General features: G+C 36.0%; 2 protein-coding genes and 1 pseudogene across 2 annotated transcripts; all 3 read right to left on the bottom strand.

The window, feature by feature from the left end:
* Nucleotides 1–11,109: 11,109 nt before the first annotated feature.
* On the bottom strand, nt 11,110–17,143 carry LOC131045614 (uncharacterized). The gene is made up of 8 exons (XM_059213941.1): nt 16,475–17,143; nt 15,511–16,351; nt 15,292–15,410; nt 14,538–15,201; nt 12,768–12,886; nt 11,980–12,658; nt 11,769–11,887; nt 11,110–11,644 (listed from the first exon to the last, which is right to left on the bottom strand). Exons 1-8 carry the CDS (start codon nt 17,131–17,133, stop codon nt 11,221–11,223), a joined length of 3,624 nt encoding a protein of 1,207 aa, XP_059069924.1. The 5' UTR covers nt 17,134–17,143; the 3' UTR covers nt 11,110–11,220.
* Nucleotides 17,144–24,668: 7,525 nt separating this feature from the next.
* Nucleotides 24,669–34,263, bottom strand: LOC131045610 (F-box protein At2g27310-like; annotated as a pseudogene).
* A 28,394-nt stretch (nt 34,264–62,657) lies between these two features.
* LOC131045617 (F-box protein At2g27310-like) lies at nt 62,658–64,081 on the bottom strand. The gene has a single exon (XM_057979215.2). It carries the CDS (start codon nt 63,836–63,838, stop codon nt 62,780–62,782), a length of 1,059 nt encoding a protein of 352 aa, XP_057835198.2. The 5' UTR covers nt 63,839–64,081; the 3' UTR covers nt 62,658–62,779.
* Between the last annotated feature and the right edge of the window lie 8,008 nt (nt 64,082–72,089).

The raw sequence follows: 72,089 nt of genomic DNA on the forward strand, positions 1-72,089 counted from the left end.
GCCATATGCCAAGAAAAGGGCTTAGGCCAAAAATGCCGAAAGAAATCATGGATCCACCTCCAATATTGTTGAGCTCTTCTACAGAACCAAAAAATGTGCATAAAAGTTTCTAGGTGACCACAAAAAGGGCACCAGGGATGAGGAACCCCTAAGTGCTTAAGTCTCGAACCCAAAGGCAACCCTTGAAAAAGCACACACCAAGCAAAGTGTGCAATCTTGGGTTCAGTGGTGGCAAACCAGACAACAAGAAACCCGAGTCTCCAGGATTTCTAAGAAGACTACAAATGTCGCTGCTGGTTAAGAATATGGACCATAGGCAAATGGGGCACCAACCAGAGATAACCCATTTTGGGTTTGTAGTTGGTGAAAGGAGTCCAAGGATACCACTTCCAATCTTTCCACCAAGGTTTGACAGATTGAATGCCAAGCTTATGTAACAAATGTGAGGGTAAGACCGAAACCAAAAGGTCATAAGCCTGTCGATCAGGTCAAGACAGACGAAACTAGACCTGGAGGTTATCCAATGATTAGAGACTCATAGAAACTCTAGAAAACAGATCCTTAGGTGTTCGAATGTCATGTTGGTGAAAACACAAAGCACTAACACCCTGGATTTTGGCCAACAGTAACCCTTGCAACTGCAAAAGAGGTAACCACCAGAGGTTGTGTTGATTCAAGGAGATCCCATCACGAAAACCACCACCCACCCACCGAAGCCAAGGCTTAATAGCTTCGCAAGCACACTAGATTATTTTAACAACAAAAGTATCCTGGATCTGAACTGTGTCTTTCATAAAGAGTAGGGTTTGAAAACCAATCCCCTTCCAAGCCGGCCTATTGGAAGGAAATCCCAAAGAAATGCAATGTCGAAGAAGGATTTTCCAAGCCTCATTGCTAGATAAGGCTCTGATGATCCATTTAGCACATAAGGCAAGCCCTTGTTTCTGGGTAGAAATACAGTCAAACCCTCTGGACTCCTTGAGAAGGCAACAATACTCCCAAGTGACCCTATGAAAACCTTGATGGTCGGAACCAAAGGCCCAAAGAATAGCCCATAGAAGTATTTCCAACTTCATGTAAGACGCCTTAGACGGAGCCCAACATGAAGAGTAATAGACATGAGTGGTAGCCAAAACCTTCGAACAAATTTGAAATTTACCAGCCAGATAGAGAGGCTTGGTTATCCAATAGGCTAACTTTTTCTCAATCCTGGCTAAAACATCATTCCAAAGATCCATAAGCGAAGCTTGAAAGGCAAAAGGAATGCCCAGAAAGCAAAAATTTTTGCCATGATGAAGCCATTTCTAGCCATATTGAAGAATCCAAGGCAGGGCGGGAAGAAAAGACTAACTATAACATTGTGTCTTGTGCCATTGAATGGTCGAGTCGGAAGCCAAGCAAAAAGTGTCCAGACATTGAAGAGAAGCGTAAACATTATCTTCTTCCTCAATGAGAGTGAGAAAGGAGTCATTCGCAAAATGGCCATTGACAATTTGAGAAGGCGACTCAGGCATGGAGATTCCATGGACACGCCCAACAAAGATAGTGTTAGCAAGTAAGTACCCAAAACCCTCCGCCGCAAGAACATATAAAGTAGGAGCCAAAGGATAGCCCCGACGAATGGATATGAAAAGACCAAAAGCCTCAGACTAATGGCCATTGATGGTGATGCAGGCCGAGGCATCTTTGAATAACATCTAGACAGACTGAATGAATCTGGGGCTGAATCCAAGAGCTTTGAGCATAACCAAAATAAATGGCTACTCAATGTGATCATACACTTTAGCGAAGTCAATCTTAAGGAAGATTGCCCACTATTTGGAGCATCGGGCCCAATCCATCCCTTCCCAAACAACAATAATATTATCCAGAATAAACTTGGACTTCATAAATCTAGTCTGCTCCGGACGAACAATCAAGGGCAAGAGATGACAAATCTTGAAAGCCAAGGCTTTGGTAATGATCTTTTATGAGACAATGAGAAAGGTAATAGGCCTCCAATTGCAAATGTCCTCTGGATCCCCAGCCTTAGGGATAAATTTTATGTTACCTTGGTTAAGCATCTTTCCCAAGGACTGGGAGTGAAGAGCTTCAACGTAGACCTCATGTAGGTCAAGACCAACACAAGGCCAAAGGGCTTTGTAGAACTCGTAAGAGAAACCATCACACCTAAGGGCTTTATCATCCGCCCTAGAAAAAATGGCTTCTTTGAGATCATCAATGGTTAGTAAGAGATCACAAAAGGTCTGTTGAGACTTAGAAAGCCTTTTGGGAACAACAGCTAAGCAATCTTGCAAAGCTTGGGCTCTAGCCGGAATGTTTCCCTACGCTGTGAACACCTTCTCATAATGACAGACAAAGGCTTGCAGAATATCAGGCATCTTGGTGAGAACAACATGCCCTTCTTTGATTTTCTTAATCCCTACAGAGGTATGACGAGCATGCAAATCCAAGAAAATTTCTTTGGAGGCCCTATCACCCACCTTGAGCCAATGTGACTTGGCTTTGATTTGAGCTCCTCTACCAGAGTAGTTATCTGCAACTTGTTTCTGATGACGGAGCTAGGCTAATTGAAGTTACAGGTTAGAATCAAAAGGATTCAAGGCCAGAGCTTCTATGGCAACACAAAGATCTTTGGTGGTCGCGTCGTACAAGTCATGTTGTACATGGCAAGATGTCTGCCATAAATGCGCAGAAACCTCACAGAGAAGGTAATGGCATCATTCCACCACGCAATCCAACCAGTGTGATGATGAGGCCTTGGTTCCAAATTCCAAACCCTTTGAATGTGGGCCATCGTGGTCTGATGATGCAAGAGAGATGTGTTGAGGTAAAACTACGTCTTGGAAGGACACGACCTAGCTAGCTGCCATTCAATGCTGAACTTTATGGGGAAGAGATCGAACAATGTCACATCAACGAGAGGAGTGACGGGCAAATCTTGATCTTCAGTAAAAGAAAAAAAATATTGCGCAGTTATCATAGCACGATCAAGCCTTTTAAATATTCTGTCTGAGCTAGCTCTAAAATTAGACCAAGTGTGCTAGACCCCACCTAAAAGGCGGCGGATTGTGTTGGGGTTGAAAAGACCCAACTTATTATGCATAAAGTACCAGGCTTCTCTCTCACCAATTGTCCATTGAAAAGGCAAAATTCCATCCTTATTGGCCACCTCAACCATATTGAAGTCACCACACATGACCCAAGTTGCAAGTGGTAGATTGTCAGCAATCCAGTGCCATAAGTGTGAATTATCAACCGCATCATTGGGAGCATAAACATTAACAATCCCAACGAAATGATTATCAATTGACAGCAAAACCCATACAACGCATTGCATGGGATCAAAACTATGAGAAATAACCGCAGAAAGCCATCGAGGTGAAATGAGAGTAGCAACTCCACCTCAACCAACTTCATGCTAGGAAGCAAAAACAAGGCTATCTGACCAAATAACATGACATGCATCAGTAAGAATGAAACCAACAATTTTAACTTCCTGAAGGCAGAGAACATCCACACCTAAAACACGTTGACGAACATCTCTAACAGAATACTTTCTAGTGAGGTCTGTGAGACCTCGAACATTCCATGAGATTTAATTCATGAAAAATCTTACATGTCATCCTCATCCCCAAGAGAGGAGAAGTTATTGCACAAAAAATCTGAATTCAGACTGGGAAGAGAGTTCCCACCGGAAATAACTCGTCTTTTTTCTGAACCACCATCTGCAATCTCAGCATGCCTAGAAGGGCTGCAAGAGTGGCGCAGAGAGTTTGAGCAGAAATCGAAGACATAGCCTGAGGAGTGTGAACCCAAGGGGGTCGAGCGACACCCTCAGAAGAAACCTTCCCCTGCTGGCCAGGGTGTGAAATCAAAGCAAACAACGTAGAGACCACCGGGGTTTGTGTAGGAGGCTCCGCCATCAGCTGAGAACTTGATCCGATGGGTGGCTTTTGAGCAGAAGCCACAAATTTTTTGCCTTTGTGAACCACAGTGGTCCATTCATCCTTCTTAGCTCCCTCCACAGGTTGCGAGTCGATCTCCTTACAGGGGTTTTATTTTCTGTATAGCCAAGGAAAAATCCCTGATTTTGTGTTCCACCAACTGGCACCGATAGCAAGTGTTGCGAAGGTCCAAATAAAGCACCTTCTAGGTGAAGGTATTGCCACCCACTTTAATATCAATAGTTTCTTTTAGGTTGCAGGAAATTTTGACCTTAACGCAGACCCTCTTTTGAGGGCGAGCATTAAAAAAATGGTCTGGTTCAAGACAAATAACTTTGCCAACAAACTGAGAAATATTTTTCATGAAAGGCCAACAAGGCAAAGGAAGACCAGGGAACTCAACCCAGACCGAGACTTGCAACTTTTTGTCATATGAGACAGAAAAGTCTCGAGACCAACGTTGGAAAACTAGATGAGGAGACCCAAGGGTCCATTGCCCATGAGAGAAGATAGCCTCAACATGGGAAGGGTTCAAAAAGCGAAACAAAAAGAAGCCCTTGGTGAGGCTTTGGACGCCATCAAGTCGGACTCCATGAGGAGACCAGTCTTTGGCGACCCAGTCATGAAGCATGCTTTCAGGAGGGATCCTACCCACAAAATAACCTATCAAAGTGCATTTTTCAAGCCACTCACGAGCATTATCAAAATCTTGAATAGGAAGCACAACATCAGGCGAGGACATACCTCGTGAAACACTTTCAGAATAAATTTGCAAGGGCGCTTGTTCTAAGGCGCCATGAGGGTTGCAACAACTCCAACATCAACATCAATTGTTGGGCTAAAGTTGGTCGGAGCCATAATAAACTCTAAAGTCCCACAGTAAATGCAGTCTGAAAAAAGCAATACGCAACCTCAAACCCTAGCAGAGCTCATCATCTTGTTGAACAAAAGATTATATAAAATTACAAATATGAAATATATTGAATAAAAAATTATAAATATAAAATATATTAAACAAAAATATTAATATTATTAAACCAAAAGAATAATCTACAATCTCTCGAAGAATCATCATGTTGTTGCCAAAGGCTCCCTCCATGGCGGATGCAGCTATTTTGGCTCCAAAATGTTATATTTGTACATTATGTTATATGACATTTGTGAAAATCACATCTGTTAATCGCATTATCGACGGTCAATCACACTTGAATGCCATATAACACGACGTACGAATATAACATTTTGGAGCCAAAATAGCTATAGCCCTCCATGGCTAGGGTTTCCTAACGAATGCAAGGCAAAGTTGCGGGTGAGATCCAGGGACACATGAGGGGATTCATATATCTAGGGTTAGTAAAAACCCACATTGGAAGGGTTGCACTGGCAGTGGAGGCAGAGAGGCTCGCTTTGGATTACGGTCGAGTGGAGGTTGCTTCTCCTCTAGGGGAAAATGATGACTCCTATGCAATCGTGGGTCTTGGAATGGCTCATCAATTCCTAAAGCTAATGGGGGTTCAAAGGGGTTGGGGGGTCGTGGGTGGATCGATGTAAGCCAAGTGTTCAGCCTGGGAAGTCCTAGGAGATGGTTTTAATGGAGTTAAAGAGCAAAGTATCAAAGGCGTTGCAGTGGATGAAGGTATGGCAGAGTAACTTTTCTCTGAGCAATATGTAACTAGGACAGTAATGGTTACTTTTGATGAGGAGATGGAAAATGAAATTATAGCAAATGAGAGGTTTTTTTTTTTTTTTTTGGTAGAGCAAGGGTTCATAGGGAGGTTTAAAGGGTTTTGGTCAAGTTTGGGTGATTTGTACAAATAGATTTTAGAAATTTGGGGTCCCATTCTTGAAGCAAATGTGTTTTTTTGTGGTAGATTTTGATAATGAGTAAGAAAAGAATAAGATTCTTTGTGACTACCAATGGAGTTGGGAAGATAAGAACTTATTAATGCTCAAGCCTTGGTACCAAGCTTTCAACCCTACAATGGAATCATTTGACAAGTTTTTGATTTGGGTAAGGTTGCCAAATTTTCCATTTCATTTTTGGTTTGGATCCTTCTTTAAGGCCATAGAAAACTCTTTGGGTAGTTTTTTTCTAGTTGATGAGGGTTCCTCAGATTTTTTGCATACTACTTATGCTTGTTTATTAGTTGAGATGAATATATCTAGAGATTTTCCTAAGGAGATCTTATTGGAAATGGCCAAGGGTGTTTGGTAGCAACCTATTGATTACAAAGGGATTCCTTTTAGATGTCATAGATGCTTCTAAATAAAGCATATTGCTTCCCAATGTGTCAAGCGTAGACTGAACAAGCCCGATTCATGGTGGCATGAGGTCACTCCACACCATCGTTTGGTGGAGAAATATGTGGGAGCTCGAGAATACACCTCAAAACTAGTAGATGATGTGGTAGAAAAACAACAAGGGTTTGCTACTAAAACCACAAAGGCCTTGGAAGATTCAATGGCATTGCTTAAAGATGGTGATAAGCTGAGTAGTTGCACTATGGTGAAGAAGAATGATAAGCAGTTGTGTCTAGAGAACCTAGTTGAGATGGTACAGTCTTGTGAAGAAGCTCCCAAGGAGGGATTGTTGGATGATTTAGGATAGGAGGAAGGGTGGACAATAATGAAGAGGAAAAGTTTCAGGAGACATAGGCAATAAGGAACCTTTAATATGCTTCTTCACTCACATGATAGGGTTGGATGTAAATTCAAGTAGTGACTTGTTGACCTATTTATAGGTCTTTATTCTCCAGTGCTTTGTTGTATTTGGGGAGGTGGCTCCCTAGTTTAGTCCCACCTAGTTTGGGATAGGTTTAAATCTCAGTCTCTCAATAAAATCAATCTATTACCAAACAAAAAAAAGAATATTTTTATTATTTATTATTTTTGTTATAATGATATAAAATAAAATTATATAATAATTTGATCATTATTTAATTTTAAGAATATTATTTCATTTATTAAAGATATAAGAAACCATTCATATTTAGAAAATACATAACGAAAAATATTTATTTTATCTAATAAATTTTTAAATAAATAAAAAATAACAATTAAAAAAACTATATTTAATATCCTGGAAAATATTTTTTATTTCCTTTTTAATATAACTCCACTGCATTTAATTGCGATGTGGGAAAAAAAAGTAAGGTGAAAATGGAGTGGCTTAATATAGAATTAACATATGGATGACTTAAAAACGCCTTAAAATTAGAACATGCCAGAAATTCGTCCTGCGTACATTTTCCTTGGTGTACTATTGTGCACTCATCCTATGAGAAGCCACAATCTGATTGGCCTCCTAACGGAAGGTACATTAATGATGCAATAAATTGTATATTTTTTCGAAAAAAAATTGAATTTTACACTTGCACGAAACAATAAGAATAAATGAAAATGAGTTTTTATAATCATTTTAAGTAAAATTTAAATATAGACTAGAGAAATTTTGTTCAAATAATTTTAATTATTTGTAATGATTGGTTAAATTAATAGGAAAATAGAATTGTGTGAATGCAATATAGTATCATGTCGTGTGTGTGTGTACTATTAAAAATATTATATTTTAAAAATATATACCTAGATGATATTTTTGTATCTTAAAAAAATAATATTTACAAGAGTAGAAATCATTGAAACATCAATTTTTTTTTGAATTATTTTGTTTTCTAATAAATAGGCCCCAAAGTAGGAAAAGATATGTATTTGGTGGACACTCCTAGTTAGAAAAGTTATGGTCCATATCCAACATAGCTATAATGAATCTAGCTAGACCATATAATTGATCAAATTTGATATTTATTTGAGAATGCTTAAATTCACTTGTATTGATAAGTTGGCTAAAGGTGTGACACAAATCTATACTTTTACCCATAAACTAGATGTAATTAGAATATATAGGTGTCATGATAAATGCAGAGTCACCATAGAGAGGCATATGTGCCAAGGGAAATGCATAAGTGCTATACAACATGTTGTCTAAACTAAAAGAACACATAAACATATAGCTATGAAACTTATCTCTTAAAATCATTCTAAATCTTGTCAAGAAAAAACATTAAGACCATGATGGAAGGAAGTGTTAATAAGCACCATAGGTATGTATTGCCTACACATATGCCATAGTTTATGCACATAAACCACAAAAAATGTTGTCTATGGAAAATTTTGGAAACAAGTATTATGAGTAGACATGTTGTGATACAAGGAAAAATGTTGTGTACTTATAACACATATAAGAACATAAAAACCCTTAAAAACTCATAAAAGGAGGCTACAAGTCTAATTTCATAGTAGTAGAAAATGTTAAAAGTCGATTAATTAACCTAATGAATTAAACAAGCATGTATTATTTAATTGATTAGTTGGACGAATTTGGGGCTAAGGTTAATTAATAAAGTGGATCTAATTAATTACCATTCAAAATGTGAAGATGGATTAATTATGGATGATTGGTTTAGTCAAATTAACTGCTTTGAATTAATTATTCCATAACAGAGAATAGTTAACATGGGGCTAATTAGCCAAATTAATTAAAGAATGGTTTATTTAATCAATTCATGAGAAATAAATTTTCAAATAAGTGGGAGTATATTTGGTGTGTCTATGGGAGTCATGAGCCATCTGAGGTGAATCACATATAGAGTTGTGCAACTATGTGCAAGAGTGATGCATAAAGAGGTGCATGTAGGTTAAGATTATGCACAACAAAATAGAGGGCTATGTAAGATATGCGAAGAATCCATGTATTAGAGTTGTGATGCGGAAGAGAAGAGAACCAAGCCATATGAAAGAATGTAGAGAGAAAAAAGAGAGAATGGTCATTAATCTAAGGAAAGAGGAAGGGATATTAAAAATAGAGGAGGATCTAATCCTTTATTGTGTTGTTTGCAATAAAGAGTAACAAATATAAATTTACATTTTAGATATTATAATAAAAGGAAATAATTATATAACTTATCATTCAATGTGTCATGTGAGACCTATGTCTATGTAGAGGAGGTCTTATGTTTCATATCTTTGTGTTTTATTGCTTGTGAGTCATATTTATTGAGAGTACATGTTGTTGCATATGGGTGGCAGTCCTTAGGGATTAGGTTGTGCAAGTAAATCATCATCCTCCTACAACACGGGAAAGGTTTCATGCTTCCACATTATTGTGTGTGATTTGTAATCCTAGTTGATGGGACACCTCTACATTTGGGCCTCTTGCCAAGGTGATTTCTATCAAACTGCAACCCACTCAAAGTTCCAAGTAAATTGTAAGGATACAATGTTTTTGGGCTTCTAGTTTCTCAACTTTTTCACATTCATCTATAACAATCATTCAAAGAAATAATTTGCAAAATCTAAGAGCTTAATTGACTCTATGTATTTACACAACTATAGACATCAAAGGTTTAACAAACCTCTACTTATTATGCTATTTATATTATTACAAAATAACATGACTATTATCTTTATTGAAGTTATCAAGATTATGATATGATATAGATGATCAAATTCCTCACTATTAAGAGGGTTCCAAGATTAAGACAATAATCTTTAGATATTGATATTTTTGACACTTGTGCAAAAATCATATATATTTCTTTGATCATATTTGGATGCCACATGGATTCTATTAAATTTTTCAAGATCCAATTTCTTATGCTTCACCTTTCCAATTTGATGAGTTGATCAATACTAGTATGAACCTCCCTTAAATTAGTAACATTAACAGATAACTCTCTTAAGCAAATTTTCTCTATGTTTTAATAAAGTAATTCTTCCAACTACTTTTATCCATAAATCTCTAAAAACTCAAGTCCTCTCACGATTTCTAGCATATTTAACCCCATGCTAGTATGAATATAAACCACTTAAATTTAGATATTGAAGGTTATTAGCTTCTTGAAAGAATCCTTCAACATTGCTAGTCCTTCACATAAGACCAAGCTTTATATGCCAAAGATTTAATAGGTAAGTAAAAAAATCTAGCTAATGAAGATACCTTTTTGCAATCAATTAACTCTAGAATCTAGATAGTGATGTTCAATGCACCAAAACTCTTTTGGAATATTCATTATTTCAATATCAAAATCATAGGTTCTTAGCATTATATACAAGACATGCTTGTAAGTTTTAATATCATTAGTTGAATGAGGGGAAAGAAAGGGATGCTTCTACTAAATTACAAGGGTAAAATGTTTTAGGCCTTCTAGTTTCTCAATTTCATCATCCTCGTCTATAATAATATCACACAAGGACAAAATTTGAAAAACTTAGGAGCTTAGTTAACTCTATGCATTAATGCAACTATAGACATTGAATGTTTTATCAAATCACTACTTATTAGCCTCTTTATTTTATTATTAAATAACACAAATGTCAAAGTCATTATAGTTGACAAGATTCTACTATACTTTAGATGATCATTCCTCGATATTAAGAGACTTTCAAGGTTAGCACAATAGTCTTTAGTTATTGGTATCCTTGACACTTGTGTGGAAAGTGTATGTATTTCCTCAATCATATTTATATACCACATGGATTCCATTAAATATATCAAGATTTGACTTTCTATACTCAACCTTTCCAATTTGATGATTTGATCAATACGAATAGGAACCTCCCTTAAATTGGTATGATCTCTCTTAAACATATTTGCTCTATTTTTTTTATGAAGCGGTTCTTCCAACTTCTTCCATCTTTCAAACACCAAATACTCAAGCTTTATCACGATTTCTAACATGTTTAACCCCATGTCAATCTCTCAAAACCCACTTAAATTGAAGTATTAAAAGGTTGTTAGGTGCTTGAAAGAATCCTTCGACATTGGTAATCCTTCATACAAGGCCTAGCTTTATATGCCAAAGAATGCACGAAGTTCTTAAAAGAATCTAATTAGTGTAGATAACTTTTTGCAATCTATTAATTCTAGATTCTCTAGTGATTTAATAGACCAAACCTTTTTGGAAGATTCATTATTTCAATATGAGGATCATAGGACTTTGGACCTATAGATAAATGAAACTTACATGTCATCGATTGAGTGAGGGCTAAAATTAGAACTATAACCTCCTCCTTCATTCCAACCAACTCTTTTGGTGACTAAAAACATACAACTGATCGAAATCTTTACCTACAAGAAAAATAAGATACCAGAACTAAAGCAATGTACAATTTGACATAGATATGTTGATTTTTCTCAGGATTAACTTAATTTTGAGTTTCATTATTAGATTACATAATTTGCAGGGAGAAACAGACAAAACTACTCAACTCGCAACTATTTAGGTGTGATCTTAACTCCATCTAAGAAAATACCATTTTTTTGGAAGTCGCAGTTCTCATTTTTCATAAACACATCAACCACTCTTGCCTTGCCGCTGCCATCATCCTCTTTCATAAAGAATTCACCAACAACAAACTCCATCCATCCATTCTCTCCATATTTCACAGGGGTCATATCAAATCCCCCATGACTTTCAACTGGTTTCTCTAAGTCATCCAAAAATCGAGCAGAATTTATCAAATTCCCCTCGATTGTCTGGAGAGAAAACTCAAATGGTGATTGGTAAGAGTCCATTTTACGCTGATCGATCTTAACAACAAATGTCACTGTGTACTCTGTATTCGGAGACAAGAGCGCACATTCTAACCGCTTATAAACCTTGAAAAACCACACTCCAGATTCTTTTACTTCTCCGAAACTGTATAAGAAAAAACAGACATATGAAAAACAATTAATGCCTTATTTCATAAGTATGATTGAAGGAAAAACAGTTTTTAGAAAAGAGAAAATGGCAGTGCAGATGCCTCTGTTAAACCGCTAACCTGGACTCCTCTGTTGATACCCACGGCCAATACCTATTGTCATTACCATGTGTGATGGTCAAAGAACGCGCAGACGCCTTCAAGCATATTTTGCACGTTGATTTATCCAGCCAAACGCTCTGTATAGTTCGGGAAAAAGGAAATAAATACCAGTCGATTAAACACGAGGAAAAACAAACAAGGAAGATCGGAGCGCTCATACATATTATACCTGTTTTCCCTTTTCTATCTGAATTGAATTGCAAAGGGCATCATAGATTTCTTTCATTGACGAATAGTCCTTCTGTATGACGGCCCTAGAAAGGATTTTATGGTAATTTGCAGGAAGTTTTCTCGCCCACTCAATGTCGGATGCATTAGCATAAGAATTCGCACTCTTATCGGCCTTTGATCTTGGACAGTCATTCCTCTTAATTTGGGTCGACCTCTCTTCCATGGACTTTTCGTAGACCTGTTCTCCAGACTTCTTGATGGTCTTAGGTGTGATCTTAACTCCATCTAAGAAAATACCACTTTTTTGGAAGTTGGTGTTCTCATTTTTCATAAACACATCAACCACTCTTGCTTGGCCCCTGCCATCATCTTCTTTTAGAAAGAATTCTCCCACAACAAACTCCATCCATCCATGCTCTCCATCTTTCACAGGGGTCATATTGAATACCCCATGACTTTCAACTGGTTTCTCTAAGTCATCCAAAAATCGAGCTGACTGTATCAAATTTCCCTCGGTTGTCTGGAGAGAAAACTCAAACGGCGATTGGTAAGAGTCCATTTTACTCTGATCAATCTTAACAACAAATGCCACCGTGTACTCTGTATTCGGAGACAAGAGCATACATTCTAATCGCTTATACACCTTGAAATACCACACTCCAACTGACTCTGTAAAACTACATATATAAAAAACAATTAATGCTTTATTTCATAAGTATGATTGAAGAAAAACAGTTCTTAGAAAAGAAAAAATGGCAGGGCAGCTGCCTCTGTTAAACCGCTAACCTGGAGTCCTCTGTTGATACCCACCGCCAATACTTATTGTCATTACCATGTGTGATGGTCAAAGAACGTGCAGACACCTTCATGCCTATTTTCCCCGTTGATTTATCCAGCCAAACAACCTGTATTGTTCGGAAAAGAAAAATAAATATGCTTTTACTTTTCTATCTGAATTGAATTGCGAAGGGGAAAATGGATTTCTTCCATTGACGAGCATATTGAAATAAATGTTCTAAAATAAACATGTTTAGACATGTTCAGGCGTGTAAATGTTTCCATGTTATCAATAAAGTTTAGTTTGCTATCTTTGGTTCAATTTATTGTCAAACAGTTAACTGTCAAAATAGCGAAGACTGTTAATTCTTCCTCCCCTGTAAACATGTAACTTGTTGATGAATAAACTAATTTGAATAGTTTTATAGTTCTATTTATTTTTTTACTCCGAATTCAATTTTGATATCAGAGCTAGTTGATGATGCTGCACCTGCCACAATTAAAGGACCTCCCTTGATTGTTGAGTAATGTTGATGTAGAATATGCTGTGCAACACACAGCTCTTGCTCAACTGGTTGCACATCTTTGTGTGTTCTTTTTGTCAATGAGAAGGGATTGACTTTATGCTGCAGTTAAAGGGACGTGTGGAAGTAGATATTGCTATTAAATTGTAGTCACCAAGCTTAGAGATATGGCAGTTTGGTATGTTGAGCTCGTTTAAGACTGATATCTTTGCAGGTAAATTTATCATTTTAAGAATTTTACATTATTTTGTTCACATATTCCTATTGTGAGTTGAGAAGAACAACTCTGGTTTAGAGAGGAAGTATGGTGGTTCAGTGAAACCTGCTCCCGCCTAGAAAGGTTTTTGTGAAGAATCTTGCTGCGGCTATAAGTAGCTAAAGCTGAGAGATGTAAGCGATAGTTAAATGTTCTGTCATTTTTTTCGCTAAATATAGAAAATATAGTTATTGTTGAAGAACCACAAAAGCTTGATAGTAATAGTAATTTTATTAAAGATGAGGCTGACCTATTTTAAACAAGTCAACAATTTGAGGATAGGAGAGATGCACTAGAGAATAGTTAGATGTTCAATAGTTTAAGGTGTTTGTAGATTAAAAAAAAATATATCTCAATGGGGTTGTGAGGATTAGTGTCTAATAGTTCAGAGGGAATCCGAAATCTGGAAGTTTGGTATCATACCTTTACAAGGGTGATGAGACATTTCATGTGCAAATGTTGTCCAATGATATTGGGAACTCAAATGATAGCTAGATGACTATACCTGTGGTTGGGGAGCAATTTTAAGATGTGTTAGTGATCCGAGAAATGTTTTCAAAAAACAGCTTCTGCACAATGTATTGTTTTATGTAGTTATTCAATTTATTATTGTAACATTAAGAAAAAGTTGGAATAAATGCTCCCAAATAAACATGTTCAGATCTGTAGGAGTGTCCAGATTGTTATCAAATAAGTTTAATTTACTATCTTTGATTCAATTTGTTATCAAATAACTACATTTAACTGTCAAAATGTTTAACTATATTATAAGAAAACTGTTATTTCTTCCTCACTTATTAAAATAGAGCTATTTTATAAGAAACTGTTGATTACTCCTCACCTATTAAAATATAGCTATTTTATAAGAAAACTGTCAATTCTTCCTTACAAATTAAAATATAGCTTGTTGATAAGATTTTTGTTGTTTGTTTTGTAATCCTCATTCTATTAAACACAAGGAAAAACAAACAAGGAAGATCGATGGCTCATGCATATTACCTGCTTTCCCTTTTCTATCTGAATTGAATTGCAAAGAGCAAAATATATTTCTTCCATTGACGAGTACTCCTCCTTTATGACGGCCCTAGAAAGGATTCTATGGTAATTTGGAGGAAGTTTTCTCGCCCACTCGATGTCGGATGCATTAGCATAAGGGTTCGCACTCTTAGCAGCCTTGAATCTTGGACCGTCATTCCCCATAATCTGTGCCGACTTCTCGTCCATGGACTTTTTGATAGTCTTAGGTATGATCTTGAGTCCATCTAAGAAAATGCCACTTTTCTGGAAATTGCAGTTCTCGTTTTTCATAAACACATCAACCACTCTTGCCTGGCCCCTGCCATCATCTTCTTTTAGAAAGAATTCTCCCACAACAAACTCCATCCATCCATTCTCTCCATATTTCACAGGGGTCATATCAAATCCCCCGTGACTTTCGACTGGTTTTTCTAAGTCATCCAAAAATAGAGCGGAACTTATCAAATTCCCTTCGATTGTCTGGAGAGAAAACTCAAACGGTGATTGGTAAGAGTCCATTTTACACTGATCAATCTTAACAACAAATGCCACTGTGTACTCTGTATTCGGAGACAAGAGCTTACATTCTATCCGCTTATACACCTTGAAAAACCACACTCCAACAGACTCTTTTACTTGTCCGAAACTGTATAAGGCATGAAAAAAAATTAATGCCTTATTTCATAAGTATGATTGAAGGAAAAACAGTTTTTAGAAAAGAGAAAATGCCTCTAACCTGGACTCCTCTGTTGATACCCACGGCCAAAACGTATTGTCATTACCATGTGTGATGGTTAAAGAACGAGCAGATGTCTTCAAGCTTATTTTCCCGGTCGATTGATCCAGCCAAACGATCTGTATTGTTTAGAAAAGCCCAATGAATAATAGTCGATTGTACACACAAAAAAAAAACCAGACAAGGAAGGATGGGATTGCTCATGCATAATCATATTACCTGATTCCCCTCTTCTGACTGAATTGAATTGCAAAGAACATCATTGATTTCTACCCTTCTGTGAGAGGATAGGGAGATGATACCCTTAAGTTTTGTCTCCCTGGACTTTTTGTAGACCTCTTTCCCACACTTCAGGAGAGACAAGGGTAAACCCTTACATTCAATCAAATACTTTCGAACCAGATCTTCAAATCCTTCTTCTGGATTAGGCTGTAAAAAGGCATGCTGACAGAGAAGCTTTAGGGCGTCAGATTCATCGAGTCCTTTCATTCTATAGATGGCATTGGAGGAGATACCCCACTTTGTCAGGACACCTAACACACGAGATGTAACAATAATCAAACTGCCAGATCCAAGCCGATCCTTAGCACTTGCTGGCAATAAAGCATCTAATTGATCTTCATGATATATGTCATCCAAGACGATGAGTACAGATAGAGATCTCAGGCGACTTGTCAAAATTGCTTTGCCTTCTTCTATGTTGTCAAAAATTAAGTCTTGGGTTTTGACACCAATGTCCTTCAGAAGCTTTTTCTGCTTCTTATGGATGGCACTTTTGCTTGCTGCATCCCGCACATGAAAAATGAAACTGGAGTTCTGAAACAGAGAACATTTCTGATTGTATAACTCCTTTGCCAGAGTGGTTTTACCGATTCCCTCCTCTCCGACGATCCCCACAATCTGTACGTTGCTCTTACTCTGGACAGATTGAAGGGTATATCTTTCCAATTCTTGTACCATACAGTCTAAACCCACAGGATGTTTAGCCACCTCAAACGGCACTTTCTTCATCTCCTTCAATACTTTATTTTCAATGTCCTTTAAAACCTTACCCTCATCACTAAACAATGGTCAGTAAAAGAGCAAGGATCAGAAACAATGCCAAAAATAACTTATTAAAAAATAGTTTTCATGCATGAAATGCCGGAAAAACAGGGACCAAAAAAAATGTAATTTTACTCACTAATTATTCTTAATTACGAGGCCAGAACGCGTAGAAATGTTCTCCAATGCCATTTTCCATTCTTTGAGCTTTCCTGAGGTGTATCTACCTTTCTCTTCATAATAAGAAAATGCAGAAACATAACACCCTTTTCCCTGAGCGACCCATCGCAGATCAGAAGGATCAACATGATAGAAGACTGGAATGATTTTGGTTTCAGTTTTGAGCATAAACGATAGCTCTGCCAGACACCATGGAGACCTTGCATAGTTGGCTGAAAATATCGCAATGTGAACACAGGCGCTACACATTGCTTCTTCTATTTCTGTGGGGATTACATCACCACCTTCAATGGCTTCCACATCGAGGAAGACTCGCAGCCCTGTGCGATGAAGAGTATTAAAGATGGTGGCAGCAAAAGTGTGCTTCACATCACTTCCACAGTGGTTAATGAAGACATCCCAGGGCTGTTTTGAGGAAGATGCAGATGGATATGCCGGGGAAACTCCCTCAAAAGCGTTTCCAAGCTCAGAAGATGCCATGGAATTCAATTTACAGATAGAACTGAAACAAATGGAGGCGGGCCAAAGTGAAACTCTGCAATTTAGGTTACGATGTAAAAAGTTGTTCTTATCGGTGAATAAGAGACGTCTGTGATCTGGAATCTGCTTTATTCGCATGGAGTAGGTGGGTGTGATCTGGAATCTGCTTTATTCGCATGGAGTAGGTGGGTGTGATCTGGAATCTGCTTTATTCGCATGGAGTAGGTGGGTGGGTTATCAAAGTCTTCTCTCCGTCGCCTCACACAGCTAAAGTAAATTCAGTACAAATGGGTATACCTATGTGAGGTGTAGATTCATCCACGGAATTTGTTAAATTGGAAGGCATTTACACCGTTCTGTAAACGTGACGCCCTTAGCTTTTTCCTCTCGGTAGAAATCTGGAGCCAAATCTCCAAACTAACACCATGAAGTAAGGGTGCATTAAATTTGTCCATTTCTTTTAATTTTTTTGGGGGTTTGGAGAATTTATGTTCTTGAAAAAGAAGTCATAAGATCAAATTTCTTTATTTATTCGTTTTTTCTACAACATAATGCATTTAAGTTCTAATAACCTTCCTAGTTGATAAATTTGTAGCTCATTTTATAATGTCACGACATACAATTCGACTCCGGAACTTTCATGTTGTTATTAGCGGCCTAAATTAATGTTCAAAAAAGAAACATGTCACATGGGATCTTGTTTGTAGCACAGTAAGGTGCCTCCCGCAAGGAGTACATTGTATTCCCATATTGTTATAAGCCATCTTAGAGCCACCGTGCATTATAAAAGAATCTTTCTTTCTGTATTTCTTTCTCTACAAAATATTGCACTTAAGTCCCAACAATCTTCCTAGTAGATAAATTTGTTACTTATTCTATAATTTCGTGGGATATAGTTTGGCCTAGGAATTTTCATGTTGTTATTAGCGCCCTAAGCTAATGTTCAAAAAAGAAACATGTCACATGGGATCTCGTGGGCTTGACTACATTTGGGAGACCCTCTTTTATTATTAGCAAACTAATATAATAATAAACATGTTAAGGATTTTAGAGTTGGCGTAGTAGGTTTCTAGTTAGAATTTTTAGTAGTGGTGGATTGGTAAGAATTACATTGTAAATTGCTTAACATATTATCAAATATTTATGTTTATAAATTTTATCAAGTTTTAATATTTAAATTTTTAACATATGTATATATATATATGGTCAATCTGATTGGTTAAAGACATTTGAGTCATTTTTGGGTTTTCATGTTGTTTGAAAAAATTAGGTGCTTTTCAAATAATAAAATATTAATGGTTTAATGTATTATGTACTAACAAGCGCTTTTAAAATAATAAATATTAGAGATTTAAATATTTTATGTACTAGTATAGGGTTATAAGGTACAATAGTAAATATTTTTAAATACATGTAATAACTAGCAATTGTACCTTGGTTGCAATTGCTTTTCAAATAATAAAATATTAATGGTTTAATGTATTATGTACTAACAAGCGCTTTTAAAATAATAAATATTAGAGATTTAAATATTTTATGTACTAGTATAGGGTTATAAGGTACAATAGTAAATATTTTTAAATACATGTAATAACTAGCAATTGTACCTTGGTTGCAATGGGTACGCCAAATAGGTGTGGAAGGTCAATTCAAAAAAAAATTGGTCTATTTTTTGCATACATTTATGCAATGCATGAGAAAAATCAATAGGTTATTTAACACAAATTTATCAATAGAGAAGTGATAGCTTCAAATTAATTATACATCCACTTACATGGAACCAAGCATGATTTAAACAAAAAAAAATTAATCAAGAACATAATCAAGCTCAATTACTAATATGCTCATGTTATGTTTTAAGTAAGGAGAGAGGGACATAGTGGGAGATATAGAGGGGTAAAAAGATAGAGATAGAGAGGAACATAGAGATGGAGATCGAAAAGGAGATGGAAAGAGAAAGACAGAGAGGAAAGGGATAGATATAGATGGAAGAGATAAATATATAGAGGGACAGAGGGAGACAATAAGAGAGGGATATATAGAAAGATAAAGATAGATAGAGGAAGTGATATATAGAGAAAGGGAGAGATATAGCGATAGAGAGAGATGAAAAGACAGATAAAGATAGGAGAGATGGAAGAAAGAAAAGGAGAGATAGAGCTAGAGCAATAAATAGATATAGTGGGATAGGAGGAGAATTAGAAAGAGAGATATTGTGAATTGTTGGTACTCAATTCTACAAATAATAAAGCACCAACAATTTTTCATGATAGAATTATGAAAATTGAGTATATATTGGCATTTGAATTAGGAATAGCACATGTCAATTTATTTAGCCTTATTATTATAATATGTTTTTTAGTACCATGTGGTTATAACTAATGTGTCAAGTTTTTTAAAGTATCTAAGAATGACTTCACATTCTCGTGGAGATTTTAAAACTTCTTAAGATCTTTGATGTATATAAATTTTCTTTTTCATTTTGGTCTAGAAATATATGTAAAGTTTTTTGACAAAAAAAATCACAACTACATGGAATTTTGATATTGGTTATAGAACTACTAATTTTTTTTAGAAATACCCTTTATTCTATTTTAAAGTCATGTCACAACCTAGATGCTTACAAGGGACAGGCAAGGGTTTTGGGGTTTTGGGAACTCTAGCAACTTTTTCAGAGCAGATTTTGATATATTTAATATTATTTATTTTTATCATATATTTTGATGTCCTAAGATAAGTGAATTGATAAAATTAATATTTAATATCAACGCATTTCAAATTTAAAAATGGTTTGTACAACTTTGTCAACTCTCAAGATTAGATTATGAAAACTTTGACTTTAGGAAAAAGTAATTTTACTCCAAGCATAACAAATATTTCTAATATTCATGTCATTTTAATAATGATCTCAGTTTGAGAAAAACCTTTGGCTTGTGATGAGCTTATCAAGACCTCTTCAAAATCTAAATCAAAATTGTGATTTGAACTTGAAGACTAACTTGGATTTAGATATAACTCCAACCCAGACAAAAAATAATGCTTCATTTTAAACAATATTGAATAATAAATATAAATAATAATATTCATTATTTATATGTAATAATGATATATTTTTATTTTTATTATATAATGTGCTATATTATTTTATATATCATACAATATATTATTAAATTTTGAGAACTACATCAAATTTCAAAAGTGGTTATTGAAATAATGAGAAGTTTTGTCAAATAGTCATTAATATATTTTACATTCATGTCAAAACTTAGACCCTTACAAGGGACAAACAACAATTCTAGGGGTTCCTATTGATAAACTTATAAGGCACTGAGAGGGGGGTGTGAATCAGTGCAAGCAAACACAATATGAATCTGATCACCAACTTAAACAACTTAAAACTTAACAAGCATAAGAGGAATATCACCACATAAGCTAATGCCCAATAAAACAAATTCCACATAACACGAGATTTATACGTGGAAACCCAAAAGGGAAAAACCACGGTGGGAGTTAATACCCACAAGATTCACTATCTACAGAATAGAAATCTTGACCGGTTAAGGTCTTACAAATATGCCCTGTTAGGAGTAGATCCGATTAGGAGTCACCCGAATATGGGATTTAATATGATGAGCCCTATTAGGAGATTTGACCTATTAAGATCAACCTCGCAAGAGGATTTAAGACTCTGATATAGAGCCACCCTGTTAGGGGATTTACAAATTAAGGCCTGTTAGGACCTACCCGGTTAGGGGATTTTACTACTGCAAACTATTAGGAAAACAATAGTCAATTGATCTTCATCTAACACCTTTGTGTCTAATAAGATCTGCTTCAGATCCTCAAAAATTCAACAACATATCAATATAGAGCTTCACTAATCACCGCACAATCAAATTTGCATCCTTCGCTAATGATTTCACACTTTTACATACACACACCGACTTGATACCTCATCACACTTTTTATAAACATCTCTCAGTCGGCTACAACCTTGGAACAATTTCCTAGGTTCAATGAATCTAGACATTCTTATGTTACATGCCTTACTTATGTCAGCCACCGACATAAGAAATAAAAAACAAGACAAAACCTGTGCCAGTTTACCGATTTAAGTGACTTTATCACTACTGGTTAAGTGTTCATCTAAATGCCTGCTCTGTACATCAAATCTTACTTGTCCGGTTGAATCTGCCAATGCGATCATGAACATAACACCAAATACCAATCTCCATCACTCCTATAAAACCACAACATCCAACTCTTCATCAATCGCCTATACCAATTGCATGAATGCAACTCTGTCTTTGTTTACTGGTTGAAGTCCTAATTATCGTTTCTCTGTTAAACTGTCTTTTGTACCGGTTGGCTTCCAAGACTTAGATGACTACAAAAACATTGTTGCCATCAATGACAACACAAGACTTAGTCATCAAACATGAATCTCAATCTCTTCATCACATTCACCAATCAATCATTTATCGGTTGCATATCACCAACAGTCTTTACTAGTTCAATCAAATGCCAACACCTATAGCTCTAACAACCTACCAACAAGGAGATCTTGAAGATTTTCAATACTTTGAAGTTTGATAATGATAAATTGAATATGAATAAATAATATATGAAAGTATATTATTATTATAATGATATAATTGAATATGAATATATAATAATATATTATGTAGTTGTTAACAAACACAACCATAGGAAACACATATGCAATAGTGGGATCTATTGAACACACATTGGATGTTGAGAGGGAGAAGTAAATCAACATGTACTAAAGATCATCCATCCATTAACACTTAATCATTCATTCATTACCTCATTAAACATTACAGTCAAATCGACAAAAATAAAGAAAAGAGTAGAGAATTAACCACACAAAGACAGAAAGATTTTTACGTGGAAAACCCAATGAGGGAAAAACCATAGTGATCATCAACTTACAATATTTGAAACAATTATTATAATGTTTGTTTTAGGCACACTACCAAGGAAGCTCATTGCCACCTAGACTCCTAGGTTAAGGCACACTACCCTAGGGAAAAATACAGGGACTTGTAGACTAAAGATAACCTCTTCAAGGCAAGATACAATATCACAATTATCATAACATAACAATGAAGAATATTAGGTGAACTGTTGTAGAAGAAGCATCTCAGATGCAGATAGTGCACTCCTCTTTGAAGCTGAACTCTGAATCTATCACACTAACTTGGCACACTTCATTAGTAGATATTTGCATATTATTTCTATCAAAATGACAACTACAACTTTCTAAAATGATTCATCCCTTATATATCCTTTGGAGCATCAAAAACATATATTAGGTCACATTAATAGAACCCAATAAATTAAATGAAATATGTGAAAAGGCATAGGTTAGACCTAAAACATAATACAATGTTACCAAGATAGATTGTGGATCAATCCAAATCATATTTGACTTCAACAAGATGATAGCTCATGCCTCCTAAACATGCTCCAATCCAAATAAAATAGGTTAGGATCAACCGCAATCATCAGATCATACCGAGTTAGCATCATACAACAAACTGCATATCTAAAGACTGATCCCAACACAAACTAACATCCAAAACACAATGCAAACCACCAAAAAAGATGTGCAACTCAAAGACACATATCCTCTATTCATCTCCTGAAGTAGCTAGCCATTTGGAAGTTGATGCATAAGTAGTAGATCACTGATTTGACAAATATTGTGTAAAGCTGATAGGTTATATAGTGATAGTAAGCAATAAATCATTCATAAACACACCTAAAAACCTGAAATTTTTTTATCATAGGTCCAATAACCTATCTTTATCATGTCTCCAAATCCACATAATCAATTTTGCCAATGTGGGCTATTCTTCTGTATGACCTAAAAAATATTCCTCTCTCAAATTGGTACCGAAGGATCAAACATAAATAACTTTTTCTATAGGTAATAAAATATTTTTGAAAACTTGGTAGTATACCAAGAATCCATCAGCAAACCCAACTCTAGATAGATGCACAACCAAATGATGTGATCTGATGAAATGTGGAGCAAATTGTTGACCCTCGGCCAGTGAAACTCACAAATTCAACACTTACTCATTTTCTTCAAACCCTCATGTAATTGAGTTATGATAGAATCAAGACGACTCCAAAACATGTAAAATATAATGAAAAATATCTCAATTATGAACACAAGATATGCCATGAGATATTAAACCGGCCATGAACTTTGAACAAATATGTTGTCCACTAATAAACCTCTAGATTGAATACTGCAACAGTGACTTACCAAAACATCTTCCAACATATTGTCATTTGAAAGATCCATACTACTAAGTGACAACACATATTGTCAGACATCAGTTTTGACATCAATGGAAACATACATTGCCAAGAAAATCTCAATAGGTCAACAAGTCTCCAACAATCTCCCCCTTTGTCATTGATGGCAACACTACGTACATATCTACCAAAAAATTGTGTACACTCCCTTAGCTTATTTCTCCACAATATTTATATTGAACAAAATATAAAACTATACATAAACCCTCTAACTAAACTATCCTCCTACAAGCTATACACAAGTACTCTTGGAAACCAAAACACTTCACTTGCAACACCTATTACAACTCCTTGCAACTCACTGGCGTTGTGGCAAGATGTCCTTGTAGATAACTTTGATCTATGCCAAGGTGGATTTCCATTCATCTAATGTGGAGGCAAGAATGTGATTTTGATATTCAAACTTCAATAGAAGGTTATCTACCTCATCTAGACAACCAAGAGCCCTCGTCTCTTGTTCTACTTTCTTTGATTCCTCCAATATCTTTGAGAGGGAGGTAAGTCTCATATATAGAATATATCTAAGTTGATTATACTACTTCTTGATTTTCTCATTTTGGTCCACAAGCAGTGATAGTTGCAAGTACAAATTCTCAATTTTCACCCTTGTCACTCCATCCTCATCCTTCTTCAAATCATAGGAGTTGGTAGATTGTACAATCTAAGACTCAAGAGAGTCTATCTAATCCTTTATTCTCTTAGTGGACACCAACCACCCATGACATAAATAGTACAATGCAATGGCTTCACTTAAACATTTCCGAAATTTTTTTAAGTTGTCGTATAACTCAGTATGAGCAATTATGAATTTGTCAAAAAATGTCAGTTAACTTCTTCTTTGCATTCTTCTCTTCTTTTGATTTCAAGTTAGATATGTAATCTTTAAGGGAATCAACGAGCAAGTTTAGTTGTTGTACACTTGACAAAGATGCATCAACCATTACTTCTAGAAGACCTTCTTACAAGACCTTAACTGCTTCTTCAACAAACTCTTTGTTTTGCATGTGTGTTTATAGTATCTCCTATGCAGAGTGTTGAAGACCACCACCAAGATACAACTTACAAGTATCTCTTTGTTTTGCATGACTTTGTTACATTAGAACTTGTAAGACTTGAGTCATCACCACCGATTGAAATTGTAATTGCAGACTCAACAAGTCCTTGAAAGAATCTCTGGAGGGAGATGACGATCCCTAATCGGTCTTAGAACCGCATTCAACTTTTTTCTTATCCTCCTTCATTGCACCTACAAAAAAATACAGATTCTTTTCATTATTCTCCACCTTAACACTTGAAGTGTTTACCAGAGGAGGAATAGATTTCTAAGGTTGTGATTTTGTATTCTCTGAAATAGTTTCTTCTTTCTTTACTTCATTAACTCCACCCTTTTGTTGACTTGTCGGAGGTGGATTAGCATCTATTTGTTGTTGTTCATATACCTCTGGAAGAGATGTATCTTTTGGTTCTCCTTCTTCATCACGAGCAGATTTCATTATTGCATCCTCTTCATCAATCTTAGGAGCAATCTCCTCACCTATTAAATTAAAATTTCACTCAAAACATTTGTTGTCATTTCCTTAGTTTTCTTAACCAACCTTTTTATTTCTTATTTGTCCTTTCCCATGATAATGTTGATTCTTTCTTTGGTCCTTAAACTAGTAGCTAGCACCTGCGATGCTCTTACTCTATCTTCATGTGTCAAAGATCCACACATTTTTCTAAGGCCCATTGCCTTATTTTTGCCTCTTCCAAGATAAATTTATGTCTTTCCATGCTTAGAGTATTTGCAAGGCTCGTTGGTAGCTCATCAACAATCTCATATAAACTCTTATTATGGGTTATCATATAAATAATGATTGCTTTTTCAATTATTTTCTTGTCAACATCAAGCACTTTATCATACAATTTTGTTGTTTTCTTCAAAGTATCCTGTTGTAAATTATTGTATTTGCATAATTAGCCTCAAGGTTCAAAGGCTTGAACGCTTGGTCTCTTGCAATGTATCCTTCTTAGATTTCTTCTCATTTTCTTTGCTTTCTTCTTTTACATTTGTTTCCTCATCTATTTCCCTTGATCTTTTTACCTTTCTCTTCAAAATATATTTTTATTTCTCTAATTCTTCTTCTTCCTCATCATCGTCCTCAACTTTTATTAAATCAATTTTATGTCTTTTAGCCTTCTCCTTAGACCTTGGAGCCTTCTTCTCAACAATTTAAATCTTAACAAGAGTTCCAGATGAATTCTTCTTTGTGTTAGAAGGTGGCGATATCTTCAAAGAAGCGACAGGAGTAGTAGCAAGGGATCTACTAGGCCTTTTTGTAGCTTTTCTTGAGGTTTCTTGTAGTTTTATTCAAATAACATGTACTTTTTTTAAAAATTCAAATAACATGTACGTTTTTTTCCTTGTACTTAGTCTTGGATGACAAGCCTTAGGCTTGGGAGCTTCATTTCCCTCATTTTGATGTGTTTTTCCTTTTTATTCTTGTTTCTCAACTTTCTCGTCATTAGGTTTACACATTATTAACTGGGTATTAGTAAAATTGCCATCATAATAAAGTTGTGTCCAAATATAAAGATGTGACATTTGGACATGTTACAATTTCTGCAAATGTGTCCTTGTAATTAAAAAAAACTGATAAGAAATTGGATTTGGCAAAAAGTTTGAATCCTTGAAAGTTCCATTACAACATTTTAAATAGAATAGTCCAAAGATCACCAATTAAGATACTTCAATCTTATTTGCTAATGAAATTAAAAGAAGACTCTTGAAAAAATTTCTATTAAAAAACCTTTAAGTAAAGGACTTATTATGTCGAAGGCGTTTTTTCATATGAAATGGACAACCTCATTATGCAAATCAACAATCCAGACTTCACAAAGAGCAGTGCCACATCTATGGTGAGAATGCTCTGAAATCCGTTTCACCGTGGACAGTGTCTGTAACTCGGTTTCCATTTGTTATCATTCAGACTTGGTAGGTAAGAATTTAGACCTTTACAGATTACAAAGGACATTTGATTCTGATGAAAATTTGCATGGATGTTTGGTTAAACGTTGTTGATAATCTTTGCCAGAATTTTAGTGTAAGTGATTGAGAAAACTGGGATCTGTAAAAGAAAGAAAACAGAGAAAGAAACAGAGCATAACTTTATAATATAATGATAGCTTCTTTATAATATGATCATTCATGCCATCAAAGAGGGCAATCAAATTTTGCTCTGATACCATGAAACTGAGCTCTAAATCCTCATGAACAATTAATTTATTTGCCTGCACGCCTTCTTTCGACCTACAAACAAACACGAAATACATACAACAATCTCCTTTTCTTTACAATTGAAGCTTAATAGCTTGTATCTATGTGGTAGCTTACCTTATTCTGCAATCTCTTTTTCACTTCAGCTTGGAAACTAATAATTCTTCCTTTTACACTTGGGGATCATCTACCAAGTAGCTTTGCAGATGTTCGCTACAAAATTTATAGACAGTTTAGGTATAATTAAGTTATCTTTTCTAATAGGATCTGTCTCCACCCCATATCTTTATTTTTATGTGTAGTTATAGGAGGAAAGAAACAGAAAGTAGAACACTATTAATTGGTCTGTCGTTGTAGGCAAAATGGCATAGGTAGGTTTTGGGTTTGCAACCTTAAAGTAAATAGCAATTTGTCCATCACCTAGACGGATGATGAATGGTTCTTACCCTCCTGAAGGGGTTTGTGAGAAATATGATGTTGAGATTTTTGGAGGAGAGCAGCTCAAAGAGGGGCTAGAGGAGGAAAGGCAAGGGCGTCCACTACTATTTCGTTCATTGTAATTTATAGATCGTAGATTAATAGATCTATTGAGTGAAAGAGAAAATAAAATTTCACATCTACCAACACCAAATTAAGGCATAAAGGAATAGATAACAACCATAAATTTTTCATCGATCAACAAACTTGTCCTCTCACTTTTATTTAACAAGAGTTTGAATGGCAGAGAAGGCGGAAGCGGGAGTGGGAGCGGGGGATTCAGCAGACTCTGATGGCGGAGAAGAGAATGCTGATGGCGATGATGGTAGGGAGGCTTCCTTCTGGTAGTGCGGAGGAGTTGTTGTTGACTAGGATGGGGATCCTAATGGAGGTACGGGAGCGAGAGGTGCGAGGTCTTCCATTGGCAGCAGTGTTGGCGATGGAGAGGTGGACAGTTGTGCAGAGGAAGATGATTGTTATGTTCCCCCTCTTCCACTTTTTGTTGTGTCGTCAAAATGGATTCGAGAAGCAGAAGCATCATGTGATGCAGGTTTCGTGGGTGCATTGTGGGCGTAGGGGGGATGGATCTTTGTGGGAGTTGCAAATGAGGCCTTGTGGCAAACTTTGTCTGGGGAAATAGTGCCTTTGGCCTTTGTGGCTGCTTTGGAGCGGCTCCTTCTGGTGGAGGATGGGTTGTCTGCCACCAGTCCTGGTCGTGGCTGTTAGGATTGGGACTACTCTGTTTTGGGCCTGTGGAGGTTTGTTGTTTCTTCTGTTTGGGGCTGTTTGTGGGATCCTCTGCCTTCTTTTTGGATCTTGTTCTTGTGCGTGGTGTTCTTTGCTCATCTTGGTGGTTCATCTATTCTTCCTGAGCTTTGGGTGGTTGTGAAGGGTTTTGGGTTTTCTTGCTCTGGCTTTCTTCTGTTCCCTCCTTGTTCTGGTATTGATCTATTTTTCGGAGGGAAGTGTGAAAGTTGTTCTAGCCTTGGTTTGGAGTTTTTCATGATGGTTTATTTGAGAGCTTTTCTTGAAGACCCGACTCCTTCTCCTCCCATGCGATGGTTTTTCGGTGGTTTTTTTGCTCCCTTTTTCTCTGTGGGCTTCCATGTTTATCTTGATTGTTTGGGAAAGGTTTTCTTGTGGGTTCCTTTGGAATCTCATCAGTCTGTGTCTTTTTGCAGATGGGATCTGATTTCTTTTGGTTATATCTCTTGACTCCTTTATGTCCCTGTGGTGAGGGTTTTGTTGTCCCTCTTAGATCGGGCTCCTTGGCATGGGTCTTTATGCTCCATTGTTGGCATCTCTGGGTTTCTTTGGTTTTTCCTATAAAGGTGGTCCTATCTTCTATTGAGGGGGAGATAGATGTGGCTAGAGTTGACCCCTCTCCTATTGAGGTGGAGTTGGATGTTATTCGACATGCTTGGAAGTGTTGTTGGGGGACTGGTGAAGTCCTGACTTGTGGTTGTAAGGGTGTTGATGATGGCTTGTGGGCTGATATCTTCCCTTTATCTCCTATTGAGGTGGGGATCCTTAATGGTAAACTAGTCATCAAGGTTATGGGAGCCTATCAAAAACCCATCGTTTCAGGTTGTGGGAGCCTCAAGTAAAACCCATTCTCAAGGTTGAGGGAGCCTAAAAAAGCCCTATCTTTCTTGTATTTTTCAGGAGCAAGCTAGAGGCAGGTTGTGGGAGCCTTGTACAACCCTCTCTCAAGGTTGAGGGAGCTTGGAAAAACCCTACTTCTGGTTGTGGGAACCTTGTAAAAGCCACTATCATGGTTGAGGGAGCCTAGAAAAACCCTATGTTTTTTGCTTCTTGCAAGGACAGACTGGATGCTAGTAGTTTTCAAGGGCCTAGTTTGGCCGATGTTGGTTTTTAGTTAGGATTGGGCTTTGTAATTTTTAATGGCCCAAAGACTTTGTTATAGGTTGAGGGAACTTGGGAAAACCCTTCTTGTTGGCTGAGGGTGCCTGAAAAATCCCTCATTCTTTGTTTTCTTGAGGTCTATTATTTGTTGACTTAGATCGTATGTTTGTGCAAACATGTTTGGTGATGTTTATCTTTCATTAGTTGGCTAGCATCTGGTTGGTTGTGGCTGCCTAGTTTTCTTGTTTATGCTTTGTGAAACCTTTGGGTTTTGGAAGCTGGATGCCCGTAAGTCCAAAAGGTTTCAGCTCCTTTTAAAAACCTGTGGTTCGCTGCCAAGTAGTCTTGTCCATTTTTAGGTGGCAGCTCTTTGATTGTAAAGGGTTTCGAGGCCCCTTCAAAACCTATTTATCTTAATAAAAAACAAACTTGTCCTCTCACAAAAGAGAGATCTAATGTAGAAAGAAAAACATTCAAAGATCGCACTTTCAAAACATAATGACATATTAATCTAGAGTCCTTGTTAAATCACATCATTCTTCAATTATTAAGCTAAACACTTCATATTTTTATTCTGTTTTTTAAATATTGTAGATATACTTGTTTGTTTTTTTGGGTAGGTAATAGGTCGAAACCGCAATATTTTGAATTATTATTATTATTATTATTATGTTTGATTAGATTGACCCTAGACCTTCCCCATTTTTATGGAAGGCCAAGAGTCACAACTTAGAATTCCATTTTAGATGTTCCTATTGGGAATTGAACTTGGGTCTCCACAGTGAGAACCCAGTGTTTTAACTAGTTAAGCTCAACCCCTTGGACGATATTGTAGATACACTTGTTAATTACTTGACTATCATTAATTAACTTAAGTTATTTTTTAACATTCCATAAAATATATATAAGTACACTTAACAAATGTTTACATTGTCTCTCTCGCACTCCTCTCTTCTCAATATGCAAAGAATAGACAAAAAGAATTGTGAATGACCTTGCACACATTTTTGGCGTACCTATTGCACACAAAGGTGCAATTGCTAGTTTATTCCAAGTGATCATGTGCTGAAACATGCATCAACAATACCAATTAGTCGCTTTCCCTTTCATGATGGGAACTTACAAATTTTAGCAAGAAGTGTATTTCAATTCAAACACACCCTTTAAGGAGCATTCATATTGAGATGACCTATGATATCAATTTCCAAATTTCAAACATGATATAAGTGAATTCTAAAAGAATTTAGGTGAGACAAAATTCTAACTATGATACATAATTTTTAGTTCTATTTTTCATTGATTTGTATCATATAAACAATGTATTTAATAAACTATCATTATTCATGTAATCAAGGATTTGACTATGAAAAAGATCTCTCACAAAATTTTATTGAAATAAGAAAATAGGCCAACATGCCCATTAAACCTATGAATGTGATTGTTAGTAATAATGTGTTTAATATAAATAAATATTAAAAAATAATAGCATAAATTTATTTTAAAACTAAATTAAATAATAACATCTACCTATTCTCCAACAAATAGGGAAGGGTACTATTTATCGACCATGTTCCAATGACCATTCACTCCTTACTCACCCAACCCCCCAATTACTAACTTTAAAGAAGCCAAAAGATTGGTAACTAAAAGCCCATAAATAAATATCACATGTACCAATAGCCACCCACCACCCCCAATAGTTAAAATTTATAGACTTTTATTGGAGTTGTGTAACTTTATTGGTACCCATAGCACATGACTAATGAGGCATTTGTGCATAAGTGTTGGCAATTTTTAAGTAGTTGTAGTGCATGATTATTGGGATCTTTAAGTAGGTATTCAATGACACTTCTAAATGACTATTTTTTGACCCTTATGTGCATAATGGACCCCATAGAGTTTGTCTTTACTACATAGAAGCCAAACCAATAGCTATAAGTAGTTAAGTTGCATACGAAGATAGTAAAACAAAATCATTGAAATCTGATGTATCGTTTAGGATCTATGGATGCACAAAGTTAGCTATAATGACTACTAGTGCTCTTCCCTAAGACCCAACAAGCTCGTGATCCTTCCCCTTATTTTATTTCCTTCCACCAACAAACATCAAGATGCACATTTCACTTAATTTCTTAATTAATTAAAAATAAAAAATAACTATATTTTGAGTTTTAATTAATAAATAAAGTCAGTAAAATGTGCATCTGGATAGACGGGACAGGAGGGCAATGGCTATGGGGGCCCTTTAAATAGCACCCCATAGCCCCTACTACATCCCTATTTTTTATGCACCTACTGTTGTTGCCTCTGACCTCCCCTATGCTCGCATGGGCTTCCTCATTTTCCACACTAACCTTCTGTATGCCCGCACGGGCTTCGTTTTTCATGCGGTAAATAGGGGGAAAAAATGTTTAAAAAGGGGTGTGGAGCACCCCACTTTCCCATGCGTAACTGCAGTTAGTGGGGTGCTCCGCCCCTCTTTTTAAACATTTTTTTTCTTATTATTATAAAAAAAATTTAAAACATTATATTTTTGAAAAATTATATTTTATATTTTATATTATTTTTTTAAATTTAGTTTAGTATTTTATATTTTTTATATAATTAAATTTTAATTATATTTTTAGTAGAAGTTGGAATTTATTTTATATATTTATTTAATATATACTTTTTAAACTATATTTTATTTATAGTATATTTTTTATTTCTTTAATAAATTTTATTTATATTTTACTTAATAAATTTTAATATATTTTAAAATAGTTTTAATTTTATATATTTTATTTATACTATATTTAATAAATTTACTATTAGTTGTAAAAAGTAAGCAATCATGTGATGTCACATCGGCATATTGATGTGGCATCAAATTTGATGATGTGGCCCTAAATCCTTAGTTATAAGCAGTGGACTTGCCAAGTAAGTTGTTGTAAATAATATAAATATACAATTTTTATCATTATAAATACAAGTATTATTAAATACAATTCCAAACATTGTAGAAAGGCAAATAAATAAATTTTCAAGTGTAACAATTGGTTATTGTTCGGGTTATAACTAGATATTGTTAGAATTAGGTTCACAATTGGGATTAGAATTAAAGTTTTTCACCCTAATTATAACAATTTCTAATTATAATTCTTTAATTCTAATCCCAACTGTAACCCTAATTCTAACAATTTCTAGTTATAACCCAAGCAATAACCATGACCATAATTTTAACATTAATTATAACCTTAACCTCAATTCTAACCCTAACATCAATTCTAACCCTAAATTTAATAATAAAATGAAACCTTAATTCTAACCCTAAATCTAATTAGAACCATAAACCTAATTCGATTCCTAATCCTAAAGTTAATTTTATTTTTATTTGATCCTAATTATAACCGTAGCTTTAATTCTAACCTTTATCCTATTTGTAATTCTAATCATAACTTTAATCCTAATTTTGATTATAATTCTAATACTAACCCTCGGTCCAATTCAAACCCTAAGGATAAGCCTAATTCTAACCCTAAACCTAATCCTAACCCTAACATTAATTGTAAGCTTAACTTTAACTTTGACTATAATTCTATCCTTGGCCCTATCCTTGACCCTAATAATAAGAATAACCCTAACACTTATTTTAATCCTTACCCTAATTGTATTATAACCCTAACCCTTACTCTAAAAGTTAGTCTAATTCTAACCTTTCTACAGCGTAATAGAGGTGTGTTAGTCAATCGAAACTGTTTATTGCAAAATTGACGGTGTAAAATGTGTGACTAACACGCATGTTAGTCAATTCATACTGCTGTTTTGAAACTAGAATAGACGCGTCCCTGTTTAAAGAAGCCCATAGCCATTGCCGGACAGGAGGGCATTCAAAATTTGAAAGTACACCATGACAGTTGATTAAGAATGGATTCACTGAATCTATTCCATGCAATGTGCCAGTGTGCAGACATCATGGTAGAATAGCAGTTAACCTTGGTCGGAAAATGTGTCATCTGTACGGAACATTAAATTATGAAAGTACAAGCTCTCTTGTTTTTTTCATGAAAATACAAACTCTGTTTTTCATCAACAATGTTTTTGGATTATAGCTGCTTGATAAGAAAGGTACATCAAAATCACAAGATGATGATCAGTTTCGTCACCAGAACATTGATGTAAGAAAATTCACGGAAAACATAGAGAAAAATTAGTTTTGACCTCTCTGGAGCAACTTTTCATACTGAAATTTTAAATGAAAAATAATGCAACAGTTGAGGATCACAGAGCTCAGATGGCAGAAATCATTCTGAAAATTAAATAGCAAATGAAACAAATGAAACAATGCCACTTAAAGTACAGAGGGTGTCTAGAACGCCTTCGTTCCTCATCTTTGCTTCTTTCAGTTTTCTCTGTTGGCTCAAGTATTTCTGCTATGATTGGAAAATTTGATGATGCTCCTTACTTTTCCTACAACTTAGAGCTCTTTCTAGTATAAGCAGACTGTTCCTCCCATTAACACGAGCTCCCATCATGTCCTCCAACTGCATGCTAAGTTCAGCAATCTTCATACTGCCATTATCATTATTTGACAGTCTAATCCTTATGGCAAGGATACATTGGACATCCTTGTGAGGCAATATATTTTGAGAAGGTAAGAAGGAGCCAAACCGCATTAAAAACTCTGCATCAAAATTCATCTCCCCTAGCAGAGGTCTCAAGCTCGAAAGATTAGCAGCTTCCCCTGCTCTCTTGTTTATCACAATCCAGCTTAACCTAATATTTTCTATCAAATGCCCCAAAAATTTATCTTCCATACTCACCTTGTCAAAAGACACAACTGTAGGAAACATATCTCCATTAGTGGGATCCTCATTCTCTAAATCATAAAAATCAACGAAGTCAACTCTAAAGGGGCGATTACAGAACCAATCCTCAAAATCACTTGCATTAGGAATGCCCCACAAAATTTTGGAAAAGACAATCTTGTCCATGTACCACACATCCACAAGGGAAACAAAGTCAGTGGGAACACAAGTATGAAGCTCACAAATCTCTTTCATCTCACTGCAATTGAAATCTTTCTCACTACTTTCATAGGCAATGGATGGAAAGCAATTTGCATAGAAATTTTTGAACCCACCCAACGAAGAAGAGATGAATTGTTTAACATCTGTGTCCAGGGTGGAGGGCCAGAGATTCGAACATGCGTCTTCCCATATAGTCTCCTGCCTTGCACCATCCCAAAATTGGGATGACACACACCCTGCATTTGCAAGTGTTATGCCATCCACACGTCCTAAGATTTATGTTATGAGATCACCATTCAAAGAAGACATAATTCAGGTGGGCACTGAATGATTTGAGGAAAACGAGTTAAATGGGCAGATTTTAAATAAAAGATTTTCCAAAACAACCGTTCGCAGTAGACTATAAACTCGTCAATATCCTCAAAGTCTGATCTACAGCAGAGCTGCTCATAACCAGGTATTTATGTTGTTCATTTTATACAAAAACATGTTGGAATGTGAAGCCCAATGGTCACGACCTTTCGTCTTCTCCAGACTCTTCATTGCAAATCTGAATGTGAATGTATATATAGACGTGTACAGTCATGTATTGTAGAGAGTTGTATTTGCATTATTTATTAATAGAAGAACTCCCTGCATTTCTAGTGGACGTAGCCACTTAGTGGTGAACTACATTAAACTTGTGTTTTGTGTTTATGTTATTAGCTTTCTGCTGTTTGTATTAATTTCTTTGCTCGTTTATAACTAACAATTGGTATCAGAGCCACGGTTGGCTTGAGCAGAGATGGGATCCGATTGGATAGTTGATCCTGGATATGGGTGCCCTTAATTTGTGTTTGATCCCGGAGCTGCGTGCTTTTATGTTATCGACAAACAGGCTAAAGTTTCAGATGATGAGGCCGAATCAGATGATGAAGTTGAATCAGTCATCGAAAAATTTCTTGGCAATCTAGACTCGGTAGAGAGTGATGTCCAAGTGGAGGTTGAAACTAAACGACATTAGTGGGATGGTTGGGAAAAGGAGGAGACTTCGTCTGAAGAAAAAGAGGGTTTGTTGTATTCGTTGTTTGAAGAAGAAGAGACTGGTTTGTTTGCCTTCCAAGATGAGGAAGATGCCTCCTGGGGTGAGGAGGATGCATTGTCTCGGAACTGGCAAATGAAGATGACCCTGAAGAAGGTGAGGCCTACAACTCAAAAGATTACCTATACGAACAAATTGAGAAACTGCGGGAGGAAAATTTTATTCTCGCAGAGCGAATATGCCATATGGAAGATGAAATGACAGAATTGAAAGAGAAATTTACAAAAGAGTGGGAGTTTTCTGTAGAAAAAAGAAATGAAGAGCTGCAAAAGGAATTGGCTGCCCTCAATACAATTTTTGCAAAGACGATTTTGCCCATGTCACAAACAAATATGTACAAGTCTGGGAAGCTCATTCTATTGAACGATGAGAGGTTGGGTTGCTGGTGGCGTGAGGGGATGCTCACGGATGGCCCAGAACAAGAAGAATTTGCTGCTGAGTTTTTTGTTTTAGAATCAACTAATGTTTCTCTTCATCATAGATTAATGTGCAAGTTTGTGCCTACAAGAGTAATAGGCAGTGATGTTTTTTACTACGATTTGGTTTGGAGAAGACTAATCCGTACAGTCTGTGAGCAAAATCTGACAAAATTGAAGTCTTTGATGTGCCTGATTGCGAGGTGAAGAATTGGAAATGCAGGGAATGTTGAGGCATGGTTGTGTCGATTGAGCTTCAAGTGGGGGATTGTTGGGATGTGAAGCCCAACGGTCAGGACCTTTCATCTTCTCCAGACTCTTCATTCCAAACTTGAATGTGAATGTATATATAGATGTGTACAGTCATGTATTGTAGAGATTTGTATTTGCATTATTTATTAATAGAAGAACTCCCTGCGTTTCTGGTGGACGTAGCCACTTAGTGGTGAACCACATTAAACTTGTGTTTTGTGTTTATGTTATTAGGTTTCTATTGTTTGTATTAATTTCTTTGCTCGTTTATAACTAACAAAACATGGGTCAAAATTGGCAAAGAAGTTTTGACGTGGGGTAAGATGCTTCATGCGACTTATTTGATCAGTGGAATCCCGTCATTTCTATTTAAATGAGGTTTTAAACCAACCCTTGGAGACTGGTTTATAATTTTTCTAAATTTGATTAGGTAGGACCCACATTTTCAACTCGAGTGCTTGTAACGTAATTTCTTTTTAAATGGGTAATGTCTCATCCATTTTTAGACGTTTTATTAATTTCCAAACTTGTCACCGTGGCTTGAATTAGGAAACATATGCAAATTTGGTGGGATCTTTTTTGACTTGGCAAGTTGTAGATGGCTTAAATCTCATACGTTTTTTAATTTATTTGTAGGTTTAAAAATATTAAGCACTCAAAGTTGACTGACATTCTCCAGACTTAATATGTTGTTTAGCCTGTGGGGTCTACACCATAACATTTTTTGTTTGGGCTGACTCATCTTCTATAGATGTGGACCCCTCGCACAACATAGCCCTCACCAACATTAGGTCCTCTCCCTTATATAAGGTTTGTCCCTAAAGAAATGACTCTCTTAAGGTGTCAAAAAAACTATATTCATTTGCATAATAACCAAGCATCAAAATACACAAAACTATTCAACGTCTACCTATATTTGTAAATTTCCAAATATTAAATGATTTCAAAGATGTTAAACCAACTTTAGATATTTGGTAACATATTCTAATTCCTTTGATATTAGGGAAGCGTGATTGAAGATCCAAATCGACACATAGATATAGTGGGTCTAAGCTTGGTTAAGAAGGATGACTCTTTAAGCCAAATTCCATCTCTTATTTATTGGCCTATACCCATCTTAATTTAAGAAATCATGCCTCAAAACCATTGAAAAAGGAATTGTAATGATAGTAAATGCCTTGCTAGAGAATTAAAGCTATAGTTTGAGAGTTAAAATACTCAATGCACATAACTATCTTTGTCTTGATAACCTTAGTAAAGGAACCTTACGCAAGATTTAATAGAGGGATGTAGATCACCATAAATTATTAAACATAGTTATGCTATGAAGTATGTTGATTATTGAACATCTTATTTATATCCAGATTTGTATTCACAATTAGACACCTAAAGTATGTTTGAAATGCTCAAAGAAGACAACATACTAGCTAAATAGGGGTGCCAATTATAAATATAATTGCATGAATATAATTATGAAGGTATGATTGATACAAAGGATGGATTCAGAAGAATATACATTCCTAGGAGCATACTACATTAACTTCCATCATCTAGGACCAAGGTAGCTATTCTTTTAAATTTGACAAATATGATATCTTGTACTTTCTTAATGACTTGATTTTGTATTCAATTTTCCTTCACATGAAAAGACCCAAGACATGTTACTTAGACAAAAATGGAAGAAAAACATCAATAGATAATGTTAGGATGGGTTATGGGATTGTTCCTACTAAACACTTGAGTTTACACACTCTCTTAGACAAAAAGTTATAAAATAAAATAAAGAGTCCACAATTAATGAAGATAGAAATTTATAAGTTTTATTCATTTGTCATCATTTCAAAAAAAGGGGCTACACAAATTTCCTTTTAAAACCTAAATTAGGATGATCTTATTGTTTGTAGAAATCTCTAGAATCTGTAGATGGCTTATTCAACTTTTTTGACACACATCATTTTTTAGTTCTCATTTGACATTTTATTATTATTATTATATAAGTTGGATTATTATATATATATATATATATATATAAATAATGAGAATAAGTTTTTCAAAAAATAAATTTGTGTGGATCAATAATTAAAATATTCGCAGGCAAATATTCGCAGAAATGTGAATTTTTGCAGGAACACCAGAAACACTCTCACGATCCAATGGAGGAATGTGTGAACGTAGGAAAAATAGGCATTTGTCCAACCAAGGCCCAAGATAGATAGGTGGAGTAAGAGATTATCAAATATTCCTACTTTCTCTACAAGGGCGAATGCAATTCTCTTGAATGGTAGAAGACATGTGGGGAACTAGGAATGGCATCAGACTTGGCAAAAAAAAAAAGCAGTGACCCCAATAGTCAAGAAAAAATAGGAATGGATAGTTTTGGTATAAGGTCCTGAAGAAGGGCACACAACAGGATTTTGAACCAAGGAAGAGCAACAAATCAATGGTGATTTTGTCCAAGATCATAGCTATGCTCGTAGAACAGTATAGAGACAGAGCCTTATTTGTGAAATGGTGTGGAGAAGCTGATCAAATTAACAACGTTAAGGCCTAGTGGAAGAAGCAATTTGTAGACCGAGAAAATATGAAGCCCTTGTCCAATGGTTTTTTCTTCATTGAATGTATTGATTCAAAACTAGAGGAGGAGATATTAGGAGGGGAACCAATTTTCTTTGAAGGGCATGCTTTTCTTACAACTAAATGGGTACCAAATTTTAACCTAATGGATTATAAATTTAAGACAAAATCAGTCTGGATAACATTGAAAGAACTCCTAACTAAGTGTTGGAATTTTGAATCCCTAGTCAAGATAAGTGATGCCCTAGGAACTTTCATGGTTGTTGAGGTGAATTTCATTAATGGATATCTAGATTTTAAACCTCGACTGCTTGTAGAGGTACCCACAAATAACAAAGATGTGGACAATTTAGAAATAATGATAGAAAATGGGACATGGATTAAAAAAAACAAGGTTGCCAAAATCTAGAATGGTGGAAGTTGCCTTATGCATAAACATTTGGTACCTAGTTGCTCAAGAGGACTACAACTGGAAAGTACCTGGCAAAAAACCCTAACTTAGGTTCAAAAAGAAACAACCATCACTAAACTCCCCCTTCTTCACCAGAGAAAGTTTACGATGTTGGAAAAGAGTTTAGTAACAAAACGATGGAAACAACCAAAACAATTTTGAATGGTAAGAAACAAAGCTCCTACAAGAAGAGGAAGTTAGATTTATCCCTGAACAAGGGAAATAAGGAGGAAGGTCCCTAAACACTAAGCCCTTATATGAAAGAAAAATTGTGTCATATAGAGATCAATGAGAGCCTTACTATCTCTCAAGAGGTAGTTACTCATCTTAATGTAGAAAACATGACAAAGGAGTTGAAAATTGAGGAAAACACAAGAACAATAGATCAAAACAAGGCAGACACATAAGAGGTGGGTTTACAAGAGACAATTTTGTAGGTGTAAAATGGTAGGTTATCAACACGAAGTGAGAAATATCTAGGAATTGGAGGTATGAAAAAGGTAGAGGAACAAATAATGGAGGAGGCTTGCAAGTTAATGGATATAATAGCAAACAAGGATTTTCTAGATGAAGTATACACTATCACAAATTTGGGTCCATCACTAATGGAAGGTTGTCTAATGGAGGACATGGATGACAAAGAAATGATGGAGAATCGACATAATCTCCCCTTTGGGGATCCAAAGGACCTAGATATGGAATGGAAAAGAGATGATGGTGATGGGAAACTAGGCCTATTTTAGAGCCCAACCTCAAAATTGCTCTTGGCTACATGGACAAAAGAAGTCTCAAGGCAAGTCTCTCAAGGAAATGAGGGACCTAGTTGTCGAAGCCAATGGTCAAACAAAAATTTCATGATGGCTAAGATTAGGGAAGGGTGACCCCTTCCCTAAGGGCCATGAGGCTCATGACATGGAATGTTAGGAGCTTCAATTCCCCTAACAAACAACACTTGCTCAGGCACAAACTGAAATTGTGCCAGGGATCAATGATCCTCCTTCAAGAAACAAATTTGACCAATGAAGATTTTTATTTTTCTCAAAAGGAAAGTAAATATTTAGAGTGGTTCTTTAGTGCAAGCTCAAGGGGCTTCTAGGGGCATAGCAATACTTTGGAATCCTCAAATGGTGGATGTGAATAAGTTAGATGAGGGTGCAAATTGGGTAACCTGCAGGGTTAGGAGTATCTTCTCTAGCTTACAATTCATTCTAATCAATTTATATGGCGCAAATGCTTGCATAAGGAAGAAGGAACTCTAGATGGAGTTGGATATATTCACAATATCCCTACAAAAATAACGCATTCTATATGGAGGGGACTTCAATGTGAACCTACATAACAGTGGGAAATTTGGGGTAATTAGCAGGGAGAATCAATATCTAAGAAATTTTTCTGATTGGATGGATAGGAATAACTTGAAGGAGATGCGCTCGTCCAATGGTAATTATACTGGATCAAATCGAAGATCTGGTTTCAACATTATGACAAAGAAACTCAGCCATTTATTTTTTCAAGGAGACCTCACTAATTTCTAAAATGGATTTAAGTGTTAGATCTTACCGTGCTCAAGTTTTGATATTTTCCCCTGCAATTGGAGATTTTGGGAGATAAGAAAGCATACAGGAGCCCTTTCAAATTTGAAAACTTGTGGATGAGAGAGCCAATTTTTTTCTTTAATAAAGGAATGGCGGAGACAAGATAACTTTGATGTCTCAAATATGTTTATTTTCATATCCAAACTGAAGAGGTTTAAGAAAAAGTTAAAATTCTGGAAAAAAACACATCTCAAGAATATCTTTGAAAAAAATAATGAACTAAAAACATATTTGCAAAATCTTGGGGAGGAAATTATTCAAGATAGAATGAACCAAGACTTGTTTTTAGGGAGAAAGAACTCATGAATGAATATGAGGACATCCTAGCCAATGAAGAAATATTTTGGAAACAAAAATTTTGAGAGACATGGATCAGGGAGGGTGACAATGATACAAAGATCTTCTATAATAGCTCAAAGCAATAAAGGTTGGTAAATAGAATTGTATGCATTAATCTGGTAGATGGTTCAAAAGTTGAGGATCCAAAGGTTATTGCTAGAGAGGTTGTGGATTTTTTTAACAATCTCCTCTCTTCCTAGGAGGGATCAAACCTAACAATACGAAGGGAGATGATACAAAATATTCCTTTCTTGATCACAGATGCACAAAATAAAATGCACAATCAAGAGTTATCTTCACTAGAAATCAAATCTACACTTTCCCAACTACACTTGGATAAGGTCGTTGGCCTAAATCGTTGGCTTGCAAGTTTCTTTTGAAAATATTAGGAAATCATTGGTCAAGACCTTATTGAATCTATTAATGCATCTTGGAGGCCATGTCATTTACTAAGAGAAGTAAACAGTACCTTCATCGCACTAGTTCCTAACAAGATGACAACATAAACACTTGATGACTTTCGTCCTATCTCCCTATGAAACATAATTTACAAGGTTATTACAATAAAACATAAAACTCATCCTCCTAGACATAATATTGGATGAAAAAATTGGATTTATGTCTAGCAGGTCAATTATGGATGGGGTGATTATTGTGCAAGAGGTAATACACTTTATTCAAACAATCAAAAAGCCTAGGATGATCTTCAAACTAGATATATAAAAAGCATATGATTGGGTTGACTAGAGATTATTGGTCAAGACCATGGAGGCTTTTGGTTTCAATGCAAGATGGTTAAATTGGATTTATGAGTGTATCTCTACTTTGAAATTTTCTATTTTGATTAATAGTTCACCAAAAGGTTTCTTCAAAGTTTCTAAGGGTGTTCGGCAAGGTGACCCATTATTACCTTTCCTATTTATCATAATGGTTGAAGCTCTTGGTAGAGCAATGACCAAGAGCATTGAAAGTAGTCTCATTCAAGGATTGGAAGTTACAAGCTCTCTACCCCCATTGTCACATCAACAATTTGCATATGATACCATGCTATTTGGTACAACCAAGAGAAGGGAGGCATACCACATGATATATAATTTAAATCGATACACCTTGGGTTCAAGTCAAGAGGTTAGTATAGACAAATTATTAATATTCTTCTCTAATACAATTCCTCAAATGGAAAGAGATATACTATAAATCATGAGATTTTAGGAAAGGACAGTTACCATGACCTACCTTGGTCTTCCTTTGGCCAAAGGTCTTAGAACTAGAAATTTGTTGGATACTCTTAAGTATAAATCATGGAAGGGGAAGTGTTGAATATTCTAACACACAAGACAACTAAGAGGGGGGATCAATCAATTATAGAAAATCTTAAATCTATTTCTTAAGTAAGATCTGCAACAATATAACTTTAACACATAATACATAGAAAGATGTGAACATGAAATACTATAGCACACCATATACAATGAGACACCAAAATTTATGTAGAAACCCCTCTTAGGGGAAAAACCATAGAGAAGCTATTATCAATATATGAACACATGTTAGGGTGACACTAGTTAAGGTGATTTTTACAAAGAAAGGCTCACTGCCCAAGAGAAAGAAAGAGAGGCTCACTGCCAAAATGAAGAAGAATAAAATAGAAATAATCCACCACTGATGTACTTTTGCAACCACAAGATCTGTAGATACCTTTCTCTCACTACTTCCGATAGCTAGCACACGAAAGCTCACACTACTCAACACTTTTTCACCAACTCAAACACCAATCATCAAACAGTCAGGAAGATAGATCCTCTTTCATACACCTTCATCCCATTTCACTTTATTTCATGCTTACTCTCATCCATGCACAACACCCACATACCATTATATATAACATCCTCACATATGCAAAGTCTCCCAAAGTCAGCTAAGCAACTTAACCAAACACAATTCAAATTAGGTCGGAACTAGACACTATTATGGTGGAAAAGAATGTAAAGTGGACCACAACACATCTTAAGTAGGACCAAAATAAACATCAAACATGTTATACAACAATCCATAATCCTTGAAGCAACAATATAAAGTGTAGACACACGAGGTCAACCAAACCTAGAGTAAAACACTATCGAACTTAAAACCATGATTTTGAAGCCCAAGAATACATGCCAACTGAATAGAATGAAGCAAAGGATATTATCACCTTAACTCCAAAACTGCAATGTCAGAAACCATAACGTAGAGAAATGTAGAGCATGTATTTCATGTAGAAAAACTATCAAACATACTAGTAAACACAACTTCATTATCACAACAATCTGGAGCACCAAATCCAGAATATATCATCTCTAAAGATAGCTTAACAATATATCCAAATTGCAATGAAAGATATGCAACATAGAAGATATGCAAAGCAAATCTCTTAGCACAACTGCATAGACTACTCAACATCACGTATACCAACACATGTTACTAATGACAACAAAGCATGTTGACTCCAATGACAAGACATAATCAACTCATTCTAATCAACCTTTCAATAATCTTCCCCTTTGTCATTGATGGCAACACATCAAAGACAACAACAACAACAACAACTCTCATACCAACTTAAATCTACCTTGAATAGCTATAGTCAAGCCTTGGGCCAACTTATTAACTGGGCTAAGAACTCCCTTTTCTTTATCAACACCCCTGAAGATAGACAAGTTCGTATAGCTAAAATTTTGGGGTGCATGGTCAGCTTGTTTCCTTCAAAGTGTTTGGGCCTTCCCCTATGCAGCAAACCTCCTGTTTCATTCTAGAATAGCTTGGTGGACAAATTCCACAAGAAGCTCACTAGTTGGAAAGGTGCTCTTTTAATCCAAGCTACAAAAGTTCAACTTCTGAATTCCTCCCTTCAGAGTTTGCTAGTTTATGTGTTTAAGCCTATTTAAGATTTCGGCTGAATTTGCAGAAGCTATTGAAAAAATCAAAAAATATTTCCTGTGGTCGGGTGTGGAGGAAAGAAAACAAGTTTCTCTCATTCCTTGGGAAAAATTTTGTAGGCCTAAATGCATGGGAGGCCTCGGTCTGAGAAGCATAAAAACTCTCAATAAAGCTCTCCTCGCTAAACAAGTTTGGAGGTTGTTCGGTGAGAATGGTGAGTGAAACTCAATCTGGAGGAATAAATATTTGCACTCTCAGTCATCTTTTGCTGAGTTTCTATCTTCATTTGAAACTCCTATAGGCTCTGTGATTTGGAATAGCATAGTCCAAGCTAAGTAGACTATGAATATGGGAAAAGCCTGGTCTATTGAAAATGACATAAACATCAAATTCTGGGATGATATTTGGATAATAGAGACCCCTCTTAGTGTCCATGATGTTTTCTCTCCCTTTATGCATATCTGTAAAGAGAGGTTTGGAATTATGGTTGCTGATTATTGGCATTCCAGTCAATGGATAAATTTGATTAACATTGATCCTCGACTCAATCCTTTGATGCAGATTCTCAACTTTGTTGTACTAATCTTGGACTCTTAAGATAGAATTATCTGGGTTGGTGCCCCTTCAGGTAAGTTTTCATTTTCTTTTGTTGTTCTTATGTTGTCCTAGTCCCAGGATTCCCCCCCCCCTTTGTTGGTCTAAAGCTTGGATCCAAGGTCTCATTCCTAAAGTTAATATCTTTTTTTGGATTCTTCTACAAAATAAGATCCTTACCATTGACAATTTATGCCGAAGGGGATTTTACTATCCTAATAGGTGTTATCTCTATCTGAATGATGAAGAGTCAGTTAACCATATTTCAATCCATTGTGCCTATTCCTCCCAAATTTGGTCTCAATTCCTACAGATGTGGAATTTAAGTTGGGCTTTCCCCTCTTCTATTCAAGATTGTTTCAGAAAATGGACGTGTTACTTTTCCAATAAATCCATCAAGATTCTATGGGATTTTTTCTTGCCCCATGTTTTATGGGGAATTTGGAAAGAGAGGAACAATAGAATTTTTAGAGATTCTAGGTCTCCCCTGGAAGTGGTTTTTGCTAAAATCAAGAGATCTATTTTAGAGAATCTTAAAGTTGTTGGAAATATTAATCCTCCCAGCAGTGAAGGTGATAATTCCATATTCAAAATCTGGAAAATCTCGGCTTCTTCAGCTTTGGTCTACAAGAAAGATAATAGAGAAAATTGTAAGTGGAACTATTTGCCGAATGGGTGGGTTGAAATCAACTTTGATGGGGCGACCAAGGGTAACCCAGGGCTAGGTGGGTGTGGGGGAGTGATAAGAAATGAATTTGGCCAATGTATTGCAGTGGTGGCTCTATCTTTGAGCTGTCAGACTAATTACCTAGCTGAGGCCATGGCTGCTCTTCAATCCCTTCTTCTACCTAAAAAGATGGGATATAAAAAGGTCTAGATTGAAGGGGATTCTAACAATATAATAAGATGCCTTAAGGGTCTTACCCCCCCTTTCTAAACAATCAACAATATACTAACTTTGGCCAAAGATACTGTTGGAACCCTAAAATTTTCAAATTTTAGAGTTCCAGATTTACGCCAAAAATAAAATTTATATGCTCAATGATTTGTATCATCTATAATCAAGTAAGTTCATTCAATTTTATCTTGCTGAGACCAAGTCTGATGCATCCATCAAGAGGTCAGCTCGAGGTATGTATATGTTTCACAAATTCCGGAATCAAACCAGGTATACCTTTTCGAACCATAATTCTTTTTCATCTCAACACTATCAGGTCAAATTAATTATTCCTCTATATTTCATGTATACCTGAGGATCTACATTTAAAATTTTGGACTCATATGAGATTATTCGATATGTTTTCTAAAGGCAAATCTAAATATAACTTATTCAAATTAACAATATGCAATTCTAAATTCTGATCAAGATGATTACAGTCGGATGTTAGTAAATCATTTTGCAGGAGCATAACTGAAGAACATGGAGTTGTGCTAGAAAAGGGAAAGCCTTTATCCCACATTGTTTGTGGGATAGGCTCTTTTAACACTTAAATCCAAAGCGGCCCGTATGATAACTGTCAAAAGACAAAAGGCTTTTGACGTGAAGAAGGGTGAAGCCAGTGGGCCCCCCGTGTGCGTGCGCATCTCAAAGTGCCCAAATTTTATAGCAGAAGGACAAATTAAAGATTAAGCAATTTGGGCAGATCGGACGGTGATTGCAGAAGATTTGGTTGTCGTCGCTATACTGCAAGATAGAGATGCATGTTGGTTTATCCCCGCAACTTGGTGACAAAGCACATGTGGAAAAGGGGAGGTTAACGAGCATGCAAGTTCGAGATTGATCCAATGGCGGTCACTATACCGCGATAGAAAGTTGCACGACCTATATCCCCTATGACATAGCGACTGGCAACATGGCAGATAAGGTGTCATCCTGAAGGATCTGCAAGCGAATCAGGATGTGCCACATGGCGGAGCGCAGAAGAAGAACCCAGGTCCAGTGGCAGTTGAGGTGGCACCCAAGTGGCGGTTACATGGCAGGTCCAAGTGATGGGTAGGTGGATTTGCGAGCGAACCAAAGAGTGACACACGACACAGATGGATAAAGAAAAGAGAGAGTCACTCAACCAAGGTTAAAGGCCGAGCAGATAAGGAAGATCAGACAGTCGGTCGAGTCGATTCGACGGTGGTCACTATACCGCGATCGGAAGATGTGCGATGTTTATTCACCGCGACATGGTGACTGAGTGGTGGGGCTCGCTAAGGAAGCAGTTCAGAGGAGATAAAGTGTGAGCGGGTTGGAAAAGATCTAATAGTTGTCGTTGATCCACTATGCAAAGATGCATGATGAATATCCATCGTGGATCAGCGACAAGGAAGAGTTAAAGTGAAAAGGTGCAGACTGAAAGTAAGATGGGTTCATCGGAGAAAATGTTAAATTTCGGGAAGGAACCAAAAAGCTTACACTGATGCGGCCCGAAAAGGAGAGTAAAGTGTGGGAGGACTTGTTGGGATAGCTTATGATACTAGAGACACATTTCTACAGTTATGTCGATGCTCGATGGGTAGAATGCCACAGAGGGCGGATCCATCGAGGTAACTTAGGTCATCGAGGAGAGGTGTTTTCATGTCATGCAGATACCCAATGAGGAAGTTGAGGTGGGTCCGTCGGTGATGAGTTGGTGGTCATGTAGCGATTTATCGAACAAACCTAGGCTACGATGGATCTCTAAAAGGATTCACCAAAAGCAACAGTTTCATTGACATGAAGTTCATTGAAGAAATCAAAAGCGGTCCCATCGAAAGTAAAAGGTATCGATGAAACTTCAAAATCGATAAGACATGAGAACAGCTCGCCGAGGGAGGAAGTTTGGCCGAAAGAATAATAAAAGGGAAGTATTTCTTATCGTATCACACTACCTTATGTATTATTTGAATATGCGTTAAAGATGAATTTTATGTGTATGCCTTGAATATATATTTTAGGATAAGGTATTATTTTATATGAATGGATGCTATGTTTGTAAAATATTTTTAAAGGGAAATACTTTGGTTTTAGTGAATTATTTTAAACAAGTATTTTCAAACTAAAATCTAAAATGAAATACGTTTTATTTTCAAATCAAGGAATCTGATTGGTTTATCTTGTGTGCAGAAAATAATGAGAAGAGGATGAATATTTGCTAAGGAATTTTATCAAGGCGGAGAATGAGAGACACATTATTGAAGCATCATTTCGTATTTTTAGGGTTTTAATTGTAAATTATTTATTAAACCAAAGGGTGTGTCCTTTAGAATGAAACTGTTTGTAACTCCCTTCTATGTATGAAAGGGTGTGTCCTTTCATATATGCCTTTTGATTTATGTACTTATAGGGAGTCTTTCTTACATGTAAAGGGTAGGAGTCATAAGAAGAACATACTGTTGTAAGGATTGAATATCATTTTGTATTAGAGAAGTCTATAGGAAGAAGAAGTATCATTTTGTGCAAAAAATCTGTAATGGAGTATCTGCAAGTGCAGCTTATGTATGTAATTATTTCATGAAGATTAATATACATGGTTCACTGTTTCTTTTTCCAAATATTGTGTACACTTTTGTGTTGATAATTATCTTTGTCCTCTTGATAAATCTGTTTATAGATTTTCTATGATGTGAATCACATGTCGTTACATTAAGTGAAAGATTGAGTTCTTATTGTTTGTGTAACGCATACTGAACCTTCATAGTTGATGAGAAATTGTCTCTTGAGTTGATAAGATATTTTGTCCACAAAGTGTCATATATATCCCTAGATAGAGGCACTGGTTTGTTATTGATCTTTTAAGGTTTTGATCTGTATGCATTCAAGGTCCTTGATAGAGAAACGTTCTTCCCAAATCCTATATGAATTGATCTATGCCAATTTCATTTAAATCCTCAAAGCAATTTCATTTTCAATATACATTCACAATCATTTATTTTCAAAGCATTCGTTTAAAGCACATAATAAAGCATAGTTGTAGAACAATAATTTGCCAGTTATGTAAACTTGCTAAAAGGTTTAAATCCACTATAAATAACCTCTTTTGTTCTTGAGAGGAAGAGCCACACCCACCTAGGTTCAGTGGAGCCTAAAGTGCAGAGGGATCTAGTCCTTGACTGTCCCTATTCGTTGGCGAAGGCTGATTGGACTACTTGAGGATTTGGAAAGTCTTTTGGTTTTCCAATATGTGGTTTTGGGCACCAACAGATACTATTAAATCCTTTGATCAATTCTTTATTTCTCATGGCTACAGAGAAGTTAACGACATGGCAGACTGGATTGCTAATGTGGCAGTGAGAGCTAATCAACCAATTCGGTGGCATGGTGAGCTGGATCTTCCCCATGAGGCACGTGCCATCCTTAATTATGACAAGATTTATGGGAAAGTGGGAGTTCCTACTGATGATTACAATATACATCCCAATGAATAAAGTTATTATTAATCGTGAAGGGTGGAGTCCAATTGACAGATTGGAGATTAATTTTGATAAGACCTCACACGCTTACTGGGTTTTTCTTGCTGCTTTTAGCCTCGAGGTTTCTAAATTTTGTAGATCATATTTCATCTTGGGTTTATCTCTGTTGTTGTTTTTGGATATCGAGGAGGTTTTGAATAGTGTTTTTGGAGGTGTGATGGGAGGAAAAAGGAAGAGAATGGAGCCCCTATCCTATGATGAATGGAAGCAAAAGCCTAAGGTATGGGAGATCTTGGAGGCTGGTAATGAGACTGGCTTCATGAAGCATCTAAAAGGTCAAAATCTCTCCATTACCAGAATCTTTAAAAATAATTAGAAGGATGGCGGGATAACTATCTACGTAAGGAATGTGAATATTGACGAGGGTGTTATTGCTGATATTACTAGTCTACCCCTTGATGGTAGGAAATTCTACAGAGACTGAAAACTCATTGACTCCGCCATCAACAAATTTTTTAAAGAGGAGGATGAAAAGGCCAAATCGGTCAAGGGCAGTAAGACCCACTACTCTCTGAAGGTGATTAAGAAGGTCTGGAAGTGGGTTTTATTTGCTATGATGTAGTATATTACTCTGGATGGAAAGTTTACTTGGGTCTATGGGTATCATTTTGTGCTGCTGAATCATTTTTATCATAAAGATAAGGTTTACATTCCTTTCTATCTTCTTCGTTCTATGAATACTAGCATTAAGGATGCTAGGGCTAATCTGAATAGTAACCTTGCTCTCCATGACGGGTTAATGGTGTTATTGTATGATTATTTGAAATCCAATTCTATACAACAAACCATTTTTTACCACTCTGCCTTGGAAGAGGACATGCATGATTCGGATGGTGAGGAGGAAGGGGGTTTGATACGGAATTAGAAGAGGAGTCTGGTAAAGGTAAAAGCAAAGATATGGTTAGTGTGTCTTCCAAGAAGAATTTGGGGAAAGTGGCTAAGAATAGGGGTAAGAAGACTCAAGAGGATGAGAGCTAGTACGAGGAAGAAGATGATGACAATGAGGGTATGGAGACAGAGAATGAGGATGAATGGGTTGCCTCCCCTCCAAAGAAGAAGACAAAGATTACACCCTCCATCTCTGCCAGATGCCCGAGGGATGATGTGGGCAATTCCAAAGCTCTGACCCCTCCTCTGCAGTCTAAAATCCTTGTTCAACCTTTTGATAGTATGCCTAAGCAACCGATAGGTGAGGGTTTCCCTCCTATCAATGATAAAATACCTGTTGTTAATCTGGTAACCCCTGGTGAAGAGACTATTTTTATTGACAGAAATAATGATAGCAAAGACCCTACTCTCAATGTGTTGCAAACTGCCAAGGATGGAGCACTGGATTTCTATAGGGTAATGAAATGGGTCTTTCATGAGGTCAATGATATAAAAGCCAAGAAAAGTGCTTCCTCCAATAGGATTGAAATTATTGAAGCCATGAGCACTGGCAAGCTTAGCTCTCTCCCTAATAGTTTGAGGGAGCTAACAAAAGCGATTAGTGATGCTGAAGCCATCACTAATGCCTATAGTTCCAATTTTAAGGTGGTGGAGGCTAGGTTTATAGATCTGGAGAGGAGGGTTTCCAGTGTGGAGAGTACCCTTAAGAAAATTGGGGAGCAAAGTCATAAAATCCTCAAGGCCTTTGTTGAAAACCTAAAGATCATGATCGCCAAGTTGGAGCAGGTCAACTAGGAGAATGCTACTGTCGAAGTAATGGAAGACAAGGATACGAACCTTGAAGATGCTTATGTTGGCCTAGGTAAGAGAACATGTGCAAGTACTAGGAAAAAGGCGTTGTGTGCTAATAAGGAGATTGAAGAAATTAAGAGTGAATATGCCTCTATGGATCAACTGGAGCTACTTATAAGTTTTACTTAGGTCCGTTTCTTGATGGGTCCTCTGTTATCCCTTGTGCGCCTATGTGTTGTCCCTGCTGGTCTTTGGTCCTTCACTGCCTTTTTGCCTGCTTGCCAGTTATTTTATCTTTGTTTTTCTATTCTTTCTATGTAGGTCTTTAAGGTTCAATCTTTCTATGTAATGTTGTAAAGGGTTTCAGGATCCCTTCAAAACCTATTTTTCACTTAATCAAAAACAACTCCCATACCAAAATCCAAAATCCAATCTATTTCACAATCTCTTCCCCTTTTCCATCAAGGAAAAATGGATACAAAAAATTGTTAGCTCATTTTGTTTAACTCTTCAAAAACTTACAACTGCATCTAGCTCCCCCTAAGAGGTAGCACCAAATCATTAGTCTAGAGCAATAGTATTCATGAGGTTCATTGGACTAATGCATCTCTAAATGAATTTAGTTCAGAACAGGAGGGGCAATAACCCCTAATTTCTCTTGGAGATATTTAAAAGTATCTTTAGCAAGTGCTTTAGTAAATATATCAGCAATTGGTTCCTTTGTAGGCACATAATCAAGATTCACTTCATTCTAAAGGACTTTTTTCCCTCAAGAAGTACCAAATTGAAATGTGTTTCATTCTTGAATGCAATACTAGATTATTAAAAATATTTGTTGCATTGGTATTATCACAAATGATAGAAATAGGTTCATCAAACAATATTCCAATGTCCTTCAAAGTTTGTTTCATCTATAATACCTGAGTACAATAAGTAGCAATGACAATATACTCATCTTTAGCAATATATAGAGATACTGAGTCTTGTTTCTTACTTGACCAAGCAACCAATAGTGGTCCAAGGAAAAATGCAACCCCACTAGTACTTTTCCTATCATCCACACAACTAGCCCAATTTGCATGGGTATAGGAAATTAGAGTGAAATTAGATCTTTTAAGGTACCATAGACCATAGTCTTCTATTCCTTTTAAGTATCTGAAAATTAATTTCACATCAACAACATGCGTCTCTCTAGGATCTTGCTAAAATCTAGCCACGAGACAAACACCATGCATGATATCTAGTCTAGTACTAGTCAAGTGCAATAAAACTCCAATTGTTGATCTATATATGCTCTGATCAGTCTTTAGTGATTCAACATATTTTCTCAACTTACAACCAGTAGCCATATGAGTGCATACAAGTTTAGCATTTTCCATTCAAACTTCTTCAACATTTATTAACATACTTAGATTGCGAAATAAATATACCATCATCCTTCTGATTAACTTGTAAGCCAAGAAAGAAATTCATCTCCCCAATCATAGACATTTCAAACTCTTCTTGCATTTCATCAAAAAAAATTCTTGCACATACCCTCATTTCCTTCAAAGATTATATCATCATAAACAACTACAATCAAGATGTCATTTTCTACAACCTTAAAATAGAGATTACTGTCAGTAGTACCTTTTTGAAATCCTTACTTCAAGAAATACTTGTCAAGCCTTGCATACCAAGCTCTTGGAGCTTGCTTCAGTCCATACAGTCTCTTCTTCAATTTGCAAACCGTACCTAAAGTATTTGATAGTTTGAATCCTTCAGGTTGTTCTATATATACTTCCTCTTTTAGTTCTCCATTCAGGAATGCAGACTTCACATCCATCTGATAGACCTTGAAATCCTTCTGTGTTGCAAAGGACAAAAACATTCTGATAGCTTCCATTCTTTCTACAGTGGCATAAGTTTCCTCAAAATCTATTCCTTCTACCTGTGAATAGCATTTACATACAAGTCTTGCCTTATTTCTCACTATATGACCATCCTCATCTAGTTTGTTCTAAAATACCCATTTATTTCCTCTCACATTCTTGTCAGTTGGTCTTGGGACAAGTTCCCAAGTCTAATTCTTCTCAATTTATTCCAATTCTTCTTGCATAGCTTTCATCCAATGTTGATCACTACAAACATCCTTCATTGTTTGTGGTTTTATTTATGAAATTAAGCATAAGTTCTCTTGATCTTTAGCAATTTTACTTCTTGTAATAACACCTTTGTTCTTGTCTCCAATAATCTATTTCTTTGAATGACTATTTTGCACATATCTCAGAGTCGTAGGAGTAATTTCCAAAGCATCATCCTTATCATCATGTACTTCTTTTTCTTCATCTTTTTCTTTTTCCGGTTTTTTGATAGACTCACCAAATTCATATCCCATCTCTATAACTGTATTCTTTGAAGTGTCTTCATCAATTTTCACATTTGTGCTTTAATTCTTCTAAATATTTTATTATAATATTTGTAATCTTTACTTTTAGCAAAGTAGTCAAGAAAAATACCTTCATAAGCTCTTGTGTCAAACTTTCCCAACTTTTCTTCATCTATCTTGACATAACATTTACTTCCAAATACTCTGAAATGTTTCACAGATAGATTCCTTCCATACCAAAGTTCATAATATGTCTTCCTATGATTCCTTCTAATTTGTACTCTATTAAGAGTGTATGTTGTAGTTTGTATTATTTCCTTCCAATAGATTTGTGGTAAACTTGATTCATTCATCATTGTTTTGGGGTTTAGTGTGTGTCTATCAGAACAGTCTAGGAATCCTTTGGTGCCCTTCGGATATGTTTTTAATTGTGTTGTGGTTTAGTGGATGTGGTTTTATGACATGTTTAGTATTCTTAGTATGTTTCTCAAAAGGTTTCTTTGTTCCACAAGAGAGATTTGTTGATTTATGTTCGAGATATTCAATTATTTTATGACTCAATGTGTCTGATTAAGTTATCTTAATTTACTATTTTGTTCTAGATATGAGTTGGAGGTTGTATTGAGATGTTGTTATGGGTCTCATCATGGTGTGTGGAGATCCTCATGGTATTTTGCATCGGAAGATGTTTTGTGGCCGACTGATTGCTATATCTACATGTTACATTTGGTAATGACTTTGGAGAATGTATTAACATGTGCAGATCATTGGATTAATCTTGGAAGGATGTATTGTAATATGTTTTAGTTGCTTCTTTCTACTAGAGTGGACGGATCTAAGTATTTTTGGTCCAAGTGGCTTATTTTGTGTAATATTGCTTATTATGTCTTGGTTGACTCTCAATTAGGTTTTTAATAATGTATCTCATATTTAAGAAGTGTGGATGGATGAGTTGATTCTGTGTGAATTAGTGAGAAGTGTATGCAAATGATATGCAAGAAAATTTGAGTTTGTGAATGTGTGAAAGTCATATTGAGAAGAGCTTTGAAGGTGATATATTCAGTAAGGCAATGTGTTGTGATAGTATAAGTTATTAGAGATGTTTTCCATGATGTTGGTTGCTTGATCCATTTTTTCAAGGAAAATTTTATTTTCAAGAGAATCCTTCTCAGTTTTAATTTATCTATTTCCTTCATTATTAATTGATAGTGAATCCTTTGGCAGCAGTTTGTATCTTGCCTTGAAGTAGTGAGCCTCAATTGTGCAAGTCCTTGTATCTTTCCCTAAGGCAGTGTGTCTTAGCCTTGCAAATATTTTAGGTGATTTTTCTCCTTGGAAGTGAGCCTAAAACTTTGCAATCATTCTTATTCATATTGTGAGTTAGATTCTCACTGTGTTTTTTCCCTATTTGGGCTTTCCACGTAAATCTAGTGTTCATGTGTTGATGATTAATGTGTTGTTACTAGGTTAGTTAATGTTGTTTATAATTAATCTATTTTAAAGTTTCAAATAGATTCACCCCCCTTTCAATCATGTCAAGCGTTCAGCAAATATTTCTTTAGTTGCATGGGATAAGATATATAGAGCTAAGGATGATGGTGGGGTAGGTCTAGGAAATCAAGCAATCCAAAACAAAGTATTAGGGGATAAATTGATTTTGTTAATGTATACAGAGCCCCATAGGAAATGGGTCCAAATATTACAATGGACATACTTGGATAATGACTCACCAGAAGGATTCCTTACTACTCCCAATCCCCCGTAAGGATCAAGAATGTAGAATTTCATGCGAAATTGCAAGCTAGTCATCACAGATTATGTATCATGGGACGTTCATGATAAAAGGAAATCTCTTTTTTGGGTTGATTCTGGGGTTGGATATCCTATCCTTGACATTCTTATAATAATACCCAATATTAAGGACACCTTCATTTAGAATCAAGGCCATCAGGTCAGAGACTGTGATTTTTCACTCATCAAATTCTTTACAAGGTTGGAAATGGAAGGACTTTACAATTTTTGGGTTTGATGATCAAGATGTCAATCAACTTAAAAATGCACTTAAAGATAAAACTCTAGTTTTTCAGATAGGGGATTTATGAACTTGTTTGGTGTGGCTCTAAATTATCCACTTACATTGTTCAAGATGGCTATGCTAAACTCACTAGGACTTTGGATAGGCAAAAAAATGACTTGTCGTTGAAGTTGTGTTGGAACAAGTATGGTTTACCTAAAGTAGGAATATTTGTGTGTGTGTTTTTGCAAAAATAAATTATAATATCATAAAGGTTCAAGAAGAAGGGTTTTCAAGGTCTATCAATATGTAACTTATGCAAATAACATGAAGAATTAGTTGATCACCTTCTATTGAATTTCCCTTTTTCACAAAAATGTTGGATATGGCTTTGTTCTTAGTTGGGGTGGATTAGTGTCTTGTCTAATTATATTTTGAGCCTATTTCAAAACTAGCCAAATATCAAGAAAAATGCAACCTACAATTGTATGTAGAACATATGTCCCTCAATCCTAATATGGGAGTTATGGAAGGAGAGAAATCAAAGAGTATTTAAAGACAAAGAAATGACTTTAACTTCTTTCCAAGACAAGGTAGAGGCATCTATTGTGGAAATTGTAAATAGCAGATTGAGACAATTTGCTCCAAAATATGTTCTCTTAATAGACTGGGATGCAAAGTTGAGGTTGAATTGGGTTGGTCTGCAAGTTTTGTCTTGGATTGGAAAAGGAAATGAAAATATGGTGTTTCATCAATAAATAATGTGGTTTGGATGGCACTACAACATTTATGGTTAAAAGTTAGCTTTGATGGTTCATCTAGAGGAAATTTTGGCATCTATGGTGTGGGGTGCATAATCAGGATTCAAAGATTAGAGAAAACATATGATAAAATTATTATCTAAACCCCTTTCATGTGGCACTAATAATGAGCCAAAATTCAAGGCTCTAATCCAAGGACTAATCTTATGTAAGGATCTGAAAAGCAAGACGAAAGATATTGAAGGTGATTCAACCATTGTTATAAATGAAATCATAATGGGATTGACTCCAAACTCAAAATTAAATCCATTATTAGAAAAGACAATACAAATGATTTCTCACTTTGAAAGTACCACCACAAATAATAGTTTTAGAGAAGGTAATAGAGAGATGAATAAACTTGCTAATGAGGCTATGGTTGAGATTGATAAACAAGAGATTGTCTTCTATACTGAGTTAATTTATGCCAATCCCTAATTAGAGAGTATGTACACTGATATTGTCAAATCATCTTGCCTTTCCTTTAAGGGATAGTAAATTCATTGCAAATTGGAGGCACCTCAGTACTTTAGTGTCAAAATTGCATCATGGTTTGGTGTGTGGCTAAATGAGGAATGGCAAGAACAAAATTTACATTCTTCAAATACAAAGCATCAAGTACAGCTTTAGTTGGAAACACATCTGAGTGGGATTATATACCAATGCAAACTAGTTTTCTTCTCATTCTCATTCCTCACCTTTTGTTAGGGCTGGTTATGTTGCTAGAAGCTTGGCATAATGGATTCTTCTACCAGGTTACATAGTGACAACCACCAAATGGCCTTGGGCAAATTATAGATTTGCACTTGAAAACCATAATGAAAGGTCATTGTATCTCATGTGTTCAGTCGTTGGAGATCAAGGCTATGAAAATGGTGCTTGGTATGGAATTTATAGTTAATATGGATCTTTATAGGGTAAACTATGATATATCCTCAATATTTCTTGCATCCTTATTGGACTTAGGTAGGATAAAAGTCGATATTCTCCTTTTATTAAAGGAGGTTTTCATTGTAGACATCCTGATTAATGATATTGATATTGTGGTATGGGTTGAGATGGGTGTTGTGATTCCATGGCCAATGGATATCACAAAGTTTCTAATGCCTAGAGTTGTTGTCCCTCAACAGCCATTCATAATAAACCTACATGATAGAGTGCTCGGTCGACGTCGACACTAGGCTACAATGGGGCATGGTTTTCTTAGGAGGACGAATAAAATTGATGCTAAAGATAGCCTAGACTGTCTCCCTCAATTTGTAGATGTAGTTTTAGATGGAGACATTTTTGAATTAGAATGAATAATTGACATGGTTTTTGGCTCATGTGGTGATACGACATATACTCTACTAATTTTTGGCCTTTTTTGGGTGGAGATCTATGGACTTGGGTATCTAGTTTTCTTGTTTCACCTTTCTATTGCTTGAGGTCTCTACCTTTTTTAGATGATATGACTATGGTGGTTGTCTGGGAATTTTTTTTGGGCATTGCTATAGATGGATTAAGTCTATGTCTCATGGATGTTTGGGCTAGTTTATTACTCATCAGAAGCTCTATTTTTGGCTTCTTTTGGTGTGACTAAGTGTAGTCCCATCCTTTGTAATTACTGTAAATTTTGTATAAATAAAATATAATCTAGATCATCGACTTATTGATTAAAAATATATATATTATATTGTTATATATTAGTATAATATAATATATAATATAGGTACATGCACCAAGATGCTAGACAAAAAAGGGGGTATAAGTGGTCACTTTTTTTTGAAATCAACTAATCCTAGACTTGGAGGAATAATTTAAGACTCATGCACTCAAAATTTGAAGATACCAAAAGAACATGAATTGTAGTACTCTAAATCTAGTTTTTAAACTACTAAATTTTTTTGAAAATAGATAAGATTTAAGAGGGTCAAATGCTTCACGCACATAAAAATGTTCCTATTTTTTCAGCAAAACATAACATGGTGTCTGGTGTGCACCCCGCAATTCTTTTAGTTGCATTTAGAATTTTGAAAAACACATTGGTAGGAATATAATGGGTGAGCACTATAATTTGTGTACTTTTTTATATTTTTTGTTGAGTATTTTTTTTTACGATTTTTCAAAGTCAATGCATCCTGAGAATTAGATCAACAAACATGCGCATCAAATAAATTGCTCAAAAATACTAAAACAATGCAACTTTTTTTAATGTGTAAAGAATGAAGAGTAGAAAAATAATATATGATTTATTTCAAATATGGACATGTAGGTAAAAATTTATTAAAAAATGGTACACATATGTCTATGATAACTACACAAACACTGGTAAAAATAATAAAAATAAATAGGTTAATGTTGTTCGAACCTAAAAAAAAAATGGTTAGAAAGACTTGACATTTGAAAATATGGTGGTAATTTCACTAATACCTAGTTTATAGTTTGCAAACTTGATGATGAGCAAGTTGAGAAATGAGAATGAAAGAAAGAATCACATGAAAAGGAAGGGAATGAAGCTCACAATCTTAAGGCTTGTCATCCAAGACTAAGTACACGCCAAAATATGTACATGCTATCTCAATTATAAACATGTATGTGTTACTATTAATAAATAAAACCCTACGTGTATTAATCAAAACATGTATGTGTTTCCCTTATTATAGTTAACACATAAGTGTTTTTCTTAATAAGCAAAACAACTTTGCGCTTTATATGTATAATATTATTATATGTTTATATGTATGTGTATACATACATACATACATACATGTATTTATGCATTCATATACACATACACATACACATACACATACACATACACATACATACATACATACATACAGACATACACAATACAAAGATCCAACCACAAAAACCCTAGCCTAACAATAAAAAGCATTCACCATACACAAATGAAGATACCTAAGATCATGCAAATAAATAATAACAAAATAAGATATACCATTCACATGTCTAGTAGGGTTTCAATATCCATTGTCTCCTATCTCCATTGATCTTGTTTGATATATTTGCTCTCAGATTTTAAGTGTCCACAAGAGGTCAACAAAGAATAGATTGTGGTTGATAGCTTGATCGCAAGAAAGCTTGATTGATGCAATCATTAGATGATTAGGGTTGAAAGGAAGAGGGCATCCCCTTATATAGATAACACTGTAAGAAATGGAGGAATAAGATTAAAAGACATGTAAAGTTAAATGGTCGGCTAGGATTAAAAGCGTAGGTAGAGGAAATAACTAAATGATAAAAGGGGTAGGTGGTATAGGAATTAAGAGATGAATGACAAGTGTCATGGGTAGAAAAGGCTAATGAATTAATTAAATAAATAAAGTTTTATTTAATTAATAGAAGAAGTGGGATCAATTAAATAAATAAAATATTTATTTAATTTAGGAAAAGGATAATTTAAATAAATAAAAGTATTTATTTAAATGAGAAAAGGCTTAGAAGAGGATTAATGAATTAATTAAATAAATAAAGATTTATTTAATTAATAGAAGACTTAGGATAAAATAATTAAATAAATAAAAATATTTATTTAATTAGACAAGACAATATTAGGTGTCTACATGTGTGTGTGTGTGTGTTTTCTTCTTGAAACTATTCCAAATATTGTTCCTCCTCCTCCTCCTCCTCCTCCTCTCTCTCTCTCTCTCTCTCTCTCTCTCTCTCTCTAGATCCCTCCCCCTAATAACCCCCTCCCTGCCCTCTCTCTCTCAACTCTCTCCCTATATCTCCGTGCTCCCTTTGTTGATAATTCCCCCTCTGCCCTCCCCTCCTACCCCTAATTACCCCCCCCCCCCCCCCCCCCCCCCCGCCCTCTCTCTCTCTCTCTCTAAGTGACCTTATTATATCTTGTTCACATGCTTTCATGTTAGTTTCGAGCATGTATTCAATCTTTTATGTTCTCAATACTTTTCTTCTTTTGTTTAAAATGAATGAAGCATCATTATTTGGGTTTTAAATGAATCTAATTTAGATAACATTCAATCTATGTTTGATCATTGTGGTTAGTCATTTCCTAAGTTTGAGATGGAGTATCATTAAGAATCATTGTTTCTTTAAAATTTTGTTAAGTCTCTTATGTAAGCTTATAAATAGTCAAAATTTTGGAATGCATATTTTTCTCACTTAGTGAAACATGTGAGAGCATCGGGGAGGTCATGATACCACTATATTCTTTCTCCTACATGTATTAGGTGCATTGGGTGCCTGGGAGAGAGAATTTTTAATTAAAATGGCCCTAAGTTATTTTGTCAATTTATGAATCTATATGTTTTTAGGTGTATTATGAGGTAATTCCTAGGTGTTTATTAGATCCTTGGGACCAAACCCATGCTTGGGTTTTCTTATTGGCTGGGATACTAGTGTCTAGCAAGGACTACAATGTCTAGTTAGGACTCCAACACTAGAACTGGACTCCAACACCAAAGTTGAAGACTAGCACTAATCTAGATTAAGACTAATTTTATAGTGGGACTCCAACACCTAGGCACTAGTGTCTTCTCTAGATGCTAGTTTTCCATCTAGGCACTAATTTCCTCAATTGCTTTATTTCGTTGTTTTGTCATTCAAATTTCCTTTCATCAATTTCTCAAGGAAACTTTGTTTATGGAAGTCACTCCCCTTGACCTCAAGAGTCTCCCTAGGTTGTCATTTATCAATATTTATGGCATCTCCTTGCCTTAGGAAACATGTTTTTTTGGAAGTGACTCATTGTCATTCCAATTGGCGGATAATCTATACCTCGTAGTTAGAAAAACACTTGTGTAGGTTGACCTTTGTGTTTTTATTGTATTAGGTCTTGTTGAGTGGAATAGAAGTGAATGTGCCCTAATCCTATCTTTGTGTAATGTTATGAGAGGACTTAATCATGGGTTAGTACTCCATCATCTTTTGGGTGTTGTCTCTTCACTCTCGTAGGTTAGTCATGGTAGATTTTTCCCAAGATTATTTAGTCTTTTGCTAGTGCCACCTTTCTTATGTAATGTTGATGTTGTTCTTGTTAACGTTACCTTTATGTCATTGTGTCTCATATGAGACTTGTGTGCATGTTATAGTGCAAGTGCCACATGTTGTCATATCTTTGGTGTTGTTATCTTTGCTTTAAAATAAATTATGTTTCTTCATATTTTTCCCTTGGTGCTTTAGATGGAGCATTACAATGACAATGATGACATTCATTTGTATGTCAAACAATTTTATTTATAAAGATATAATAATACAAAAGTGCTACAAGACAAACGTGTTTTTTTATATTCCTCATGTTTCGTCATCTTATGGCTTTTTTAAGGGAATAAATTTTCATATGCCTCCTCCTTGAACTTGTAAATGCATATGTAATCTCAATTGTTAAAGGTTGGAAACTCTTTTTTTAAAATATAATTTATCTTTCAACTTTATTTTCGTTTATTTTTTTAGTGAGTTTTCAAGCTCTAAGCCATGATCATATTTCTCCATACATAACTTAGTTCAAAAAATATCAATACGTTTAATGTGATCTAGTCCATTGATTCTTGACTAATGATGAAATCTTTCATGTGATAATCTTAAGTACATTGATTGTAGGAAGTTTACCTTTCATCTATAAAAGTTCCTTTCGATATAACAGTATTCTATGTGGTGATTTGACAACAAGTCACATGAGAATTAGTTTTAATCATATTCATTTACTTATCAAACAAAATGCTAAGGATATAAGTCACGTGATTAGACCTTCTAAACCATGTTCTTGCTTCGCTCTCTTTTTACTTTTTTTGAGGTCATTGTTAGAGTAATATTAGGTTTATTTTATTACGTTTGGTGGGGTTTAATTTTGTGAAAGGAGAAATTAATAAAATTCTAAGACAACAAAAGTTCCAAACATATTAAAGAATCCTCAAAATATTTAATTTTGTTGTTAATCATTAAAAAATCTTTAAATTTATATATATGAGTTGTGCAATCAATGTCATGAAATTCTTTTATTTATCGTTGTGTGAAATTTAAGGTGAGAATCTATTAAGTTTCTCAAAAAATTATGTTGTGACTCCCCATCTTTCGAGAGTAATTTATTAATTACTGGCAATTATCTTTACAATATTTGTTTGAACAAATAGTTGTGCCTAAATATAAAGATGTGATTTTTGGGTGTACTTACAATTTCTTCAAATGTGTCCTAATATAAAATTTGATGGGAAATTGAATTTGACAAAAGGTTTGGATCCTTAAAAGTTCCACTACAACCTTTTTAATCGAATAGTATGAAGATCATCTATTGAGATACTTCAATCTTATTTGTTGATAAAATTAGTAGACTCCTAAAACTTTCAAATTTTATCAAGAAGTGTATTTCAATTCAAACACATCCTTTAAGATGCATTCATATCAAGATGACCTATGATACCAAACTCCAAATTTCAAATGTGATATAAATGAATTCTAAAATAATTTAAATGAGACAAAATTCTAACTATGATACATGATTTTTAGTTCTATTTTTTTTATCGCTATGCAATAAAATTATTTCATTGATTTCTATTATTTAAACAATGTATTTAATATACCATATATATTGTATCATTATTCATGCAATTACAAATTTGACTATGAGAAAAAGTATCTCTAACAATATTTTATTGAAATAATAAAAAAAGTCATCATGCCCATTAAATCAATGAGTGTGATAGTTAATAATCTTTTTTAATATATAAAATAAATATTAACAAAATACAATATAAATTTATTCTAAAACGAAATTAAATAATGTCAGCTACCTACTCTCCAATAAGCTTGTGGTCCATTTCTTAATTTTCTTTCCTTCCAACACCAAACATCAATATGTACATTTGACTATATTTATTAATTAATTGAAAATAAAATATAATTATATTCTGATTTTTAATTAATAAATAAATAGAATAAATGTGCATCGATGAGGCCATTCAGAATTTCAAAGTACACCATGACAGTTGATTAAAAAAGGAGTCACTGAATCTATTATATTAATTATGAAAGTGTGTTATTTTTTCTGAAAGTACAAACGCTGTATTTTTAATGAAAGTATATACTCTGTTTTTCACTAGCAATGTTTTTTAATTGTAGCTACTTCATAATGTTCACCATTGATATAAGAAATTCACAGAAAACATACAGAAAAAATTAGTTTAGCACTCTCTGAAGGAACTTTTCATACTGAAATTTAAGATCAAAAGGGTAGGTGAAACTTCTTACTCATAGTATACACAGATCGAGAGTAATTCTATTATGTATAATTTTACGTACTTGCTCTAAAATTAATGTGACAGATGAGGATCACAGAGCTCAGATAGCACAAATCATTCTGAAAATCAAATAGCAAAATGAAAGAAATGAAACAATGGCACTTAAAGTACAGAGGGTGTCTAGAACGCCTTCGTTCCTCACCATTGCTTCTTTTAGTTTTCTCTGTTGGCTCAAGTATTTCTGATATGATTGGAAAATCTGATGATGCTCCTTACTTTTCCTGCAACTTAAAGCTCTTTCTAGTATAACCAGACTGTTCCTCCCATTAACACGACCTCCCATCATGTCCTCCACCTGCATACCAAGTTCAGTAATCTTCATATTGCCATGATAATCCTTCGACAGTCTAATCTTTATGGCAATTATACATTGCACATCCTTGAAAGGCAATATGTTTTGAGCAGGTAATAAGGAGCCAAACTGCATAAAAAAATCTGTATCAGAAAACATCTCGCCAAGCAGAGGTCTCCAGCTTGAAAGATTAGCAGCTTCCCCTGTTCTCCTGTTTATAAGAATCCAGGTAAGCCTAAAATTCTCCATCAGTTTCCCCCAACTTTTATCTTCCATCCTCACCTTGTCAAAAGACACAACTGTAGGAAACCCATCTTCAGTAGTTGGATCCTCATTGTCTAAATCCCAAAAATCAACGAAATCAACTCTAAAGGGGCGATTACAGAACCAGTCCTCAACATTACATGCATTAGGAATGCCCCACAAAATTTTGGAATAGACAATCTTGTCCATGTACCACACATCAACAAGGGATACAAAGTCAGAGGGATCACAAGAATGGAGCTCTAGGCTGTCATCACAAATCTTTTTCATCTCACTGCAATTGAAATCTTTCTCACTACTTTCATAGGCAATGCATGGAAAGCAATTTGCATAAAAATTTCTGAAGCCACCCAATGAAGAAGAGATGAGTTGCTTAACATCTGTGTCCACTGTGGAGGGCCAGAGATTCGAACATGCCTCTTCCCACATGTTCTCCTGTCTTGCAATGGACCGAAACTCTGAAGAAACACACCCTGCATTTGCAAGTGTTATGCCATCCACACGCCCTAAAATTTCAGACAAAAGATCACCATTCAAAGACATAATTCAGGTGGGCACCGAATGATTTGAGAAAAACAAGTTAAATGAGCCAATTTTGGAATTAAAAAATATCAAAAATAACCCTCACAATAGACTCTAAACTTGCCAATATCCTGAAAGTCTGAACTACAACAGATCTGCTCATAACCAAGTATCGATGTTGTTCCTGTTTTATACAAAACATATGTCGAAAATGGCAACTTGGCAAATTGAAACATAAATGGAGCTTTATGCCCCACCTGTCCTGTATCTTATCACATACTGCGAATATGATCCAGATTTCTCACGGCTATCTCCGTCATCAAAACTGTTGAGAAGTGAAAACGCTTTAGGAGTGATAGGTTTTAGTCTCAACACGAGATGAGACCGCCGCCGAGTCGAAATGGATAGAAGTTTCCTGCAAAATGTCTGATTTCGATCACGTGGATAGAAGTTTCCTGCAAAATGTATGACGCCATTAAATCTTTTATTTTCTTACATCAGCGTCAATAAAACGCAGAAGTCACGTGTAATAGTAAGATATTTAAATGTGAAATATTTAATACGTACTTCTAATTAAGCTGTTATGCTTAGTTGTTTTTCTCGTAAGTATTGTCATTTTGTTTTATTGACTAGCACTTAAAGAGTATAATTTGACATGTGTATATAAGATATATTAGTTAAATTTATCATTTTTTATAGAATTTTGAAATACAACATTGAAATACATATAATATTATCTATTACATTTTAAAAATGTCAACATTACACATCTTTTATAATCAAGTCATGAAATTATTTATACCAATTTCAATTTTATATGGAACGCAAACAACAATTTCTTATAGATTGAGAAAAAAGTTATTGGATTTATATTGAAAAGGTGTGCGTGGTAGTATTTATTGTAGAAAATACAAAGTTAATTTGCGTTAAGCAAAGGAAATAAAGATAATACAATATAATATGCATAACATGGAAGAATTATTGATGTATTGATATATGGTTGTGAGCATGTATTCATACATCACGAAAAATGTGAATGTATTATATTAGAAATTCACTTTGTAGAGAATATAAATGAAGTTGGTAATGAAAATAACAGATTGAAATGAACATATTTAACCGAGAAAAATATCCAATGTCGCTCCCGCACTCGGACCCCAACGACTCTCCCGCCTCCTGCAGTTTGAATGTGCCTGCTGCTACGAGAGTTTCTCCTGGCGTTTCCTTGACCGGCAATAGATCTTCGATCCCTTCTGCGTTGGGTCCTTCTGCCCGGGCTAGGGTTGCGGTTGCTTCTCTTCGTTCCTCTTTAGAGCTGGTGCCTCGGTCTACTGTTGGCTGGGTCACTGGAGGTTCCCACAATGATGGTGTGTTTCCCCCACTCGTGGCTGCTACTTCCGGTGATGGTGTTGTGGCGGCTCTGGCTACTACATTGGGTGATTTTGTTGTTGCAGAAGGTCCTCCTACGGTTCTGGGTACCAATGTCGAGGGTTTGGGTGCCAGGATCCTTGTTGGTGGTTTTGTTCCTCCCAAACCCGGTGTCTCCAATCCAGGTCTGGATTTGGATACCTTGGCAACTACTGCTAGTGATAGTGATGACCTTCTTGTGGGTGATAATGCTATGCCCAGACCCTTTGCTGGGAAGCGTAGCTTTGCAAGTGTGGCTAAATCTGTTGCCCAACCTTCTAAGGGGGTTCATCCTCTTCCTTGTGCCAAGACCTCTCATGTTGTGGTCTATGGCCATGAGGTTATGGAGAATGTTGACTTCTATCAACACAATGCTCTAGTATGCAAATTTACTGGGTTTTGGCTTTCCCTCCCGAACCTTCATCGTTGGGTGAGTGATTCCTGGAAGCCCCATATTTCTTATGGCATTGAGCTTTTCCCTTGTGCTAAGGGGTTTTTTGCTACTTCCTTTGCCTCTACTCATGATCGTGGTTTAATTTTGGGTAAGCTATGGTCTTGGAAGGATCACTCTCTCTCCCTTAAGCCCTAGACTCCTTCCTTCAACCCCCTTACGAAATCCCTCTTTGTTCGTCCGGTTTGAGTCCGCCTTCCCAATCTCCCCCTTCATTTCTAGGAACCTTCTTGTTTTGAGGCCATCGGTAACTCCATTAGCAGCTTCTTGAAGGTTGATGATGCCACGTTCTCCATGGGTCATTCTACCTTTGCTCACCTATTAATTGATGTTGACATATCACTGACCCTCCCTAGTGATGTGGTTCTTATGGTTGGGGACAGGCCTTGGACTCAACCGCTGGATTATGAGGGCCTCCCATTTCGTTGTCGAAGGTATTTCTCAACAGGTCACCTTGCTTCTAATTGTTCTCTCTCTCGTTGCAAAGGTGTTGCTACTTGGTGGATGGATGCTACGGAAGACCACTTGACAATTAATGCTTCAAATTCTGCTTCGGTTGATTCATCTCAAGATGAGGTGCCCCTTACTGCTAATGAAGCCCTGGTTGATGTTACCGTTGTTGCGGTCCCTTCCGCCCTCTTGGTTCCTCCTCCTGTTGCTCCTGCTTCTCACCTTCACTCTGCTCCTGGTGATTCTTCTCTTGTTGTTGCTTCGCTGCAACAACCTATTGCCGCGCTGCAACAACAGTCTGGAAGTGACTCTGCAGGGTCTTCCCCGCTTGTTTCTTCTTCGAAAGTTCCTTCTGATAGTGATGCTCTACAAAATGGACAAGGTTAGACAAGCACCTGTGGTCGTATAACACACAAAAACAATAAGAAACAATGGTCAATGTTAGTGTTATTCAACCAAAAACTAATCTAAGCAGGCATATCAAAAGAGACACTAAAAACATGAAGAAATATTTAACTATGAAGTTAAATATAACAAGGCATCTCCAAATGCCTTCTAACATGCCCTTAGCTCCTTCTCCTTTGTTTCTCTCCTCTCCAAGTTCCAAATTAGTGTAGCTCTCAGCAGCTTTTTGCACTATGGATGCTTATGGAGGTTCAAGATTGTAGATGATTATGACTTATGTTATGCAAGTGTGAATAAAAGCTGAAATAAGAGATTTAACTAATTGATTTTAAACCAAAAGAGTCAATATTATACTAAATGCTCTCTAAAAATGTCTATAGATTAAATACATACAAGTTTTCAAGATGTGGATTATGAAGAAATGGGCTCTATTTATAGGAAAAATGGAGCAATGGATGGTTGAGATTGAATAATCTCAACAAGGGTCAGGATTGAATGATATCAAATCCATGTGAGGGCTTTCAACCCAATCCCAGGATGACAAGTGTCAATATGAGAGGGGTTGAGAGGAGAGGGAATAAGCATTAAATGTTTGACATGACCTGAGGGTTAACTTGGGAGTTAAGGTCAAGGTTGGGTTGAATGAATAAATTCTTTATTCAAAGAATAAAGCTTTTATCCAATGGATAAACTCTTGTGCAAAGGCAAAAGGGATAACCATGGTCAGAGCAATAAATGTTTGAGGAGACATATGAGTGCAAGTTGAATTAACCATAAATAGTTATGTAAGAGTCATTAATGGTCATGTAAGAGCCATTAGTGGTTTGGAAGACTTTAGGGGTTAATTTGTTGAACACACAAAGCATTAAATGTTTTTTAAAGACTTTGAAGTCTTTGAGAAGTGACTCCAAATTGCTTAGGAATGTGACAATAATTAGGGGATGGATTAGGCTAAATAGGAAGGGGTTAGAAGAATCTAGAAGGGGGTTTAGGAATGCAAGTGGATTTGGTGGGTGAGGGAAAATAGGATTTTTATTAAAATAAAATTCATTTATTTTAATAAATGTGTGTAAGTTGCATTTGTAGGAAAATGCAAGTGGGGGGGGGGGGGTTAAATGATTTAAATAAATGTTTTTAATTATTTATTTAAAAGAGGAAAAGGGGGATTTAAATTGAATAAATAGGATTTATTCATTTAATTGATTTCTGAATTTGGTATAATGATTTAATTAAAATAAATTGAATAATTTATTTAATTAATAGGAGAATGTTTGAAGATGAATTAATTAAATATTAATTTAGTTAACTGATGGCTAGTGGGTTTTTAATCAAATAAATAACAAATATTCATTAAATTAAAATGGACAGATTTATGTGACTACATTTGCCCCTCTTTGAGACGGTGCGGTTTATCGCGTCGTTTCAAAGAAAGAAAAATAGGTGTGAAGAAATGCCCCATAGAATGTTGATTAAATGGGTGGTATGCCCCCTCGAGAGATGGGCCGAAAATTTCAAAAAATCGGGCAATCTCTCGAAAAAGAATGAAAATTGGCGGGGAGGTAGAAGAGAAGAAGGTAGCAATACTGAGGAAAAATAAAAGAAATCAGAGATAAAATGAAGAAATGGAAGGCTTGGGAAGTTCACGGGGACCACAGTGGTGAGCGGGGGAAAATGTGGGTTACGACGGATGGGTTATATGGGGAGAAAGGGGTGAAAGCAGGGTCATTTGTATCCACAAGCATAGTGAAATTCTAGTTCTGATAGTGACTTTTTGGAGGAGCAAACAGTAGTCAAGATGCCAGTACCCGTAGCAGAGCACCGATTAGAGTGAGTCCGTCGATTCTAGCGGCTAGATGACTACGGACCAGCAGTATGTGAATTGGAGTTTTTGAATTTTATGCATTTTTTATTTATTTTTAGCTAGGTCCAAATTGAGTCAAGACAATAGCGCTAAAACTGTGTTTTGGCACTTTTATCAATTTAATTAGCGCTTTGTATAAATGTTTGAGCGCTATTGTTGGTGTAGCGCTATTGAGGAGTTATTTGAGCGCTATTGATATGAAGTAGTGCTATTGCATAGCGAATATAGCGCTTTTGTAGTTTGAGCGCTTTTGTATAGTTGTTTAAATGCTTTTGTTAGGGTATTAGTGCTATTGTAGGGAAATAGCGCTTTTGTTTGCAAGATAACACTTTTGTTATAGGAAAATAGATGCCCCAGTTTGTGTGAGCAAAAATCTCATGATGCCAATGATGGATGGATGGCGGTGTGAGGTGAGAGTTGTTTTGAACCATAGCAACCCTGATGAGACTTAGGTCATTAGGATAAATGTCTATTGAAGTCTAGGTGTGCCATGATTGCTTACCTATTGAGACCCGAAGATACTTGATCAAAGTATCGGTTGATATTCTAGGTTTAAACTTAAGAAAGTTTGAAACAAAACAACTGATGATGATGGTTGATGCATTTGTGTAGGAGGATCTCCGCGTCTTACAGTTGCGCGAGAGACATCCCGTCACACAAGGGCTGCGTGATCGGCTGACAAAGGCCGAGGTGGATTGCATTGCAGTGACTAGGCTGTATGATATGATGTATATGCCCGTGATTCAGATGAATCATGGTTTGATGACAACATTGGCAGAGCGCTGGCACAGTGAGACATGCATGTTTCACTTGGCGTAGGGGGAGATGACTATGACACTAGAGGATGTATGGCGCATCCTGCATATTCCAATTCGAGGTGAGCTGGTGACGTACGACAGAGCGTGGGGGACTCTAAGGGTGCAGAGATTCTTTGATGAGGACGTTTATATTGATGATGGGTCGATAGCCTGGGAGGATATTGCTGCATTGTATGAGCCATTACCAGCAGTTTTGTCGAGGATTGTGGGGGGATTACTGTGCTCGGATAGACGATCACATGGTCTGGCCATTGGTTGGGGGCAGGTGATTGAGCAAATCATGACAGAAGGGACCCAGTTTGCATGGGGACCATGCGTGCTAGCGCACTTATATCAAGAGCTACATGAGGTAGAATACCGCGGGAGGGGCTCATTGGTAGTGGGAGTGACGTTGCTGCATATTTGGGCGTGGGAGCACTTACCAATTACCCGACCAATGAGTCTGAGATTTCGGGCAGTTGACCAGCCCTATGTATATATGTATAGCGGTATGATGAGTCAACCCCACCTGGGGAAGTTAGAGTGCTGGCGGCGGGCACTAGATGATCTGGATACAGTGATCTAGAGACCCTATATTGAGTGTGAGCCCTAGGAGGATGATGCGGAGGCGTTGCCATATGTATTCATGACCCGATTCCTCATTGGGAGGACAACCTACCATGTAGAGAGACAGGTGCTGGGTAGAGTTTTGAGACAGTTTGGATGACGACAGGGATTGCCTAGGGGATCGGGGGAGTATGCCAAGGTGGTATGAGAGAGGTATGCATGGGGGCCAGTACTACCTTATGATCAGGCATTGGTAGAGTTTCAGATGTTACAGGCGAGACCATGGGATATATGGTCAGGGGTGGTGGATGCAGGGGTGTCGGAGGAGTATACGCAGTATATGGCAGCTCATCCGATTCCGCAGCTATGAGATCCGGCAGAGCCGATTCCCGATTTTGAGGAGGATAGGGGATGGAGACGAAGGAGGATAGGAGGTCGAGGACCTATAGTAGATGGACGAGGAAGAGGGGTTGGTGGTGATGGAGGAGGAGGGGGGGGATGGTGGAGGTGGTGGAGGTGGTGGAGGTGGCAGTGGTGGGCGAGTTCAGCGGAGAGGGAGAGGCTGTTTTCCATTGTGGATATCATAGGGACCTTTGATACAGGGAGGTCTTAGATTAGGTGGCAGAGGTATGGAGAGGGAGGTACCGATGGATAGAGGGGAGGGAGCCACTGGAGAGGGAGTTACAAGTGAGGCACCTATGGATATAGGGGAGGGAGCCACTAGAGATCTTCGGGACCATATGATATTACATTTGCAGACTCGACTCACAGCAGCTGAGACACAGGAGGAGGATCTAGAGGCGGAGGTTGCAGCTAGAGATGTGCAGCTATTTGCACAAGAGTCAGAACTGACTGTAGTGTTGCAGGAGAGAGATCAGGTCGTGGACAGGGTGATCCAGTTGCAGGAGAGAGTGAGGATTTTGGAGGGAGCACAGGGACAAGGGCCATCGGTGGAGGCACTGGCGAGGGAGGTACGAAGAGCAGGTGGAGAGGTTGATTATTGACGGGGCCTATATGAGAAGGTGGTGCCAACTAGTCTGCCAATGCTAAGTTATTCACATATGTGATAGGCCAGATCAGAGCAATCTCAAAGGATGCAGAGGAGTGGGGGTGTGATGGGTCCTCTACGGAGAGATAGGCTAGGTGATGCAGGAGCTAGTGGGGGTTTGATGGATCCTCCATGGAGAGACAGATCAGGTGATGCAAGGACTAGTGGGGTGCAGGTGGTGATGGTGGTGCAGCATCTGGTCAGAGTGGCATTTGAGAGAGCATTTTGTATATTTTGATATTACCTATTTTTGGACTGTACTTTGGATGGCTCTTGGTAGCCGATTTTTTGGACTTCATTGTACTCTGATACATGAGATGATATATATGAGGAGATCCCATATTTTGTGATGATATGCATGTTGATATGTATGGATTTTATGCTTGATGATGATTTTATGAGTTATTCTTAGATGGATGGTTATACTTGCTATACGTATGCGTTTATGAGATGATTCCTATATGATGTGTATATGCATGTTTATGATGATTTATGATGTTGGATACTAACATGTGAATGCAGGTTTATATATGCATGATTTGTTTGATGTATTGCTTTATGTATGAAATGCTATGATGATGATGTATGCAGAATGATGATGTATGATGGTATAGATAATATTTTGTACTTTATAGCAATACAATGATGAGATAGTGATATGTAATGATGTTAATGTAATGTTTTGAATGAATGATTTATTTATGGATATGGATCTAGATGGTTAAAAATGATCGTAATATGGATAAACAAAGGTACAAATGTTTAAATGATGATTTCTAAACGAATGCATATGTTTATAATGTATGAACCAATGTTTGAGACAAATGGTTTTATGATTCTAAATGCCCAAATATGATGAAGTAAAATGACAATGTGATGATAATGCAACTCATGTTTAATGAATAACTGCACCTTAATGTAATTAAAAGGGATAATGAATGCAATCTAAATGAATTCTAAGTGAAATAAAATGAGTATTATAATACACTAAAATGGATGAATGAATGCACTTTAATTAAATGGATAGATAAATGAATGTATAGTAATGGCTAATCACAGTAGTAAATGCAAATAAGGACAATTGATCACTTTAAATGTATCTAAATGTCATGAGCATAATAATGAAATGATATAATGATACTAATGCAAGTAAATGCAACGAAATGATATTAAATGCATGCTAATGAATGGCTAAAGATCAATGCAAATGCAACTAAATATAATGAAATGATGATGTGAGTATGATAGATGAATGCAAGGTTGTCTAAACTTTGCATAATGCACTG

Source organism: Cryptomeria japonica, chromosome 11 (assembly GCF_030272615.1).
Source record: "Cryptomeria japonica chromosome 11, Sugi_1.0, whole genome shotgun sequence".
Classification (NCBI taxonomy): Eukaryota; Viridiplantae; Streptophyta; class Pinopsida; order Cupressales; family Cupressaceae; genus Cryptomeria; species Cryptomeria japonica.

What these genes read in the sequence shown, in the direction of transcription:
- LOC131045614 (XM_059213941.1), bottom strand. Translation starts at nt 17,133, where the DNA reads ATGCGAATAAAGCAGATTCCAGATCACAGACGTCTCTTATTCACCGAT. An exon ending in CTCGTAATTAAGAATAATTA is followed by an intron (nt 16,352 to 16,474) that starts GTGAGTAAAATT and finishes ACCATTGTTTAG; the next exon opens with TGATGAGGGTAAGGTTTTAA. An exon ending in AGATAGAAAAGGGAAAGCAG is followed by an intron (nt 12,887 to 14,537) that starts GTAATATGCATG and finishes CGAACAATACAG; the next exon opens with GTTGTTTGGCTGGATAAATC.
- LOC131045617 (XM_057979215.2), bottom strand. Translation starts at nt 63,838, where the DNA reads ATGTCTTTGAATGGTGATCTTTTGTCTGAAATTTTAGGGCGTGTGGAT.